This window comes from Panicum hallii, chromosome 4 (assembly GCF_002211085.1).
Source record: "Panicum hallii strain FIL2 chromosome 4, PHallii_v3.1, whole genome shotgun sequence".
NCBI classification, from domain to species: domain Eukaryota; kingdom Viridiplantae; phylum Streptophyta; class Magnoliopsida; order Poales; family Poaceae; genus Panicum; species Panicum hallii.
Window position 1 is genome coordinate 429,109 of NC_038045.1, and position 68,775 is coordinate 497,883.

General features: G+C 48.0%; 7 protein-coding genes and 1 pseudogene across 15 annotated transcripts in view; 4 read left to right on the forward strand and 4 right to left on the reverse strand.

Moving 5' to 3' along the window:
* LOC112889037 (glyceraldehyde-3-phosphate dehydrogenase-like) overlaps positions 1-2,046 on the reverse strand; it is a 21,667-nt gene extending 19,621 nt beyond the window's left edge. Inside the window, 1 exon segment of the mRNA XM_025955511.1 lies at positions 1,966-2,046. Within this exon segment, the coding sequence (XP_025811296.1) occupies positions 1,966-2,046 (81 nt within the window).
* Positions 2,047-7,461: 5,415 nt separating this feature from the next.
* On the reverse strand, positions 7,462-9,434 carry LOC112890880 (U-box domain-containing protein 15-like). The gene is made up of 3 exons (XM_025957751.1): positions 9,292-9,434; positions 8,775-9,200; positions 7,462-8,688 (listed from the first exon to the last, which is right to left on the reverse strand). The coding sequence occupies exons 1-3, from the start codon at positions 9,358-9,360 to the stop codon at positions 7,648-7,650; spliced, it is 1,536 nt and encodes a 511-aa protein (XP_025813536.1). The 5' UTR covers positions 9,361-9,434; the 3' UTR covers positions 7,462-7,647.
* A 2,668-nt stretch (positions 9,435-12,102) lies between these two features.
* On the forward strand, positions 12,103-15,845 carry LOC112889916 (cyclin-B2-2-like). 5 transcript variants are annotated; one of them, XM_025956720.1, is made up of 11 exons: positions 12,103-12,289; positions 12,971-13,147; positions 13,238-13,303; positions 13,395-13,440; positions 13,962-14,090; positions 14,189-14,326; positions 14,407-14,496; positions 14,601-14,822; positions 14,898-14,996; positions 15,110-15,288; positions 15,373-15,845. In XM_025956720.1, the coding sequence occupies exons 2-11, from the start codon at positions 12,984-12,986 to the stop codon at positions 15,515-15,517; spliced, it is 1,278 nt and encodes a 425-aa protein (XP_025812505.1). In that variant the 5' UTR covers positions 12,103-12,289; positions 12,971-12,983; the 3' UTR covers positions 15,518-15,845. The 5 variants fall into 5 exon arrangements, with proteins under 5 accessions (XP_025812505.1, XP_025812502.1, XP_025812503.1 ...); XM_025956717.1 differs by having other exon boundaries at positions 12,103-12,294; positions 14,601-14,996; XM_025956718.1 differs by having other exon boundaries at positions 12,103-12,294; positions 12,974-13,147; positions 14,601-14,996.
* Positions 15,846-19,148: 3,303 nt separating this feature from the next.
* On the forward strand, positions 19,149-22,925 carry LOC112889915 (protein LAZ1). Of its 3 annotated transcripts, none has more exons than XM_025956713.1 (9): positions 19,149-19,289; positions 19,513-19,842; positions 19,937-19,993; positions 20,131-20,239; positions 20,322-20,506; positions 20,597-20,685; positions 21,375-21,636; positions 21,833-22,084; positions 22,190-22,925. In XM_025956713.1, exons 2-9 carry the CDS (start codon positions 19,693-19,695, stop codon positions 22,523-22,525), a joined length of 1,440 nt encoding a protein of 479 aa, XP_025812498.1. In that variant the 5' UTR covers positions 19,149-19,289; positions 19,513-19,692; the 3' UTR covers positions 22,526-22,925. The 3 variants fall into 3 exon arrangements, with proteins under 3 accessions (XP_025812498.1, XP_025812500.1, XP_025812499.1); XM_025956715.1 differs by having other exon boundaries at positions 21,833-22,073; positions 22,190-22,326; XM_025956714.1 differs by lacking the exon at positions 19,149-19,289 and having other exon boundaries at positions 19,779-19,842; positions 19,937-19,998.
* An 866-nt stretch (positions 22,926-23,791) lies between these two features.
* LOC112889914 (1,4-alpha-glucan-branching enzyme, chloroplastic/amyloplastic) lies at positions 23,792-30,732 on the forward strand. 3 transcript variants are annotated; one of them, XM_025956711.1, is made up of 14 exons: positions 23,792-23,934; positions 24,017-24,085; positions 25,617-25,824; positions 25,937-26,006; positions 26,377-26,643; positions 26,741-27,647; positions 27,913-28,029; positions 28,128-28,190; positions 28,698-28,805; positions 29,325-29,426; positions 29,640-29,707; positions 29,805-29,886; positions 29,975-30,091; positions 30,191-30,732. In XM_025956711.1, exons 1-14 carry the CDS (start codon positions 23,836-23,838, stop codon positions 30,389-30,391), a joined length of 2,478 nt encoding a protein of 825 aa, XP_025812496.1. In that variant the 5' UTR covers positions 23,792-23,835; the 3' UTR covers positions 30,392-30,732. The 3 variants fall into 3 exon arrangements, with proteins under 3 accessions (XP_025812496.1, XP_025812495.1, XP_025812497.1); XM_025956710.1 differs by lacking the exons at positions 23,792-23,934; positions 24,017-24,085 and adding an exon at positions 24,401-24,658; XM_025956712.1 differs by lacking the exons at positions 23,792-23,934; positions 24,017-24,085 and adding an exon at positions 24,403-25,117.
* A 2,323-nt stretch (positions 30,733-33,055) lies between these two features.
* LOC112889418 (NAC domain-containing protein 22-like) lies at positions 33,056-34,573 on the forward strand. The gene is made up of 2 exons (XM_025956035.1): positions 33,056-33,671; positions 33,958-34,573. The coding sequence occupies exons 1-2, from the start codon at positions 33,165-33,167 to the stop codon at positions 34,390-34,392; spliced, it is 942 nt and encodes a 313-aa protein (XP_025811820.1). The 5' UTR covers positions 33,056-33,164; the 3' UTR covers positions 34,393-34,573.
* A 201-nt stretch (positions 34,574-34,774) lies between these two features.
* On the reverse strand, positions 34,775-55,306 carry LOC112889416 (annotated as a pseudogene).
* Positions 55,307-68,202: 12,896 nt separating this feature from the next.
* Positions 68,203-68,775, reverse strand: part of LOC112889038 — a 2,289-nt gene continuing 1,716 nt past the window's right edge. The window contains exon 1 of the mRNA XM_025955512.1: positions 68,203-68,775. This exon is cut by the window's right edge and continues 1,716 nt beyond it. Within this exon, the coding sequence (XP_025811297.1) occupies positions 68,358-68,775 (418 nt within the window). The 3' untranslated portion in view covers positions 68,203-68,357.

The window sequence follows — 68,775 nt, forward strand, 5'->3', positions numbered from 1 at the left end:
CCCAGATCCACCCAGCCACACCACCAAAGTATCAGACTGCAAGTTCGGACAGCTTGTTCGGACCTCCAGACCCCCAGGCGGGTCTTGTCTGAGGTGGGAAAAAATGCAAGCATGATCTGAGACGCGCCATCCAGTGGCACGTCTCCCATCCGCCTGATCTGAGACGCTCCATCCAATGGCGCGTCTCCCATCTTCATGATCTGAGACGCGCCTTCCAGAGGCGCATCTCCCATTTGTAAAGCGAGACGACGAGCGCCTGGCCGATGTCGAACTCGAGCCCGCATGATCTGAGACGTTCCATCCAATGGCGCGTCTCCCATCTGCACGATCTGAGACGCGCTTTCCGGTGGCGGGTCTCCCATTTGTCTCAGTAAAGTAAAGCGAGACGCGTCCTGGCTATTTATCGACAGAAAATTATAGTCACGAGATATACTGCTGAACGAGATGGCCACGACTGAAATCCCTCTCCCCAGCGTCCCGGAGACCGAGGACCTCGCCACCACCAAAATCCCCCTCCCCAGCGTGCCGGAGACCGCGGCGCTCGGCATCAACATTTTCGGCGCATCCTCCGAGACCGCCGCGCTCCCGGACTGCACCGCTTCGGAGACCACGGCGGTCGACACCGGCAGATCTGCGGTGCCTCCTCCAGCGGGCTTCTCCACCACCAGCCGCAGATCTGCGACACGGGGACCACAGCTCCCTTCACCACCAACATCCCCGGGCTTCTCCACCAGCAGCCGCAGATCTGCGACACGGGTACCCCCCATTGTTGCATGTATTTGTTGGAATCGTCACATTCTGCCTGAATCTGCATCAAACCCACGAAACCCACGGAGGAAGCTTTTCTTTCTTTGCTTTAGTGGTACTACTCTATCGATTTCTATTGTCTCACCAAACCCACGAAACACGAGCTGGTCCAGGATGAAATTTCCGAGCTGGTCGAAGCTGTTTAGCTGCTTCGGCGGCTGCGTCCCCTGCAGCGACTGTTCAACCAATGTCACCCTAAACTGTTGTAGCTCGGGGAACAACAACGCTTACAGGGGGCAGGACCATGATTCAGCTCGCGAAGCTGCTAGCGCTCATAAGCCAGCTCCAATGCCTGATTTAATATCTATGTAATAATTGATGTCGATGTAATAATAATTACTGGATTTAGCCTAGACATTGTAATGTATTGTGACATTATTCGTATTTGAGACAATGTAATGGAATGTTCGTTCGGTTTCAAGGGATTCCTTCCATGTACGTAATGTAATATGTAATTTGTATTGTACGCTACAGACGCGCCCCACCGCCCCCCCTCTTTTAGGGGCCCTGGATCAATACGAGACGCGCCTTGCTAAGGCGCGTCTCGCATTACTATGCGAGACGAGCCTTACTAAGGCTCGTCTCGCATTACTTTCAAGCCCACCAACGGCGCATTGAGGTGGGAATAAATGCGAGACGAGCCACGTTAAGGCGCATCTCAGATCTCAAAACGATCGGAGACGTGCCCTCCCACGGCCCGTCTCGCATTTGTCTCTTACCCTCCCCCACCCCACGCAGCGCCGCGCCCGCATTTTTAGCGCGACTCTCTTTCTGTAATCTGAGACGTGCCCTTAGAGGCTTGTCTCAGATTGCTTGCTCCTATTTGCTGTTTTGACGTAGTGAAATGAACGTTATTGCACACTCCATGCTAGATCACTTAACACAAAAGAAAGCAAAGCCCTGGTATTTAACATTGTGAATCCAGTTGAAGATTTGAATCCTAACTAATTGAACGCACAAAGACAGTAGAGACCGCATCAATTGACCAAACCAGCGTGAACATCTCTTGGCAGGGCGGAGGCAAACAAACCTATGGAAAATTTCTGAGCCGTGGAGCATGGCGCCCACCGAGCAGGTGGAAACGAACCCATGGAGGATGTCCTAGGTGCTGGAGAGGATGGCGCTATAGATGATGTGGAGGCTTGTGGCCAACTCGACCTTGCTCCATCTTGCAGAGGCCACCAGCGGCATTGCATACGCCCTCTCCTTCATGGGGCCGTCGGCTGCGTCCGCCGCCATCGCCGCGTATCGGCATCTCCTGTGCACTGGTGCGGGACTGCAGGTAGAGGAGCAGGTGGTGACGAGGCCACCGCAATGCGAGCGGCTTGTGGTTCAGGGGCGCGCGCGGAGCCCACACAGCGGCCACCAGCACCCAGACCACCATCGCCTCCGCCGCCGCCTGCGTGCCGTCGCCGTCGCCTCCATCTCCCCTCTCTTAGACATTCATGTGATTCTGAAAAAGTAACCTTACTGAGTAATTTTACATCTATCAGGTACCAGCAGCCATGTAAAGAAAGGAATGTCAAGCAATATTTAAGAATCAGCATGAAGTTCGAAAGAAAAAAAAGGAGGAGTTTAATAAGTTTGTAACAACATAAAATTGTCTCTAGAATTCAGAAAAAGTAACAGAAGCTTAACCCATATTCGGCGTAGCACTGAAAATACTAAAAAGATACCTGGAAACACATATCAATTTTTCTGAAGTCAAATGAATCCCTAGGAAACCCTCACCCTGATCCAATTGCTATGTTTGGACATGTATAATCTAAATCTATGTGAGCAGAGAAATATCAGAAATAATAGCCATACATCATCAATGGATCGATTCAATTGGAACATGGAAACGAATTACCTTTTCAATTATAGAAAGAAATCGACAAACTGTTTAACATCTGATCTTGATTTTGCTTGTCATGGTGATGCGGCCACACGGCATGGGAGAGAGACGTGCATGCCCGCAGGCTAGTCAGGTCGGAGACGCGAGGCGCAGGTGGAGGATGGGGAGCCCCTGGGATGGCCGCCCCCACACGGCGTAGGCGGAGGATGGGGAGCGGAGGTCGTCGTGTGGGATCTCAGCGAGGAAGGAAGGGGAGGCGCAAACGGATGCGGATGAGGAATTTAGATGCAAGTCTCACTTACAGAAATTTTGATGCAAGTCTTGCTGGCGTGAGATCGGACGGCTCAGCCGACGGCGCGCAGGCCACGGCGTCGACGTGCGTCGCCGGCGGCCGTGCCCGTGAGGGCGGTGGTGCCGGGAGCTGGCACCGTCGCGGCGAGGCAGTCGGCGCCACTGAGGGTGCCGGTGTGGTTGGGGAAGACTGCGGCGGCGCGGCGCACGGAGGACGGGCGCGGCGGCGGCAGGAAGGCCGCGGACGAGTCCGACGGCGAGGAAGGGGAGAAGATGATGCCGCCGCACGTGGTGGCGGCGCGGCGCAACGCGCGCTCATCGTCGGTGGTGGAGGGCGCCGGGCGGACGCTCAAGGGCCGGGGAAGACCGACGTAGCAGCGAATTTTTTTTCGCCATCTGAGTTTTTTTAGTTGTAGAGAAGAGAACCCGGTCGATCTTGTGCTGGTGTTGTCTCTGCTCTTATTAATAATCTAACTGGACTGGAGGCATCGACACGAGGCAGGAACGAAGCACGACCGGCGGCGATCCATGCATGGTCCGGCCGGCTGGGCACCATGCATACCCTCGTCATTGATTCAAAGGTTTTCCAACAAGCTACTGACTTGCTCAACCTCAAGTGCATGCGCGCTCATCATTTTCGTACTGCCTTGTCAAAATAATATATAGTGGCAAGAAGCCATCAGCAACCAACTAACGACCTATAAATGTTAGGGCGCCGTTGTACGTACGTGTGATATCATACCTTTTTATTGCCTGTACGTGGTCAGTCAAAGCAATGCACAGTGAAAACATACTCTCCTAGCAACTAAACATTATTATTACTGCTCCTTTCTCCTTCATTGTTTTATTCTTGATTAGCATTTGCAAATATAATTAAGCTCTGTATGAGCACGCTGCGTACGTGTGGAGTCCGGTCTGACATATGCCTTTGACCTGCTAGCTAGCTAGGCAGACAAAGCCGAGCTAAGGCTTTGGCTTCCATAGCATCACTACTAGGTGCTTTCGTCTGCTCATATTGGCTTTTAGCTTGGATCCTGGCTCTTTTCTTTTATTATTATTTCTCTCTCTTCTGACTTTTTTTGTTTCATTCGGCCGGGCCGGGGCAAGCTAGCTAGCTCCATCCGGGAGCAGCCCGTACGTTAATTAGAGGCCGGTGTGCAAGCAACAAGGGAATTGCAGGTTACCTACTACGTACACAAGCAACTAGCTAATCGATGCATGGCTTATCTTTGCATCCCATGCATTCGGTGGAAAAGAGAGGCTAGCTACCGTACATATATCCTTGCTTGTCAACTATCTAGATGCAGACAAAATTCAAGTGCGAGTTGTCATGGCAACTGTGAGAGCTCGCCCGCCCTCAAAGCAGTTGCAGAAACGTACGACGTCTCTAGTGAGGTGAGATCGATCGAGGAAGAGACAGAGCTAGAAAGAGAGAGTACCTCCAAAGGAGGAAGCTTGCCCACCGCTTGAGATTGGAGCTGAGAGAGGGGGGCGACCGAGCAGGCCACACTGATAGGATAGTGATAGATGAGAGCCTGCCTATATATAGCAGGCACTCCATCTTGCTCCTCAGTCCTCACACCGTACACCTTCCAGTACAAGTAGCCACTGCCTCTGTCTGATCTCTCCCTGTCATCGTTGCACGCGCAACGGCTGACACAGAGATCGAGCTACCGTACCTAATAGCACTACTATGAACGGAGCTCAGGTGTTCTTCTACGGCGTGGCCTACGGTAGTCCGTTCCTCTCCGGCGGCGTGGGCGGGGGCTCCGGCGCCGGCGCCGGCGGCAGCGGCGACGAGCCAAACCGCCCGCGGCGCCCCAAGTCGGCGCACGAGGCCGACGCCGTCCCGGCCGCCCTGCGCAAGAAGAGGCCGGCGCCCCGCAAGACGAAGGACCCTGCCGCCGGGGAGGGCCGTTACCCGTGCCCCGTCTGCCACCGCCTTTTCGACGCGGTGAAGGCCGTCCACGGCCACCAGCGCAGCCACCCGGAGCGCGACTGGCGCGGCATGGCGCCGCCGCGCCCGCCGCCCCCCGTGGCCGCGGACGGGAGGCAGTACCGCTACGCGTGCGACCGCTGCGGGGCCCCGTTCGAGACGCGCCAGGCGCTGGGCGGCCACCGCGCCAGCCACAGCGGCAAGATGGGCTGCTTCTGGCTGTCCAGGCAGCAGCAGCCCGCCGCCGCGGCGCCTGCAGCTGCGCCGCCGATGCCCGTGCTGCCCTTTGACCTCAACGAGCCGGCGGTGCCGGAGCAGGAGGACGAGGAGGAGTAGGAGGAGAGCCTAGCTAGGGCTCGATCGGTCGATCGGCGACGTTCTTGCGCCTTAATTAATCGTCGTTCTCTTCTTCTTCTTCTTTTTCGTGTTTCTCCATCGATCTTTGAATCGGATCGGACTTCAATTCCTAGCTAGCTAAATAGGCTTTGTTCATATGAGTACATGCATGTAATGTCGATCGATCGATTAACTAAAGAAGAAGGCAAGCCGCCGTTGTTAATGTTGGTATGGTGTTCGTTCTGAATTCCGATCGATATGCAGGTCAAGCTGGTGATCAAGGACTGACCTTATCTCATGTGCAGCTTTGAGCTCCTTCCACATCGATCGAACGTGATCTTGCAAAACAATCAGATTCCGGTTGTATGTGTCTCCATGAGCGAGCGATCTGCAGGCTAGCTTGTCTCTGCTAGCAGCTGCAAGAGAGATGTGTTCCTTTGTGAGGATCGGTGTGCATTTATGTCATGTTGCTACTCATGGATCGGCCAAATCTCCCAGTAATTATGTAGATCAAAGGGGATATCTGACTGATTTCCTAATTAAAGTATAGATGCAAAAATACAATTCAATCCTGCACAGAATTGAGATCCTACCCACTGTTTTCATAGACCGCGCGCGTTTCCCTGCAGGCAAGACAAGGCTGGTGGGAGTTACAGATGTTAGGGATAGACTCCCTGACGTTAGGATAGTTGTAACTTATGTGATGTCAAACTTTCTTTTTTGTTGCTTGCGGTCAGTCAAACAATTTATATTATATATTCTTTCCTCACTAGAGCTAATATATAAGAAATGATGTATAATACATAATGTGTGTGTAAATCAATGTTAACCCCTCGTCTTAATGAAAAACATACTCAGGCACGGTCGCGAAAAAATCAATGTTAACCCCTAACACTACTACTACTTGTGGATTTTTTTCTCCCCTTCAATTTTGCTATGGCTTCTTACCAAATATGAAATTCCTATATGCATCATGCTACACACAACGTACAGGTCTGACATACGCATTTGATCAACCTACTAGGTCATTGAAAGCTGGTGCCCAAAGGAAAAGCCACGAGCTAGACTTGGATTCCATCAGTGATGTGTTTTCGTCTGCTTGTATATAGATATACTGGTTTGTACTAGTTTGTTCATTTGTTTTATTATTTTCCCTCAGTTTGGAACCTAGCTTCATTTTCAGGCTAGTAATCAATTATTTGATTTGATGATTCACAATGCAAATCTGGTACGTCTTTTTCTTGCAAAAGATTTGATCCGATTCCATGAGTCGTCTGCGCTGCCACAGGAAATTCTTAATTTTGTTTTGCCAAACAGCAAATTCTTAATTTTGCTCAATATATATTTTACTTCTTTGTTGTTGGAATATTTGCTGTGCTATATCTAGCTCAAAGGGAAGAATCCAGCAGATCATGCATGTGCTTATTATCTGGTTATTTCGATATTTTTATTAGCCATGTGTTGAAAAGGAAATGTTAATTAAGCAACATTTGTCGTCTATACAAATACAATTCAATAATTTATTCAAATTAGCCAGAGCGGATATCCAAATATTCAAAGATCTTTCAATCTTTCGTCCAACCTGTGTCAGTTAAATCAAGATTTCAAAATCTGCAATAATTTACCCTTTTCTCAAGGGATGTGGAGATCGATTTCTCTGGGACGCATAGCCCAATTTGCATGTACGTGCGCAAACAGGCCGTTTGAGAAAACTTTGGGCCATGTTGGGCTTGAATAATAGGCCAGAGGGCTGGATTACCCATCTAAACAATGAGCAGAACAAAATAATGGACTCACGGAGAGAAGGGCCAGAGCCCTGACGCCGGGCGGCGGCGACGATGACGCTGCTGCTGGTCAGAGGCACGGAAGCGTTTGAACGGTGAGTCTTTGACTCCTTTCTGCTGCATGGTCCTCTGGGGACGGACCTGCCCCGCTGGCCGTTGTCAGGTTTAGTGGATCACTCAGAAACTGTTCATCTTTGTACATCCATCGATCTGGTTGAACTGAATCCTCAAAGCTCCCATGGACTCCAACTACTGTGATCTCCGGGCTTTTAAAGGAGAATGATTAGCTGCTACAGTTGGAACATCCATCCTGACGATGCCTGTCTATATATATACTTGATTAAAGCTTCTTATAGAGTTAGTACAACCAATATATTTTGTACCCTTCCTATCAATTAAAGCTTCTATATATTTACTATAGAATTAGGAGTTACAGCAAAATTTCACATACAAGAAATGAAGTGCATCATGTTTCTATCAGTTCTGTGGTGGATGAACTAACCTGTCTAGATTCAAAGTGACAGATCTTATCTGACAGATATCATTGTACCGATGCTCTTTTCTTTTGACATCCTTTTTTATGAGTAACTCAATTTACCTAATTTACACACATGTCTGTGCAGAACTCATCATAATGCTTCCTTTTCACTTACCCTTTATGAGCACTTGCATGAAAGCTGAATTAAAGAGTTTGCTTTCCTCTGCGCTCTACTCGTGCCTGTCTTTGCGATATCAGATAGATGCTCATGCAAACCGAATCCAAGTGCGTGCACCATAAGGGAGTTGTTATTCAGACCTAGCTCGAGTAGAACAGAAAGCGCACACTCCTTGTTCTTAGGAGTCCCTTCCTTTATGATCTGAACAAGTATCTCAACAAAAGATGTCGTCCCCACTTCATTACGACAATTAGGATGCGATGCCAGGAGGAGAAAAATGGATAGTGCTTCATCAACCATGTCGAGTTTCTTGTCGCCGAGTATTTTCAGCAAAGCAGGCACGATTCCTGCTTCCATAGCTCTGAATTTATTGGGATGGTTCAGTATCAGATTAAAGATTGCTGTAGCAGCATCTTTCTTGCCTCTTATTGTACCATCCCTTAATAGGCCTACTAAAGGAGCTATACCGCCCAAAATCCCTATAGCCGCCTTGTTCTCATCTATCATAGACAAACTGAACAAGGCTGCTGCTGAGTTCTCCTGACCTTCAACACTACCATTTTTAAGGACTTCAATTATCAAAGGTATTGCTCCTCCTTTAGCTATCAGAACTTTGTTGGTCTCATCGATTGACAAGTTCAACAATGCAGTCACAGTGTTCTCCTGGATCTTCTTATCGGGATATGACACCAAACTAATAATAGCTGGGAGCCCACCATTTTCAAGGATTAGTGCTCTATTCTCTGGGTTTTCTTTAGATAGTGTCCTAATCTTCTTGGCAGCCTTTCGCTGCACATCAAGATGAACCGACGACAGATCTTTCACCAGGGATGGAATGTCTTCCTTGCGCTCTTCTTGTTCAGATGCAGGCTCAGATTCCCCCATTTGAATCTCAAGTTTATTCTTTTCACACCACTGCAGAATCAAGTTTTTTAGCGCAAAGTTTGGTGCCAGTGACAGATGAGCTAATGGTTGCTGAGTCTTTGGGCAGGTCCGCTGGCCAGCATCTAACCACTTCTGGATACTTCTTCTCTCGTAAGTCTGCAAGTCAGTTGAAATATATGGACTATGAGACAATAAACTTGTTTTGCAATCAGAGAACATGAATGTCGCAGCGCAAAGCATACCCGCCCACTCGCGATGATGACAGGGTCAGTCATGATCTCCAGTGATATTGGACAAAGGAAATCATTTGGGATCATCAGAGATGGGCACTTCTCCAGATATTTTGGTATTGAAACGTCCCCGAGGATGTTCTTTTCGTCGATGCCTGCAATCTCCTTGAACTTGTGGAGGAGTTCTATTATGTGTTTGGTGCTCTCCTGTTGCTGTCCATTCCTCTCGTTAATGAGCTTTTTAATGGCCATCGTCTCTGCTCTCAAATCCGCCAGGCTTTGCAGCTCGAGTTTCTTGGCTAGCCTTTCCAATATAGCTCTATCTGCCTTTCCATCCTCCTTGTTCTGGATAATCATCATAAAATCCATGGAGAGCTCCATGTCCTGAGTATCTGATCTCTTCTTGCATCTCTTTAATTGTGCATTTATGAGTTCTATCTGAAATCACCAAAGCAATTCCAGCTTTTGCCAAAATATGATGGATCATTGCATGATTTTACCAAAATGTTGAAAATAAGCTTTTTGTCACCTGCTCCTTGACTTCATCAGAGATGCCGATCTCAGAGTAGGGCATCCCATCCAATGCATGGTTCATCATCTCGTACACGGCCTGAAACCGGGCGAGCACAGCCTCGCTCTCCAAAGCCTGAAATTTTGGGACAAGATCGTCTATCAAAAATCCAATCTTTTGATTAGCCAATGGTACAGGCACGGAGACCTAAAAACAAAGACGGTGATTTTTAGGAAGTGCGGACCTGAAATGAAATTTGAGCCAATAGGACCCAAGCAAACAAACAACTTAGGATTCAAAATCTAACCTTTTATATCCCTCTAAAAAAATTCCAGTCTTTTCAATGGGACATACTAAATAGGAACAATGAAATTGCAGCTATTCAGGCACCAAGAAGAATGGTACCAGGAAGATCTTGCTGCCGTCGTGGCAGCAGCGGAGGAGGCGGCGAGCGGCTTGGAATGCGCGACCGAGGAGGGCGAGGCGGCGGTAGGCGTCATCGGTGAGGGACGGCGAGGTCTCGCGGATCTCCTGGATGAGCGGGAGCACGAGCTGGAGCCAACGGAGGAGGCCGAAGCACTCCTTGCGCTGCGAGCGACGGAACTCCTGGAATGACCGCGCGGAGGCGACGGTGGTGAGGAGCTCCTCCACCAGGGCCTCGTCCGACAGCTGCCTCCCGGACGGCTCCGAGGGCTCCGGCTCCGCGTCGGTGCCGGCCGCCGGCCGCTGAAAGATGGACCATGGCAGCATTGGTTGGTCAATGCCCTCAGTCGTGCGCGCTGAATCCTCCGGGGAATGGCAGGTGAAGGGGAGGAGTTGGTGGAGCAGAGAGCAAGGAGGAGGAAGAAGGCTTTTCGCGGGCGGACCTGAATTCCAGGGGAGGGGCTGCCATTCCCAATCTGCCAAAAATAGCAGATGGGAGAAGCCAAAGAGATGGCAACCACGAATATATGCAGTGAGCACAACGAAAATTGTGCAAGCGATGGTGCTGAGGCATACAGTCCTTACTGGTTTTGGAGCAGCGGGGAAAGAAAAAACACGGCAACGTTGATCAAAGGTTATGTTAGGCTTTTCCTCCGGTTCAAAAATATATATGTGCTTTCAAGTCTGATTGGTTCGCTTCTAAAATGTTGGCATGCTAAAATATGGGCAAAGTCTATACATTTTGGCACTCGTTTGGTTAAAGGTCAAAAAAGCAGCTCACGTAAAGTGCTATTCGAAACTTGCTAAGATTTTAGTAAAAAATTTTGGTACACTATATTTTAGCATCCAACCAAGCGGATCCAAAACCCTGCAACTTTATTCGTGTACCTTTGCAAATTTGAATATACGTGCAAGGCAGTTGCAGCGCTAGCGAGGCAAGATGAGCATACAAAAATGAAACACATGACGGCTAGCTTCTTAATGCAACGAAACGATGACGGCAACGTACGCAACTACACATTGTCAGTGTCACGTACTGCGATACAGGCAAACACTTGCCTTATACCCTTTTCCCCCCAAATATTTGGTGTTTTAAGCGCAGAGATGATCATGTTTTGAACTAGAGATACAAACATATAAACAAGAGTATCGAACCGTTCCATCATCATCTAAACTTTTACGCAAACAAAGGCAAATCTACTTATGCACTGCCTCCATTTCAAAATGCAAAGCTTATTTTATTTTGAGAAAGTGAAGTTCGTATATTTTGGTTGACATTTTTCAAATTATACAAATAGACTTGTATCTCAAGACGCGTTCATATTATCTTTATTTTACAGCTAGTAAATGGTATATTTTGCGGAAAATTAATGATTGAAATCTAAATCTGAAGATCAAGTAAAAAGAATGTAACGCAATCTTGTAAAACAACTGAATCTGAAGAAATGCTTAGTTTTCATTGGCATGTACAATATTCATTAAATCATTGCCCAAAAAATAAAAACGATTTTCAAATTTTGAATTCCAAATATCCTAGTTCATCTGATTCACAGCAGCTAGGCTGTTCCTTCAGAGTCATATTTCTGGCCAAGAGGAAGATGCAACTAACGAGGAATTTGCTGTGTGCCCCTTGCACATCGCTGGATGTTGGTTTCCCATTCTCCTCTTGAGAGTAGTAAACAAAAAAAGAAACTCGTGATTGGGCAGAGCATAACGGTAGACATGGACTGGTAGTACTGCATGAAGCAAGCAAGGTACGGTACTAGTAGGATCGAGATGGAAACGGTTGGTGAGCATCATACTACCTTTTGTTTTTTTGATTCTAGTTTCTCACAAATATTGTAGCGTGGTACAACTAAAACGGAAGACCGCTCGTTTGTGTTTATTCCTCACCATTATCTCTCTTAACCAATTTAAGCATCGAATAACTCGGTAAATTAGCGCCAAGAGATATGACCGTTAACTCAAAACTAGAAATAAACATTACAACTTAGATGCCTCTTTCAAACATCACAATTGCAGTTACCTGAATAATGCGCATCTAATATCTTAATAGTTTTCCGAGCGTGCAAGATCGTCCAGTCGAACAAAGGCAGTGGTACTAAAACTACAGATTTCTCCAGAGCTGGCTGAACGTACTAGATGGATGGATACTTAAAGCTGACGCTTCATACTCATCTATCTCTAATCAGGTCTTAAAGTCCTTGCTGGCTCATCAAGACTTGCAAAGTGTCCTTATTTTGAAAGCGCAAGCACAGGCCGGGGTTGGATTGGGCTGGGTGGCCATAGCCGTTGAGGCCGCCCCACACCTCGGACGCCGTCCAGATCCCATCCGGTGGCGGAGATCGCACGACCGTTGCGTTTAAACGGGTCGGACAGCCCCTTCCCCTTTTGGGGTCGGCCACATCCTCCCCCTATTTTATCGCTCCCGAGTCCCGTCTCTCTCCTCCGCTCCTCCCCCCCTCCCCATCGCCAGCAGGCAGCAGCCACCACCACCACCCGGAGGGGCGAGAGGCGGCGAGGCCGTCAGGGGAGAGAGAGAGGTCCAGCTGGTCTTCTCGTCTCCCGTCCCGCAAGGCCGCAACAACGAGCGGTAAGGTCCGTGAGGCGGCTTCTCTTTCTCTTCCGGCCGGCCGGCCGTGGGAAAGATTGGTTCTTGGACGCATACGTTCTTCAACGGGGTTGGGATAGAGCTCGGCGCGAGGGTTCGAATCGTTTCTTAATCTTGTCTTGCGTTGGATTTGGGTTCCTGAGCTGCGTCCCCCCTTGGTTCTCCGGTTAAATGGAGTAATTCAGGGAGAAGATTAGCTGAAAGCGATTGCATCAGGACTCGTAGCTAGCATTCTTCTCAATCTGTGTTGCCTATTGGGAGCGGATCTACTCTCGATGGGTTCCTCGCCCCGGCGTTTCCCGTGGATCTTCTCCGCTCTTTGAATTCCATGAAAGAACGCCAAGAAATTGGCCTGCTGTTTTCGGAAAGCAAGCTCTTGCCCCGAATTTCTCAAAGTTCTTTCTTTGCTCTTTTTCTGAGCTGGGGTTGCTTGCTTCTCTCCAGCTACTAAACCATATCGGTAGCTTACCATCAGGATCTTTTTTTTTAACTCCGTGATGGTTTTAATATATTTCCTGACCTGGCTACCTGCCAAATTCGCGTCGTTGTTTCTGACGTACGATGGAGTGTGACGAGATATTCAAACCAAAAGGCCTCGCCTTTTGCAGATCCGTGTGGCTCTTCGATTCTGATGCACAATTCGGTTTGACTTTCTTGCTGCAGTAGTTCCCCGGCGATGGAGAATCTGAGATCTGAAAACTACCACCAAGGTGCTGCCATGGAGGGCGTCAAGTTCGCGCCAGAGATGGCCAACACCAACCGGAGGGCCCTGAGCGACATCAAGAACATCATTGGAGGCCCTCACCAGCACTTGGCTGTTAGTAAGAGGGGTCTCTCAGAGTAAGCCTCCGTGCTGTGCCCAAAATTTGACTCTTAACTTGCACGAACTGGATCTCTAACTGCTCTACTACATTCCTTTCCGTGCTTCAGGAAACCAGTTGCTGCTGTAAATGCCAAGGATCAAGCTGGTTTTGTTGGACACCGTCCGGTCACGAGGTTTGCGAGTTAACACCTCACTTCTACTACTTCCTATCCTGAATCGAATTACCATGGGAGGTTATTGAAGTACGTCTTGCTCTTTTGGCAGGAAATTTGCTGCAACACTGGCAAACCAACCTACAACTGCCCATCTGGTAATAATCATTAAAGTGATTGAAATTGTTGCCATTTTAATAGGATCTGCTCATGCACTGTGTATTTTTTGTAAACTTTCCCATAATGCAACTTGCAAAATTGATATTCGAATGTGATGCACTATCTTTTGCTGTCAGTTTCGTTGTTCTTGGATAGATATCACTGCTTATTATGGTCAATAGGGCATTTTTCAAACTTTTGATCAGTGTGAAAGGACATTCAGAATTTCAGATTTTGAATAGAATATCAAGTTTTGATATATTCAAATGTGATGCACTGTGTTTTATCTGTCAATTTGATAATTCTTTGACGTTGCTGCTTCTTGTGGTAAATTTAATATTCCATTGTGTTGCCCTATGAACTTTAAATTTCCACATTGGAGTCCCATAAATTAAATTCAGGTTTTACATATAGAATATCAAGATTTGAATCTTCTAAGCAAAATTCCCTCTTTTACATGCAACCTTGTAAGTGCAGGCCCCAATTGTTGTGCAGGCTTTGATATTTAATTGTTGTGCAGGCCCCAATTGGAAGTGAAAGGCAGAAACGAAACGCAGATACAGCATTTCACACATGTGCAGATATGGAAAGCACCAAGATGGCTGATGATGACATCCCCCAGCCTATGCTGTCTGAGATGAATGAAGCGGTAAATCGACCATCACATATTCCTAGCTCACTCTTTAGCCTTTTGTAAGCATAACAGATTGTCAATTTGGAAATTATCACTAACACAAGTCATTTCAGATGAGCTGCGAACTGAAAGAGATTGAGATGGAAGATATTGAGGAGGCAGCACCTGATATTGACAGTTGCGATGCAGGAAATTCCCTGGCTGTGGTTGAATATGTTGACGAAATTTACAGATTCTACAGAAGGACCGAGGTAGAATTCTGAACTGAAGTTATTTGCAATTACCCTGTTGTTACCTTGTGCGATCTCATTGCAACATTCTGCATACATAGGGCTCAAGTTGTGTCCCTACAAATTACATGTCAAGTCAAACTGATATAAATGAGAAGATGCGTGGCATACTAATTGACTGGCTAATAGAGGTGAGAATTTTAAGCAAACGTGCAAGCTTTCAGTTTAGTATTATTCATATGCTTTGTAAAACCTTAACATTTAATGCCTTTTGTTTTCTGTTCTTGATATGCAGGTACACTACAAATTGGAGCTGTTGGAAGAGACCCTTTTCCTCACTGTGAACATCATAGATAGATTTTTGGCACTTGAAAATGTGGTGCGGAAGAAGCTTCAGCTAGTTGGTGTAACTGCTATGTTGCTTGCGTGCAAGTATGAAGAGGTGAGCGTACCAGTGGTGGAAGATCTCATCTTAATCTGCGACCGTGCCTACACAAGGGCTGATATTCTTGAAATGGTAAAAATGCTCTATATCTTCATTTTCAGTGCAAAAGATAAAAAAATCAGAGAAATGACATTGACATTTCTGCAGGAGAGAAGGATAGTGAACACACTTAAGTTCAATATGTCGGTGCCGACTCCATACTGTTTCATGAGAAGGTTCCTAAAGGCAGCACAAGCAGAGAAGAAGGTAAAGATACTGGTACATACTTCTGTTTGTCGTAGATAGATCATGTAAGCTATATCTTTGCTGTATAAGTACATGCACCCTGACAAAAAAAATTATCATTTATTACTGGACAGCTCGAGCTCCTATCATTCTTCATGATCGAGCTTAGCCTTGTTGAGTACGAGATGCTCAAGTTCTGCCCATCGATGCTAGCAGCTTCTGCCATCTACACAGCTCAATGCACAATAAATGGGTTCAAATCCTGGAACAAATGCTGTGAGCTGCACACAAAATATTCAGAAGAACAACTAATGTAGTTATTACTTCTCTACTCTTTATATTCCAAAAGGCAGACCATTTCAGATATGCTTACAGTTACATGGTCCATTTTATGCAGGGATTGCTCTAGGATGATGGTTGAACTGCACCAAAGAGCAGGTCATGGAAAACTTACTGGGGTCCATAGAAAGTACAGCACATTTAGGTATGGCTGTGCTGCAAAATCAGAACCTGCCACATTCTTGCTGGATGCAAGAGCCTAATCTTAGAACTAATTGGCTGGTTATACACACTCTAACTACTTCATGGAGAGAGTGAGGAAGGGGTGTATATAGAGGCTGCTTCGACTAAATTACAGAGTGGGATCCACATAAATGCAACAACTGTTGCAGCAACAATTTGGTGGACTGGGTTGGTGTGTTGTGTTAGTTCAATATCTTAACATCGCTGAAAATTTGGTTTGCGCTGTTTATTTTTTTTCCAATTATATCCATTGGAATTCAATTCGTACAATTGTATCTTGGGTATTATTCTTTGTTCATGTGATACCTCTGCAATCTGAAAATAAACATTGATTGAATTTCCTGTTCAGCATGCCCCAGTGGTTACAAGTGGATCTGCTGAAATTGTTCTTTCTGCTGTAGCATCTCATCCTGCTGTTACGTGCTGTGCTTATTTTGATCTGCTGTAGCAAACATGCGCTTATCTTCAGAGCAAAAGTTCCATTTTCTTTACACTTGGCTCAGATTTGCAGCAAACGGTGTGGGCAGTGTTACAGATCTGTATAGCTGCATCTTTGCCAAAGTTTTTATATATCGACGTTCACTTGCAACACAGTTATCATCCTCCAGAAAGTTGATGCATGAAACATGTAGCTGATCTTTGATTTCGTAGCATGGTTTCAGCTATGCGCACAGTACCCTTGATGCACGATAGGATTGTTCTCTGTTTTGTCATTTCCCTGTTGGTCATGCTGCGCGCGCATCTTAAGTAATAAGCATGTTTCTCATTTCAGCTGGCATTATTTTAAGGTCAGAAAACTCTTGTCCTAGGCTCTTGCATTTTATAAGAATTTTGCTTCTGCTGGCATCTGCCATATTTTATCTCCACGTTGTGCTTTTTTTACTGTGTTTCTCTATTTGTAGTGGCATAGAGTCTAAAGTGAACTTGTAGCTAGCTCTGTCAAGGCAAACAAAATAATCTACTTACTACTATATGATTGCCTAATAAGATTTGAAGTAGCAAAATAAACCATGAGAAGAAAATGATTTAGACCTGTGGGCTCCTCCATTGCTTACAAATTGAAGGTTGACTTTCTGAGCTGTTCCAGCTGCAGTCTAAATCCTATTAGATCTTAGATCTGGTTATTACCAAGATGCTAGCAGTAGGTATTCATATATCTATTGGTTTTGGTTCCTACGATAAGCTGGCTAGGTTAGTTACCTACATTTTGTCACTAAAAAATGTTTACCAACATATTATCTGGGAGGAAAAAAATGATTTACAGCAGAGTGATTTATGCAGATCATAATGTGTTTAAGAAGTAATTTACTCATTTCTTATTGATTTTTGGTGACCTTAATTGGCACCTGTGTAGCAGCTTATTACTTTTAGCGGCCTATTAAAATTGTATGTAATTGGAAGTCAACCTAATAAGAACCCTAAGAGACTGGTTCATGATTGGGTTTCGGCAAATTGTGCGGTAGATTGACACAAACTAGTATGAGACTGATAATGAGGCCAACGTTCGTGCAGAAGCTGATGTGAGAGCATATCCAAGTGTCGTGAGCAGAATTTGGTTGATTAAATTTGCAGTGTGGTAGCATAGCAACCCCTTGAAAAGGAAGCAGTGGTAACATCTTTTCTTTCGAAGCAAAACAAGCCTAGGCCACGTTTAGATTGCAAATTTGTATAACATTTGGAACTTTTTGCTACTGTAGCGTTTTCGTTTGTATTTGATAAATTTTATCTAATCATGGTCTAACTAGGCTTAAAAGATTCGTCTCGTGACGTACAATTAAACTGTGCAATTAGTTATTTTTTTTACATACATTTACTGCTCCATGCATGTGTCCCAAAATTGATGTGATGGAGAGAGAGTGTAAAAATTATAACATTTGGAAGCGATCTAAACGGGCCCCTAGTTAACCTAATACAGAAGTTCTGAACATTCTGGGCCGAACTTGGGCAGTTGCAGATACTCAGAACTCTATCATTCAATCATTCATGAGATGACATGAGCTAACACTCTGTCAAGGGGACAAGGGGGCACAAAGTAATCCGATATGCGATTTGTCTGAGAAGATTTGAGCTCGCAAAATAATCATCGAGATATTCAAGATTTGACCTGGACTTGTGACGGTCTCCATTGCTTACAAGCTAAAGATTCGACCTGTGAGCTGTTCCAAGTGACAGGCACTCATTATCATTTTTTTTAAATTATCCATTTGCTGATAAATGACTTCTGTACTGTTCATGAAACTTCTAGTTGGAATAGGAACGCCCAAAATAGATAGATTTTTTTTTGGGTAGCTTCAGTATACAAAAGCCAAAAGCCCAAACTTTCCTCTGATTTGCAAATGGAGACACAGCCACACAGGAGCTGTGGAAGGGACAGACTCACAGAGAGGCTCTGCCATTCTTAAACCAAAAATGTGCGGCTCTAAGGAGTTCTACTGATGAAAGCAAGTAAAAATAAAAATTCTGGTTTAAATTCTCGTTAAAGATTCATTATGTCAAATCTCCTTTTTGAATTGGGGATTAGTAGGATACGGTCTGGAGTTGCCAGAGAATTAACAGAAAAGCAGCAGAATCAGAGAGCCCAGAGAACGCGAGAGACATGGCATGACAGACAGCGACTCCAAAACAAAAGCAGAAACGTTGGAAGCATGTGGTGTGGTGTGGTGTGGTGTGGGAGGAAGAAAGGATATCAAAAAAATCCACTCACCCTTTTCATGAATGCCGTCACAGATCGCCGTCCCTGTCTGTTCTCCCTAACAACTATGATTCCGCCACCTAATCTTCTGAAAATCAAACCTCAAGGCCCACTCCTCTCCCCATCCGGATTGAGTCGACTGGTAGGCAGGAAAATCTCATTTTTCTTATGCTCTAATTTGATTGAATGTTTGACTCTCTGATTGTGAATCTCATTTTTTTTATTGGAATTCGATTATGGATACTGTTCTGAACTGAACTTAATTATCTGTTTGAATTGAATTTGACCTATAAATAAATAGATTGTAACTATTTGAGCAATAAATAAATAATAAAAAATAGCCCTTGGGTGCGTTCTGGGACGGGATGGTCGCATTTAGAGATGGCAACCGGCACACGTCCGTTGGGTTCATGCCCCCGTTGGGTTATTACTTCCCTGTACCCGTACCCGTCAGGATAAAATACACCTGCTAAGAAACCCACACCCGCTGTCGGGTACAGATTATGTCCCAAACTCGTACCCGTACGGGTGGCGGGTACCCGTGGGCTGCCCGTGCCCGACAATCTGTCAAGTACTCAAGCATTCAGATGTATCAGTTAATAGACACATACATAAAATTGAGGTAATAATACATGATAAACATCAACCATAAGAGTGATAGAGTATTTTACAAATCATAACACCATTGATCACATCAGATATCACAAGTGATTAATATACAGTTACTGTCCACCATCCCTGGTATGGCACCACTAGTTCACTATATTAGATATCAAAGTTCCAAAATAAAGTTATTGGACCATAATAAAATGAGTATATGATCTGCATTCTTTATATTGTGTCGGGTTTAAAAAACCCATAGAATTTGCGGGTTCGGATGCTAGATCCCGTACCCGTGCCCGTGTACCCGCTGGGTACAAATTATCACCAAAAACCCGCCGGGTTTTGGGTATCGGGTACTCATTGCCATGTCTAGTCGCACTCGTGGTCTTCTTTCTCCGCTCCACGCCTTCTCTCTCTCGGCCTTTCTTTCCTAGCGGCGACGACAGGGCGAGCGGCGCCGCCCTTCCAGGTCTTCGCCGGCGACGAGCATCCTACAGGTATGCCCGGCCATTCCGTTCCTTTCCCTTCCTGCTGTGTAAAATCGAATCCCCCAAACGCTAATGTCTTTATGTTATTTATATTCGGATCTGACCATGTATTTACCTGCAAAGTTCGATTTTTTATTTTTTTTGGCAAAAATCATCGGTGTACACCCATGCCCTGTCCGCCCCTGCTTGCGGCTCCTGATCTTTAACTCCTCTCTTATTTATGCACTTGTAGGTAAAGACCACCGAGTATTAGGTGGAAGAAGAGAACTCTAGGCACTGGGGGAAGGACTCCAGTCTCAATTGGGGGTTGTGAATTATGATCCGCTATGAACCATACCCTGGAACAGATTTCGCTCCAAAGGGAGCATAATCCGAGGAGAACGGACAAGGGAGGCTGTGAGAAGAGAGGGCCATGGAGTTGGCCGAACAATCATTCTCTCTTCTCAGTAGCAATGCGCTGCCTCTCTGGGCTACAATCATCGCCGGCGTTTTTGTCATCATCTCGCTCTCACTGTCCATATACCTGCTGTTCAATCACCTGTCAGCCTACAAAAACCCAGAGGTTGTGAATTATTTGTCAATGTTTGAATTGTTGGAACTGTGTTTGACTTGGTCGTTTCTTTTCACTCGTTCACAACGTGCCTGTGTTCTTTCAGGAACAGAAGTTTCTTGTCGGCGTCATTCTCATGGTGCCCTGCTATGCAGTTGAGTCGGTAAGGTGCTATGTTGCTGCTTTGTCGTTGTCCAACAGATTAATACCTGCATTTACAGTCCAAGTATAGGATAACATCTAGTTATTCAAATTTTGTATTGTTATATACTTCTTAACAATTTATGACTATTTTTGCAGTACATATCATTGGTAAATCCATCAATAAGTGTTGATATTGAGATTCTTCGAGATGGCTATGAGGCATTTGCTATGTATTGCTTTGGGCGGTATCTAGTTGCTTGCTTAGGTACTCCTCTGTCAATTACTTTACATTCCGATGTTATCGTCCATACCTTGGCCTCACTATGAAGTATTACTTATTATGCTAGGTGGGGAAGATAGGACGATTGAATTTCTGAAGAAGGAGGGCGGTTCAGGTTCTGATGCACCACTTTTAGGCCAAGCATCTGAACAGCGATATGTGCACCATCCTTTTCCAATGAATTACATGCTGAAACCATGGCCTCTAGGCGAATGGTTCTACTTGGTCATCAAATTTGGGCTAGTTCAATACGTATGTGGCCTTTTATTTTCCACCCCTGTTGACTTTGCCGTGTCCGGTTATGAAAATTTGAACTAATCCATTTTCCATGACATGGAACAGATGATAATAAAATCAATATGTGCTATTCTTGCGGTAATTCTTGAATCCTTTGGGGTGTACTGTGAAGGAGAGTTTAAGTTGAACTGTGGGTAAGGGATGCTGGCTTCTTTCACTCATCGATCATACTGTGGACTTGTCTCATCTCACTACGTTGTTACTGTTCGATTATTGTTGTTAGTTTTTCAATTTTAAATGCCTTAATGCCGGTCTTTAAAAAAACCTTTTATGCTCATTTTCCTTTAAACGGTCAGCATGCATATGTGGATTATAATGTTATATCACTAAGTATATCATAGACTCAGGTGTCCTGCACCTCTAGTCCAGTTATGAATTGCAACTTGCATGTGCCATATATGCTAAATCATGTGCTTGATTTCACGTCCTATCACATTATTGCCTTGAATATCCTGATATCTGGTGTTACACGTCACGGTAGATGACTCTCATGGGCTGCGTACATGAATCTGATACCGCTGAATTTGTTTATAATTTTTGTTTGCATTTAATTTATGGTGGGCCTGACCCTCCTTGTCTACCCAGCCTTCTTTTGGGGATGCCCCATTCTGTATTGGAATGCATCTATACATAACTCAGGTTTATGTGTTAAATCACACATTTAGTGCAACTATAAGCTTTTTGCTGTTTCTTCCTTTTACCTCGCCTCATTATCTTTTGTTGGACATGTGTTTACATTGGTGAACTTTTTCGTGCGTTTGATGATGTACGAGTTAAACAAATAGTTTTCTTGCCATTACTGAACAATTTACTTGTCTACCAGGTACTCTTACACGGCTGTGGTTCTCAATTTCAGTCAGTCATGGGCCTTATACTGTCTTGTTCAATTTTATGCCGTGATAAAGGATGAGTTAGCCCATATAAAGCCTCTTGCAAAGTTTCTGACATTCAAGTCTATTGTGTTCTTAACATGGTGGCAAGGTATAGCAATTGCACTCCTCTTCAATTGGGGCTTGTTGAGAGGTCCTATCGCTCAAGAGTTGCAGTTCAAGTCAAGTATTCAAGACTTCATTATCTGCATAGAGGTGGTTAATTTCTATTTTACTTTTCTCGATACCTTCTGATGGTACTGAAGAATTCATTTATGTGTGATCATATGGGAACCTTTACTGTTGGTAGTTGGAAGAGGGCATGCTCTTTATCTCAATGTTTATGCATATTTGTGTTTTTAATATTCATTTTGAAGTAAACCCTAACAAAGTATTCTGTACTCTGATGCAGATGGGTGTTGCTTCTGTTGTCCACCTGTATGTCTTCCCTGCAAAGCCATACGAGCTAATGGATGATCGTTTCGTTGGAGATGTTTCAGTTCTTGGAGACTATGCCTCAGTTGATTGCCCTCTAGATCCAGACGAAGTCAAGGATAGTGAGCGGCCAACTAAGTTGAGGCTTCCCCAGCCAGATGATCGTGTGAGGTGTTCCACTGCCATAAAAGAAAGTGTCCGTGATGTTGTACTTGGAGGTGGTGAATATGTACGGAAAAAAATTGCTACTACCTTCATCAATTTACTTGAATTGTGTTTTCCCCTAAACCTATGCTAATTAAACTGAAATATCCTATTTGAATGAATCTCGCAGATTGTGAATGACTTGAAGTTCACTGTGAACCATGCTGTGGAACCAATCAATGAAAAGCTGCACATGATATCCCAGAACATCAAAAAGCACGAGAAGGGAAAGAAGAAAACAAATGATGACAGCTGTATCAATTCTCCCACAAAGTTGAACAGGGTAATCAGCGGGATTGATGATCCTCTCCTGAATGGGAGCCTGAGTGACAACAGTGGTCCAAAGAAAGCGCGAAGGCATCGCAGGAAATCAGGGTACATGAGTGCAGAGAGTGGCGGAGAGAGTAGTGATCATGGCTTAGGTGGGTATGAGATCCGAGGGCATAGATGGATTACTAGGGAGTGACAACTAAGAACAATCTGTGGAGATAAGTATGAATCTCTCACAAGAGTTGGCTTGTGGTGATAGGTGAAAACTGAGCCAAGTAAAGTTACATCAGACCTGTAGAGGGTCAGGGGTAAGATGAGATCTCTGCCATGATGTTGTAGTGCGGCTAATAGAGATGAGCAATCAGCCTGTTGATTCTTTGAGCTGACCATTTCAGCTGTTGAGGCCTTGATCATGTATTTAAGATACAGGCTTCCTTAGAGCAAGTGTTGGATAGAAGCAATGTGCCTGTTCTGAATAAACTTATGGAGCATAGCTAGTTCCCACGGCACCACTTGTAAAGCACAGGCTAGAAATAATTGCACAAAGAATAAATATGTCTCAAAGTTGAGGCTTGAGAAGATGCTCTGCCAGTCTATTTGTTTCATGCTTTGAGTATATTACCATTTCATTGCTGCCCATTCCAATAGTGTGTGCTTTTGAGGGCCAGGGCAGGCCGTGGTCATACTGTGCTCGTGTGACACAACCAGAAAAAAAACTGAAAACCTTTTCTTTCCTTTTGCAACAATGGATGGACATGGAAGTTCCTTCAGATGATGGGATTGCACGAGCAAGCACAGTATCATCTGATTTCCCACGTCCTCGTCCTCATCACTCGGGGAAAAAAGGCCTTAAAAGATGGCCATTTGGTTTGCAGTTATAAACTGAAGGAAAACCACTCAAAGAAGCAAGATGAAACACTGCAGTGCAAGAAAAACCACTGGCAACTTTGGTTGATTAACAACCACCACAGCTCGTCTGATGCAGATGAGTTTACATTTAGCTGTACGTTTTAAACACCGACCACTTTAATTTGTTAGAAAAGCTACAGAAAAAAGCTTCGAGTTGCAATAATGATCTAGCTGCGCAAGCCAACATCTTGCACCAAGTTAGAACGTAATTAATCTGTTTGTATTTTTGCTTAAGAACAAAAAAGAAAAGCCTCTTTTCACTCAGAAAAAGGAAACGGGGACCAGTGCAGGCCCAAAGGCCAGTTGCCCAAAGCTCCTCGGCTGCTCGTGTCCGCCCACGTGGCGCCAGCACGGGCCCACAGATCTGCCTCATGTCATGTGCCATGGCCTCCTCCTTGTCTGGCTCTGGCTGATTTTGCTGGCAGCCGCGGCAGATTGCGACGGAGAAGAAAGCCAAAAAAAAAAAAAATCACGCCTTCATTGTGGGGAAGAAGAGGTAGAAGGGGGGAAGATGCCAAGACAACTCCGGCGCCCGCTATAAAGCTCGAGGAACTCCCACTGCTGACAAGATGGGACTCACTCGCCACCGCCGCCACAATGCTGTGCATCACGTCGCCGTTTTCCTCTCTGGCTCCTCTCCAGCCGACGCGGCGCCCGCACGCGCTTTCTGATCGAGCGGCGCCGCCAGGGATTGCGGTGAGGTCCAGAGAATCTGGGGCTATTGGATTTACTGCTTTTTGTTTTTCTACTGACGACTCGTTCCTTGATGGTTTCGCAGGGTGGCGGCAATGTGCGTTTGAGTGTATTGTCTGTCCAGCGCGTAGCTCGCCGGCCGGTGCCGGCAAAGGTAAATCTTTTGCCTAGATTGGAATTTGTTATTGCGGAGGAAATGGAATTCGATAGTAATTGTAGAGAAAAACTCGATTTAAGCTAAGCTATATTTGGAATTGAGCTAAGTTTGGATCTAACCTGGAGCTCGCAGGCTCCAACCATTCGAGATTGAAGTATTCGATGAAGGTTGAATATTTCAGTTTTACGTAACATATACATGCATCTGCTAACTCTATTAATTAGATTTCCAACCACTAAAAGTTAAAAATAATATGACCGGAGGTTAAAGCCATGCACGAGCTCAAACAACATGGATAGCCCTCCTGCTCAGGGCCTCAGGTTAATTCATCTCCTCCCTCTGTTTCTTCTTAGGCATTCTTTGGGAATGCCTCGCGCCTGTCTGCTCTCGATGGGAATCGACATGCATGGCTCCTTCCGATTCGCCTGCGAGCGCGGAGCCAAAAATACCTGCAGCTCCCCCCCGATTCTCCACTCCAGCGCTCGCGTCGCCCCAATCTTGGTCGCCCGCACCGCCGTCTCCGCTACTCGCATCGCCCCTCTCCACGAGACCCCGCCGCCCCTCTCGAAGGTTTGCGCTGTCTTCTCCTCCGCCGCCTCCCTCTCTGCTCGCGCCGCCCCTCTCCGATGCCGGATTTCTAGAGGCCGCCATCACCCTTCTCTACCTTGGATGAGCGCTGTGCTGTCGAGCACGAGGCTGCGCCGGAGCTCTCCGCTCTTCTCCCTGGCCAACGGAGGTCGATTCGCACTGCCGGAGGTTGATTCCTCACGTCGGAGATCGATTCCCAGTGCTTGATGACGATTCGCGCCGCTAGAGTTTGATTCGCGATCGCCGGCAGCGTGCGCTGGAGGAGCGCCATCGTCGCCCAGACTTGGAGCCGGTTTGAAGCGCTGCCAAACGCACCTTTCCCTTCTCTCGGACTCTCTCCTCCCTTGCTCTTCCTTCCCTGGCGGCGACGACTGGGCGAGCGGCGGCGCCATTTGTCCTGTCTTCTCCCAGCCCTTTACCGGCGACGAGCGCATCCTCCAGGTATGCCCGCCCCTTCTCTTTCCTTGTGCTGTGCGAGACGGAGCACCCCAAACAAAACTATTTGTATTCGGATCTGAGTCCAGCCAGTTACAATATATTACCTACTAACTTCGATTTCGTTTGCAAGAATTATCGGGTGTACATGTGTACACCCATGTCCTATGCTGGGTCCGCCCCTGGTTTTGGACTGGGATGAGACTATACTACTTTGTTGCCAGTAATCATGGGTAGTGGATCTCAGGCATCAATTAATTTTCTTTAAATTTTTGTGGTTGTTCTGCTTCTGCCATTATAATCATATATTGTGTAGGAGTTAAAAAGATAGTGATATTCCCTCTTAATACAAAGATACGCAGCTCTCCTGCGCGTTCGAGGAAAAAAAGATAGTGATATACTCTTCTGTGGTTAATATAGCAGCCAATTATGACATTGTCATGTACTACTACTAGCTTCTATTTCTCCTGTCATTCTGCATCTAACTTTCATCGGTCATTGCAAGGCCAAGAGCAAATTCGCCACTGCCGCGACAGTGCAAGAAGATAAAACTATGGCAGCTTCCAAGGACGATGTCGACCATCTTCCCATATACAAGCTGGACCCCAAGTTGGAGAAATTCAAGGACCATTTCAGCTACCGGATGAAAAGATACCTGGACCAGAAGTGTGCCATTGAGAAAAATGAGGGGTGTCTTGAAGAATTTTCTAAAGGTTAGGCTCAGCTCGTGCATTCAGAACGCGCAGCGCAGTTATAGCATCTTTTCTGTGGTGTACAATACTAGATTGTTTGCATCGTCAATCTTCCTGGATTCTATATTTTCAGGCTATTTGAAGTTTGGGATCAATACAAACAAGGATGGAACTGTATATCGTGAATGGGCACCCGCTGCACAGTAAGTTCTAATGTTGTTGTGGAAAATGCTTGTTAACGCCTTTCTTTAATGTATGATATACTTACGGAGTATGATAGCGCCAGTTTTTATTTTTTTCAATTTGCTTTTGAAGAGATGCTGTCTTACAGCAATTAGACAACAAAACAGAATGCTATAACACAGGAGAGTAATCAAAGTTTGGGAATAGAAAACTCTATGGAAATTTTACTCTTGCGCAAGACTGTCATGTCTTGCTAAAAATATGTTTTCCCTTTTCTTGCTACTGCTGTGATACTCAATGCTTATTTTCTTCATATGGCAAAATGTAGTTTCCACTATTTTAATAGATCGATGCATTTGACTTGGAGATTTTTTTTACTTATGGATGTAGGGAGGCACAGCTTATTGGTGACTTCAATGACTGGAATGGTGCAAACCATCAGATGGAGAAGGATAAATTTGGTGTTTGGTCAATTAAAATTGACCATGTCAAAGGGAAACCTGCCATCCCTCACAATTCCAGGGTTAAATTTCGCTTTAGACATGGTGGGGTATGGGTTGATCGGATTCCTGCATGGATTCGTTATGCAACTGTTGATGCCTCTAAATTTGGAGCTCCCTATGATGGTGTTCATTGGGATCCTCCTGCTTCTGAAAGGTCTTTTCTACTGTTCCGAACCACATTGTAAACTTAAGCATTAATCTTAGCCCAACAATAAGAAAAAATTATGGAACCTTTTACCTCTTTTTCACAGGTACATGTTTAAGCACCCTCGGCCTTCAAAGCCTGATGCTCCACGTATCTATGAAGCCCATGTGGGGATGAGTGGTGAAAAGACAGCAGTAAGCACATATAGGGAATTTGCAGACAATGTGCTGCCACGCATACGAGCAAATAACTATAATACAGTTCAGTTGATGGCAGTTATGGAACATTCTTATTATGCTTCGTTTGGGTATCATGTGACAAATTTCTTTGCAGTTAGCAGCAGATCAGGCACACCAGAGGACCTTAAATATCTTGTTGATAAGGCACACAGTTTGGGATTACGAGTTCTGATGGATGTTGTCCATAGCCATGCAAGTAATAATGTCACAGATGGTTTAAATGGCTATGATGTTGGACAAAGTACCCAAGAGTCCTATTTTCATACGGGAGATAGGGGCTATCATAAACTTTGGGATAGCCGGCTGTTCAACTACGCTAACTGGGAGGTATTGAGGTTTCTTCTTTCCAACCTGAGATATTGGATGGATGAATTCATGTTTGATGGCTTCCGATTTGATGGAGTTACATCAATGCTGTATCATCACCATGGTATCAATGTGGGATTTACTGGAAATTACAAGGAGTATTTCAATTTGGACACAGATGTGGATGCAGTTGTTTACATGATGCTTGCAAACCATTTGATGCACAGCATCCTGCCAGAAGCAACTGTTGTTGCTGAAGATGTTTCAGGCATGCCAGTCCTTTGTCGGCCGGTTGATGAAGGTGGAGTTGGGTTTGACTATCGCCTGGCAATGGCTATCCCTGATAGATGGATTGACTACCTGAAGAACAAAGAAGACTCTGAGTGGTCGATGGGTGAAATAGCGCATACTTTGACTAACAGGAGATATACTGAAAAATGCATTGCATATGCTGAGAGCCATGATCAGGTACCATGCATTATATTATAAGGAAATATAGTTGGATGTAGTAAAATATTTTATTTCTTTGTGGGTTAGAGAACTGCACATGTGGGTGTTGACCTTTTCAATATTTTAATCAGAGTATAATATCATCAAATTTCCATCCTGATTGCTAGTAACTGCATTAATTATTCTTGAAAGTTTACCAGGCCCTCCTAAGCATGTCTAAGAATTTGCAGTCACATACGATATGTTTATCTTCTACTGAAATTAATTTCTTTCAAATTTTCAGTCTATCGTTGGCGACAAAACTATAGCATTTCTTCTGATGGACAAGGAAATGTACACTGGCATGTCAGACTTGCAGCCGGCTTCACCTACCATTGATCGTGGGATTGCACTCCAAAAGGTTCCATTTCTCCTCAAGTACTGGTTAAATTTGGCTTCATATGAGACGTGTTACATTCCCTCTTAATATATTTGCTTTTTGTGTTCTAAACACTCCAGATGATTCATTTCATCACAATGGCTCTTGGAGGTGATGGCTACTTGAATTTTATGGGGAATGAGGTAAAGCCTTGGTCTATTAAAAATGTTTCGCATCAATAGAAGCTTTCATGTACGTGTACCCTCTCTCTTTATTGATTTGAGATTTCATCATTAAGGGTCTTTTCTGTTTTCTCAATAACCCGACTTCCTGATTGCTATTTGAATGATTAATGTTGCCTATGCTTATTGTTGCACATTAAATGCGGGTCTATTTATTGCTGGTAATCCTCTTGTGGCTCGTCCACATATTTGTACAAAACACGGGATAAATTTGACCCTTCACTATTTGAAGAAAACTGCTTGAGTGTCCCTAGCATCTTTCAGAGGTGTTATCAAGTCTTTCATCCGCACCATCCTGGAATAAACAAACGAGTTTTTCATATGCTATCTATGCTTTTACATATGAGAATGTGATCTTCAGTGAAGTTGGTTGCACGAAATGGGCAGCTGCATTTCATTTCTTATGTCTCTCTTCTTATTCATAGTTGTAGTGGCATTGCGCTATAATTAATGTCAATTCTCTTGTAGTTTGGTCACCCAGAATGGATCGACTTTCCAAGAGAAGGGAACAACTGGAGCTATGATAAATGCAGACGTCAATGGAGCCTTGTGGACACTGATCACTTGCGATACAAGGTTATGTTTTTTAATACAACCCTTATAGTTTTTTTTATGGCACCACTTTTACCATTACCTTTTTCCTTTTATCATTGTCTCTAATACTAGCTAAATGTTGTGAGTTCCATACTGCTATTGCATTTTTACAGTGTGTTCGATTTCAACTATACTTTTCCACACCTTTTCAAGTTATCCTAGTAGAGCAAATTTCACCAAACCATTACTTGTTACTTAATAGACCGATCATATTTGGCCTGTGCGAACCTACTACCTTGTTGATGCTTATGTATTGGCACTGTTGAGTACATAATTTCTGTGGATTGATAGGTATGACATTTTTCTTAACTTTACTTTGCAGACGTAGGAACATGTTTCTCAATGATTGGTTGTTTTGTTGATAGAAATTATTTTTTAACAGCGTATGTTAAACTATACATCCAACGGAATGTCTATTCTGTCTGATTTCTATACAGTTCAAGTTTTGAATTTATCCTAGCTAACATACCGTTTTTTTTTCATTGATCTAATGCTGAACAGTACATGAATGTGTTTGATCAAGCAATGAATGCGCTCGATGAGGAATTTTCCTTCCTTTCATCACCAAAGCAGATTGTAAGCGACATGAATGAGGAGAAAAAGGTAAGGACTTGAGAAATACTTAGTATGAGAGTGTTGCACCATTTGTTTCTTTCTTAGGAAAAGAGTCTTAACCCTAGTTTGTGCTATATTTTACTAATCAAGGTGATGTGTAGTTTAGGAAAGCGCTATGTGAACCCTAGCTATTTGATATTTTGATTCAAATAGTTTGGATTGTTAAAAAATCCTTTGCAATTTATTTGTGCTTGCCTTCAGGTTATTGTATTCGAACGTGGAGATTTGGTTTTTGTTTTCAATTTTCATCCCAAGAAAACTTATGATGGGTAAGTGACACATTGCAAGCTTTGCCTTTTGAAATCCCCCTTTCTCCCTGTTGTCTAACATGCTTACTCTCGTCTCCACTTTGCAACTAATATGCAGGTACAAAGTTGGATGCGATTTGCCCGGGAAATACAGAGTAGCACTGGATTCTGATGCTTTTGTCTTTGGTGGACATGGAAGAGTAAGTAGTGTGATAGATGCTGTAATTGGTGCCATCAGAACTGTATCAGGCTGCTGTGTTTGCAAGATTAATCTATGTTGTGCCACAGGTTGGCCATGATGTTGATCACTTCACGTCGCCTGAAGGGGTACCAGGAGTGCCTGAAACAAACTTCAACAACCGCCCAAACTCATTCAAAGTCCTTTCTCCACCCCGCACTTGTGTGGTAATGTTCACTTATCAACTACTTCTCAACTGAACTGATGAACTAGAAGCTATCCGTCACAGTGCAATACCAGCACCTGACAAAACATTTTGCTACCAGGCTTACTACCGTGTGGATGAAGAGGCTGAGACAACTGGTGCTGGAAAGACTTCTCCAGAAATCATTGATGTCGATGCAACCCCCCTCAAAACACCTACAGCTACTACAGAAGCGTGTGAGGAAAGGGAATCGACAAAGGATGTTTCTGGCAAGAAGGGAAGGAAGTTAGGGCGTCAGTCATCCGATAAAAGTACCAAATGATGCCACGAGTCCATGATCAGGACAGGACTGGCTGCTGGCGCCCTTATAATAGTCCTGCTCTACTGGACTAGCTGCTGGTGCCCATGTAATTGTCCTGGTCTATAGCTCATAGCGAACTGGTGTCGTCACCAAGTACTGCGTGTATAGTTTGTCTAGAGAGTGAAAATAATAGGGGCAGAGATGGTGTGCCCATAGAGGGACCATGGTCTTCACCTGGCTAAATGTGTCCGGTATGTAAAGAAGTTCTGGTCCAGAATAAAAAACTTTGGTTTGTTGTACCTCGTACTGCCGGCCTTGATAAAGATGTTAATGCGCAGATATAGAAGCATGTATTGTTAGTCTACAGCACTGTCTAAAACAGAAAATGAAGCTAGGAAGCTTCTTCAGTCTTTGTTCCCTGTCTGGTTCACATTTGATTTCAATAGGTCGGGTCAGCTCCACTTAAGCATAGACGTCGCAAACACAGGCTTCTTTTCATGTCTCATAATATACATAATTTTTCTCTTTGCAGCAAAAAGATGGATTACCAACGACCTTTCTTCCAGGTCGTCCAACTCAAGATGATGCATCGTCGCCACCACTAGGGGAGAGCACTGAGGTGACTGACCCACCAGTTGAAGCTTCTTCTCAGCACAGGATAGAACAGAAGAAAGACTTGGACCGCTTCAAAGGAGCTGAGGATCCGATCTCCGCTACATGTCACTGGAGGAGTGCAATGCAACCATGGACTTGACTCTCCGGACAGCAGCAAAATCTATCGACCCGTAACAGCAACGACTTGCGCATCGAAGAACCGGTCCAATATAATTGACGTGGATGTGATGGATGGCTCCAATCCAGCCCCATTCCCAAGTCTTGCTCTCTTGATTTATATGGTACAGCTAGCTTAGCTGGCTCAATCTTCTGTCTCCAGTCTCCTAGCACCAGATAAGTCCACGTTTGTCACACTCGGAAACACTATCGTATAGATGCTGCTCTTTCTTCGCTCATGGTATGATTCCTTTTAAAGCACACCAAAAGGAAAGAAAGCATTACGTACATGACGGTCACTGCATCATGACCTACTGGTACTAAAGAAAGGGAGGAAAAAGAACTTGAGATGAATAAAGCAGATTTGTTCTCCCTGGGATGAAATTTGAAGTAATGTTCTGAATGCAAGTTCTGTCAAACACAAAACAGGTTGGTTCGTAGGAAGGCCCAAATTAAAGTGCAAAAGGTTGGTCTGGTGTTGACATGTATGCTATAGTCCAAGCAGATCCACAGCTGCATGCGAATGGTGAGGTGCCTGAAAAATGCAGCCACTTTAGCCAACCATTAGTCTTTTTGCGCAGCAGCCGCCGCCGAATTCTCTGCGATGATTTCTCCTTAGAAAGTAATTCCATCCATCGGTTTTTTCGTCAAAAAAGGAGAATCACTTCAAGACTTGGAACGATTCAACGCGGTTTTAGCTAGAGAGACAAAAGAGGGATTGGAGATATGTGAGGAGGCCACCTATCAGGAGGACCTCTGCTTGGGATTTCTCAGGAAAGTCATGGCCACGCACGACTAACAAACCTGTGCACGCAACGAATTCAACTGTCAAAACATCCATCTCGCAATCTTGTGGAAACCAATGGTGTCGGTTTGCTTGCATTCTCCCTGTTCATGAGGGCGTCCTGGACTTGAAAACCGTTTCATGGGGGTTTATCACTTCAACGCACGCTTTGTGGGGCATGGTCAAGAATGCATGGCTTGGTAATATACAGTAAGGCGGTCAGAGATATTCATTCTCCCCGCATCCTTGAGAAAGCTACGTCTGCCAAATCTCATCAAAATTAAGAACTCCTTGGATATATATATAGTTTTGTCGCTCCTAATTAATTAGCTAGCTGCACTGCAGACATGCACTCTGAATTTATATTAGTTATTAGTGTGCAGACGTCAATGGACCAAGTCGTCGTCTCGGACCACTTTAATTTGCAGGCTCGCAGCCACTCGCTTCTTCATCAGGATCATCTTTATCAAGCTCTTCAGTGTGTTTATCATCAACTTCTGAATCTATATGAGTAGTTAGCAGTGTTTAATCTTATCGGGGCACCGGGAATTAGTTAATGAGTTGTACTTAGTATTATATAATTTGTTTTTACAACGGTTGCTGATACATAAACTGTATGTGCTCACTAAATTTGACATTTTTCTAGTAACTAAGCTAATAAACTACTATGACAAGTAATCCTTAACACCTTACATCAGTGAATTTCGCCTCCATGAGTACAAAGAGATTATTGTCTTCCTTTCGCTGAAGAAATAATTAATATGCTCAGCATGCATCACCCAACTGGAGAAACTAAATAGTATGAGTAGTTGTACATACTAATATACTAGATTAAATTAATTTCCCAGATTATAATAATACTAGTAGATACATAGGCCAATTGTTAATAATTAACTCCCAAGCAAGCAAGTAAAGTAATGAGCACTAAGCAGCCAGCAATCGAGAATTCCGAGTCTTAATTTCCACACCCACATACCACCACCATTATATTAGGCTAGCTAGCCAGTAAAAGTCAGCTGTGACTCGATCGCTCTGGAGAAGACCCGGAAAGAGACCAGAGCGCATCACCCACACACTTTCCTCTCACTCTCTTATTTCGTTCTCTTCTCCCCCAGCACACCAGCAGCCGGCCGGCCTATATATGCAAAGGGAAACCACCTCTCTCACCTCGCATCATTCATCGATCAAGCAACAACAACTGCTCATTAATTAGCTAGCAACCATCATCGAGACAGAGAGATGGACGAGCGGCGCGGCGCATCGTCGGGCGGCGCGGCAGAGCTTGAGCTGCCGGGGTTCCGGTTCCACCCGACGGAGGAGGAGCTGCTGGAGTTCTACCTGAAGCAGGTGGCCCACGGGAAGAAGCTCAAGTTCGACATCATCCCCACGGTGCAGCTGTACCGGCACGACCCCTGGGAGCTGCCGGGCCTGACGCGCATCGGCGAGCGCGAGTGGTACTTCTTCGTGCCGCGCGACCGCAAGCAGGCCGCCGGCGGCGGGCGCCCCAGCCGCACGACGGAGCGCGGCTTCTGGAAGGCCACGGGGTCGGACCGCGCCGTGCGCTGCGCCGCCGACCCCAAGCGCCTCATCGGGCTCAAGAAGACGCTCGTCTACTACGAGGGGCGCGCGCCACGGGGCACCAAGACCGACTGGGTCATGAACGAGTACCGCCTCCCCGACGTCGCCGCCGACGCATCCTCATCCTCCTCCGCCGGCTCCGGCAACGTCGTCGTTAGCTCACCCAAGGTACTATACGCCGCCGGCCACATCACATTAATTATTACAGCATGCCACGACCACATTGACGACTTTGACTTGGCGAGTCGTCGTCTCTGCTAGGTTAGTTGCGTCGCGCGTGCTTTGAAAAGTAGCTAGCTAGCTAGGTACTGTCTGTCGTCGATCATATATACGTCAGGTCTAGCATGAAAGCAACGTTTTTTCCGATAATTCAGTCCAGAATTAAGCTACATATATGTAGTGCAGTATAGTCTTAATTAATTATTAACCAATTTTGTGCGTATATATCGATCAGGAGGACATTGTGCTGTGCAAGATCTACCGCAAGGCGGTGTCGCTCAAGGAGCTGGAGCAGCGGGTGGCCATGGAGGAGCTGGCGCGCGCCTCCTCCGCATGCACGCCGTCCGTCTCCCACAACGACACCGCCGACTCCATGTCGTCGTCGGACCATCACCAGCAGGGCGGCAGCGGCGGTGTACAGGGGGAGATCATGGTGATGGGCGTGGCCATCCCGCCGGCGAGCGTCTGCTGCATGAAGAAGGAGGTGATGGCCGAGTCGACGGCGGTGCTGAGGCCGGCGACGCTGAGCCTGCCGCAGCTGGACGTGGCGAAGCAGCCGCCGGCGGCGCAGCAGCAGCAGGAGTGGATGCAGGATCCATTCCTGACGCAGCTGCGGAGCCCCTGGATGGAGAGCTGGTCGCCATACTACGCCAGCGTCCTCAACTTCTAATAATCAACCCATCCATCGCTCCATCGATCATCACATACATATCTGCTAGCCATCATATTCTTAATTACAGAGAGAATTATGATCTACTAGTATATACATATATATATATATATGTAGGTTTACATACATACGCGTGTACGGAGTCGAGTTTATTAGATGGCTAGCTAGCGAGATTATATTATACTGCATGAGTATATATACTGCTAAAAGTACGCATGCAACAAATTAACCTACAGCTACGCGTACAGTAATATATGAGAGAGCAATCCAACGCCATCAATGTTTTTTTTCTAGAGTAAATTAAGCGCCACTTAATTAGTTGGTTTCTGGATGTACGTGGTGCCCGTCCGTCCACAAGAAGAACATCAAGCCACTGCAGCCGGAGCCACCTAGTGTTTGGAATTTCAGCCGAAAATCGCCAGTACAGTGATCATACTCGTATTATTGGTAATGTTTTATTTGGCCTGAATTCGTCTGGACCTTCGAATTTCAGTCAAAATTTAGCCAAGTGTTAGGTTAGTCGTAGTAGTAACAGTCAGAGCTGCTACGTTACTATATAGTAACGCATTGAGCTAGCTCTTGTCACCAAGCACGATGATGAACATACACACGCATGCGAGGATCTGGAAGGAGAGATCAGAGCACCAGGGAATGAACGAACAAGATCTGCGGCTCCTTTTATTCAAAACGGAAGGAAACATGCACATACAGGACTCGGCGGCCTCGATCGCTCGCCATCGTCAGCTCTCTGTCGCAAGACTTCTTGCCGTGCATCGATCTTATTATTGTGCCCATTTTATTTATCACTTAGGCATCAGCGTGGTAGAAGCTGATTTCGACTGATGATGATGTGCCGGAGCCAAAGCGCCTCTGACTGTAGCAGTCCAAGTTGTCGCCGTAGCTGATACCAAGCATGTCGCAGAAGTGCTTGTAGATGCCGATCCTGCTGTCGACGCGGTCGTCGGGGCCGCGGCCGCACTCGAGCCCGCCGTTGATGATGTTGGTGATGACGCCGTACCCCGGCAGCCGCCCCGCGGCCACATCGGCGGCGGAGGGTCTCCACTGGCCCGTCGTGGCTCGAGGGCTTGGGCGGCTGCGGCGTCATCCAGAACCAGATGGCCGTCTTGAAGGACGACACGACGGCGTCGCGGGCCACCAGGTCCGGGTCGCGGAGCAGGTCGACGGCGATGGCCTCCGCCACCCCGGCCTGCCCGCAGTTTTAGTTCCAGCTAGGATAGCTGCATGGGCCCGCGGCCGTAGTAGCGCTTGCCGGGGACGCGGGACGCAGGGCCACTGGGTGCTGGGCTGGCAGTAGTCGGACCACGCGTTCACCTCCTCCTTGAAGCAGTAGCCCCAGGCGTAGGGCCCGTCGTCTCGTGCGACGTCTGCGCCAGGAACGCCGCCACCTCGCGCTTCCGGATGTCGGCGTCGCCCGTGGTGCCGAAGCCCGGGAAGGCGCCGGCCGCGGTGACGAAGGCGTCGTACGTGTAGAAGCCCTTGGCCGGGCACACGGCATTGTTGCGATGCTTCAGCATCTGGTCGAACAGAGACTCGGAGATTATAGACGCGACGCCATCACCGCCGCCACCGCCTCCACCACAGCCGCTGCACTGGCTCTGGCAGCCGTCGCCGCAGTACGTAGTCGGGGGTGGAGCCGCACCAGCCCCATTTGCTGCAGCAGAGGCACAGCGACCCGCACTGCTCGGCGCGCGCGGACACGGCGAATGCCGCCATGGCCAGCATGGCCACTACTGCCAGTGCTCTCATCATATTCATAGCTAGCTAGCTAGTAACAAGAGTGCAGTGTGTGCCAGAAGCGAGGCAGAGCATGTCCTTATATTTTTTTAGATAATGGAAAATCTTATTGGCTACTAGAATGCATGAACAGAGAGTAGCTGGAGCAGGTCGGTCCTTTATTTTGCAATGAGCAACGAATGTGAGCACGTCTGCTACTTGTTGAATTAGGTATTATTATATATATTGTTGCAAGGGGAAGACTAAGATAAGGCTGAGGGGTAATAAGGAAGAAATGGAGCAGCCAAGTACACCTGCCATTTCTTGAGCAGTGTGGTCAGGGATGAACATGGGGATGAAGGTGCTTTTTGTCGAAGTTGATCCGGAGGCAGACAACGTGTTGTTCCATATTTATCTTTAAAAAGATGCATGAGAGAAATACATACAAATTAAATAGCGAAGCGAAGTTTGGTAATGCTTCATGTACAACTTCAAAAGTCAAGCCATTTGAAGCAACAGCATTTCATTCGAAAACCTGAAAAACAAAAACCAACAGAGATGGATCGGAGTTCTTCATCACCCTTCGAATAGCTAGCTCTTGCAACATCTCTTCCGGCTGCTGTGGACCAATTCTTGGTGTGGTAATATATATATATATATATATATATATATATATATATATATATATTACCATACATGAAGTACAGGGACATGCTCATTTTTATATATTAGTATTAATGTATAATCATGATATATTTAAAAAATAGAGATGCTTTTAAAATTTTTCGTACATATTCCTTTGAAGTATCTTAGAATTACTATATGAACATACTCAAAGTGATAATTGAGTATGTGGACATACGGATGGTGGTATACTGATGATGAGAGTAGCTACACGCGAGTGTAAAAAAACTCAATATATATATATATATATATATATATATATATATATTTTGTTACCCTCTATGTATTTTGTGTAGCCTGGAATGATTTTCCCAGTGATTGTTGTGCGCAGGCTTGTCCTCAGCTCAGGAAGGAGTAATCGAAATTCACAAGATGTGCAGGTTGTTGAGACTATGGTACCTGATTCGGAGCTGCTAGTGGTGGTGGGAATTGGAGCCGGCCTGGCCGTGGCCGCCATGATCTGATGGTACCCTCAGCAACTCTCAATCTACAGAGACCAATCTCCCGGTCGGTCGATGATGTCTGTTGACGTGCATGTTTTGGGGGAAGAACCGAGTGAGACTTTTTTTTTAGACTCTTTACCACCCCTATTTATTATATGGGCTTTTCGATCGCTTAATACAATGCTAGCTCCTCTTTATTCATGCATGGTGTATACTATGTAGACCATATCGGAGCTGACAAACATGACACAACAGCACGTAGCACCTCACCGCGCGACAGCAATAGCTGACGCGACGAGATGTTTAATTTTCAGAAGGGAAAAACACACGCACAAACTAATTAAGACAGACTCGATATGCATGGCCTCGCCATGAACTCTCGCATGGCTCAGGCCTTGCAGCTACATACAACAATGCCACACGCGTCGTCGTCGTCGTCTCACAGCTGCTAGCTGACGAGAGAAGTGACACAATGCATGCAAACCTTATTAACAAGAAACCTACGAACTACTGACATGAAGGTGAAGAAGCGAAGAACAACGCGTATAGTAGATCGAGAGGCGGCAGAAGCAGCAGCAGCAGCAGCAGCAGCAGCTTACTGCACTTCGTCTTAGGCATCAGCGTGATCCAAGGCCGCCACAGTAGCCGTTTCATCAGTGAATAATGCTGACGACGCTTTGTTGTTTTCCTGGTCGAAAGGGCCTCTGGTTGCGGCAGTCCAGGTTCTCGCCGTAGCTCATGCCAAGCTTGTTGCAGATGTGGGCGGCAAATATGAGGGCACTACATACTCTTGTAATCGTGAGACGACAAGGCGGCTGGCGTGGGCGGCGGCGAGGCTGCGGTGGTGCCCTGATGCCGCGGATGTCGGTGTAGCTGCTGTCTATGGGGAGGAGTATCCATAGTCATGCTCCGAGGATATAGGCACATCGCCGAACCTCGTTACAAAAATATCGTGCATCGGTGTCGTTCTCGTTTATTTTGTGTGATCTTGTGATTTTATTTTTTGTGTTCTTGGTTATCGCTTCCACGCTATTATTCTAATCTCCCTGATTCGATCATTATATTTCTACACGTGCGATACCACTTAAACACCTTTTTATAGTGTAGAGATTAACCATTTTTATATATTAACACTCAATGAAATGACAATATATTATCTGTGTTTAAACAATCGCGTCTAACAATATATATATAATTAAGCACCTTATTACAATGTAGATAGTGAGTGCAAATTAAAGTGGTGTGAATCACGCCTACGGCCGTACCAAGGGCAGCCGCTGCGTGCTGGGACCAGCAGACCAGGCCACCTTGTGGTCACCACCGCCGCAGCAAGCATGCAAATCACATGCCAGCAATAGCATGCATCCAATCCAACGTTGGGCGGCTTGTCCTGGCGCCTGCCCATCATCGTCCACATCAACCGGCACTACCAAAATTACCCCTACACAAACTTTAATTTACAAATTGAGGGCAAAACAACTAAAGCCCTAGCTCCTATCGCGGTCGCGGAGCCATAGTCCCCGCGGCGCCCGGTCCGCTACTGGTCGAAGCCCTCCCGACCCATCCCCGCCGCTCAAGGACCTTCGCCCTCTTCCTCCGCCACCTCGAGGTACGTTGTCCCTTCGCCCGTCGTGTATTCGTCCTGCCCTTCCGTAACAATCTCCCCCTCACCCGCGCCAATCTCGGATCCTCTCTCCCCACCCTTCCTTCTCTTTCACTACATAAACGGTTTTTAGGCGCGGTTAAAACTACATTTGTAGGAGCGGGTGCGGTACGTGCTCGTGCTTCTCGATACAAATGCTATTTGCAGAGGCGGAAGGCGCCCGCCCCTACAAATGCATTCCAGAGGCGGGTCACCCCTAACCCACCCCTATACCTGTAGATGCATTTTCAAGGGAGGGTGAGGAGGTGACCCGCCCTTAGAAACCGATTTAAAAAAAATAAAAAAAAGGCAAAATAAAAACAAAATACCAGCCGCAGCCACGCCGCCACCGTCGGCGCTGCCTGCGTGGAACCACCACGGGCCCTGCCTCCCTACGCCGGTGGGCCCCCGTGCATGCTCGGCCTCACCATGCCGCAGCGCGCTCGGAGGAGGCCGAGCTCGAGGGCTGCCCTTAGCTTGCATGGGAGGAAGATGCGGTGCGGAGCTCCGCAGACTGGGCGAGGGACGCACAGACGTACCACCCGGGGGCAGCCTTGCCGGCACCAGCTCCGTGCAAGCACGGGTACACGGCAGCCCGGGCATGGCGGCCGGAGGCCAACGTGTGCCCCGGCCCGCCCGCGCCCTCCGGGAACGAGAAGTACATGGACGCCAGGAAGTACATCTCGGCACCGGTGACCCGGTCGAGGCGGAGCGTGTAGTCGGCGCCGGTGTCGGTGTTTAACCGGCTGCCCACTGAGGGATATACCCAAGGTGGTAAGTTTTGGGTAAGGGGACGCCGAGATCAGGAACTCGAAGGTGCAAGGAACACAAATCTTTAGATAGGTTCGGGCCGCACGGAGCGTAACACCCTACGTCCTGTATGGTGGTTTGTATTCCCTTTGGTGTAGAATGACCTAATGATCTTCTGTTTTGAGGGGGGTCCCTGACCTCCCTTATATATCCGAGAGATCAGAGTTACAAAGATGCTAACCAACTCCCGTCGAGGGATCACACCAGAACACATCTCGAGTAGATCCTCTCCGTGTTGGTTAGCTCTATCTCCTATTTAAACGGGATAAACAAGAGATAAACAGAATAAATAAGAGATAAGATGGGCTTAATCTCTTAGGGCTTAATCTCTTAGACTACGTAACGTGCCCAGCCCGGTGGCCCCGGGTCTGACAAGCCCCCGAGCTCTTCGTAGCTGAGCACTGCAGGCTTATCGAGTACTTTCGAAGCAGTCTTCGACTTCTTCTGACGATCCGTCTTGAAGTCCTTCTTCGAGTACTTGTTTGGCTGCATCGAAGCTATGAGGTGCTCATGCCCCGAATTTCTGTTATGGCGTGCGATTTTGAAATCGCACTCCATATGGAGTAGCCCCCGAGCCTTAGATTGAATCGGAGAATCAGGCTGAGGGTCCCACTTGTCTGTAATCCTCTTTATCCTTCAAAGAAATTTGAAAAATAAGTAGTCGATGCCACGTACCCCGCAGCCCCCGAGCCTTGAATCCAAATCCACAAAATTTGGAGATAAGGATCCAATAACCGTGGCATGCAGGCTAAAAATGACAACGTGCCAAATTACCAAAACGATAGTACAGATGATGGGTATGAGATTGTTAATTTGAAAAAACGCTTTTTTCGGGCGAACAAATCCTGAAAAAATGATTAATCGAATATCCAATCCAAATAATCCATCAAACGACCCCTCAGATTCGGAATATTCTCGGAAGTGACTCTTGAACTTTAGAACAGTAACTTTTCCCCACCCCGCTGGTTATTTAACCCCGCGATAACTGTAGGAAAAAACCACGCTTTCAATCTGCATCCCATCAAGAGCCATCGAATTCCCCAATCCGAGCCAAGCACCGCCGCCTTCCCCCAAGAAAACCTCCCGCTCCGACCTCCCCACCCCTCTCCCCGCAGCCCCCGAGCATCTCGTGGCCAGCGCATCGGAGATGGCGTCCAAGAAGTCAGAGATCAAGGAAATGAAGAAGGATGCGGAGCCATCAACCGCGGAGTGGACACACAGTAAGTGCTCCCTCAACAATCTGAACAAACTAGTTTCCGAGGGGTTGCTTCAAGAGAAGAACCTTGTCAACTGGCGCCCCTCTTTCCGTGAACCTTTCCCCATGAAGAATGTCGACGAAATCGTCACATTCTACCATTTTGCCAAACGGGGATTGGCCCTCCCCACTTGTTCCTTCTTTCGTGGCCTTCTTTACTACTACGGGATTGAACTCCATCACCTCAACCCGAATTCCATTTGCCATATTTCCATTTTCATCCACTTCTGCGAAGCATTTCTTGGAATCAAACCCCACCGGGATCTGTTCCGCTTCCTCTTCCGCCTCAAACCCCAGCCTACCACAAAGAAACTTGCCGTGGTGGGGGGCGCCGGCATCCAACTGCGACAACAGGCCGGCGAAAAATACCTTTCATACAAATTCGCCTCAAATCTTCCTGGATGGAAAAACCTATGGTTTTACATCAAAAACCATGCTCCCCACCTGCCGACGAAGTCGAGCAGACCGCCAGTGGTGAGGGGGGAATGGAACCTTGAACCCTCCGGCATGGAGATGATACAGGTCAGAGAGCTGTTGGAGGCCATCGAGGCGCAGAAGAAGAAAGGTTTGACCGGCGCCTCCATCATGTTCTCATTTTACAAGCGCCGCGTCCAACCCATCCAACAGCGATGTTGCCTGGGCTTCGAGTACACCGGCCCCACTGACCCTTCTCGCATGTGCACAGAAGAGGTGCCAGACGAAATCGCGCTCCAGCGAGTTCAGCGGGTGCTGCTGGACGTGAACGCCGTGCCGTACGTGCCCACCTTGTTCTCCGCACGAAATCCGCCCAAGCCGGTAAGTATTCGACAACTTTCACTGAAGAAATCTGCTACTGTACCGGTACTTAACTGAAGAACTTTCTGCAGGGACACTCGGAGCTGTACTGCAGCTACCCGCCGCAGCCGGACCTCCCCCGGGCATATCACCTCCTCCCTTCTGCTGCCACGGCAGCCAAGAAGGCTCGCCTTGCTGTGGTTCAAAGCCGCAACGAGTCCGCCGAATGCGTGGACTCGCAGGCGGGGAAAGAAGCCGAACGAGGACCGCGCCCTGCTGCCGCCGTTGCCACCAAGACGGCTCGCCTTGCTGCGGTTCGAGGCAGCAGCGAGTCCACCGAATGCGTGGACTCGCAGGCGAGTGAAGGAACCGAAGGGGAGCCACGCCGGGACAACTCCTCCGACCAGAGTGTGGAGTTGGCCGGGGCTCTACCACCGGTGTCGAAGGGCCAGCGACAGATGCGCAAGCGCAAGGCCCAAGAAGTCGAGTCCTCCAGGTACTGAGTTGCTGTTTTGGCTAGTTGCAAGGTATCAATGATGCTGAATACTGATAGTATCCACTTGCAGTCTCCCTGCTCTGCCACCCGGGACGGAACCCGAAGGGGTGGAAATAGGCCCCTCCGCCGCCGCTGCAGTGACAATTGCCGTGGCGGGGACCCCCCCACCGGCCAACCAGGCCTCGCCGTCAGCAACGACTAGTCCTCGACGGGCCTGGCGGGTGAAGAAGGCCGCCAAAAAGAAGTCGACACTGTAAGTTTTCCTCCTGTCACTTGAAGATCTTGCTCTTGCCCACTTGGATAATAACGTCGTTGATGTCATCAGGGCGGCGAGCGCCGTACAACTGCAGCTGGAGCCAGGCACGGCTGCGGCGGCCCTGGAGCCATCAACCCGCGCGGATCCTTCCGGTGCGGAGCCTGCCTCAGCTGCTGCAGCCCCCGAGCCCTCGGCACCTGGGGGGCCAGTACCCATGGAGGTGGCCCCGGAAGCAGATGCGGCGTTCCCCGACTTGCCGCCCCCCGAGCCCCGACAGGAAGGAGCCGGACCCGGTGGCGAAGAACAAGTCGTGGCCCCTGGTGCTGCTCCTACCGATGGCACAGGTACGCGCTTACCTGCCCGTGACTGGTTGCCGAGGTCTAGGCACAATGTGTTGACTACATTGTATGCTTGCAGGTGTCCAGCCGCCGCCGTCCGGGGATACCGCCGGGCCCTCGGGGACTCCCCGTGAAGTGCTGAGGGCCGGGCCGGGGCACCGGAACGTCATCACCACCGACCTGATGGACGACCTCTTGCTGTCGGCCGAAAATCTGAAGACCTTCAAGAGCACCTTCAAGGAATTATACGACTTCTCCATGGTAGTGCTCGGGTAATGTTCCAGATGTGTACATTGGTGAGTTGTTTGTGACTCAATTTCCGCCTTTTGCGCAGCATGTAATCACCAAATCCCAGAAGAAGTCGGAGAAACTCCGCGCGATCGTGAGTGACGCGCGAGAGTTAGCTGCCCTGGACAAGCGCATCTCTGAGGAAATCACCAAGAACTGTTATCTGCAGCGAGAGCTGGATATGCTGAAGCAAGAGAGAACTCGAGAGACCCGGCTGCTCAAGAATGATCTGAAGAACCTCGAAGAGGCCAACTCCGAGCTCCAACAACAGCTCAAGGAGCAACAAGCAGAGTACCAGGAGCAGCTCAAGGCAGAGAAGAAGGCGCACCAAGGTAGGCCATCGCTTCCCTCGAGTACTTTTCCTCAGTAACTCCCCTTAGATGCTGAAGTGCCTTTACCACAGAGCTTAGAAAAATAACAAAACACAAAGAGAAGCTGCTTACTGACGTGAAGAATATGCTGTATCGTCGTACAGATGATGTCGAACGGCTGCAGAAGGTGATTAGCGACACTGAACGTCAGTTCGTCGACTGCCTTCAGCAAGTCAAAGCGCTGGGCGAGAAGGACGAGCAGCTGCGCAAGGAGCTGGAAGACCTCCGGGGGGCCGCCCAGGAGCTGGTGGACATGGTGGATCCGCCAGAAGAAGGCGAAGCAGGCCCGCGGCCCCTGCTGGAGCGACTCCGCGAAGCCCCGAAGAAAATGCTCAAATTCATATCCGAAGCTCCAGTTGCGTGCGTGAGTAATTCCCTTGCCTATGTAAAATCCTTTGTGCCGAACACGCAGCTGAGCATCTTTGCACAAGGGATGGCGGCGGACTGCACAGACGAGCGGTTTGAGGAGTACCTGCGAGAGGCCCAACCTGTAGCCGAGCAAATTGTACATAGTGTACTACAGGATTAGGGTGTATGAAACAATTAATCATTCTCTTATGTAAATGCTTCACTCGACATCTCTACTTGTTTGTGTGTCTTAGCTGAATTGGGATCCAGGCTTACGAGACTCAAGTAGTAGACACTGCCCTGGGTGCAACGACTCGAAGGGCAGCTAGTACTCGTCTAACAGAAAAGCCACAACTCGATCGAGCGGGTCTAGACTTGTTAGGAAAGAATGCGAGCATCGTCGCGGGGTTGCCGTGCATAGGGCAAAAAAGGGACTACCCCGAGTACGGCGACTCGGAGTGTAGTCGAAGAGCGCTCCTTCTGTGAGCGTGCTCCGTAAGCTAGGTAAGACCCGGACGGACGGATCAAGCTTGCAAGGAGCAGGTGCGGGCAGCACCGCGAGCGTGCCATTCTTTTTGGCAAAAACAAGACTGTTCTGAGTGCAGCCACTCAGGATGTAGTCGAGGTAGCTCTTTATGCGAGCCTTTCCAACGTACTAGTTGTAAGCGAGTCGAACGGATCGACTGTGTTGGAAAAAATGCGACTGCTGTCGCGTGCGACCATCGAAGGTCGCGGCAGAACTCGATATGCCGAGGAGTTAGCCGGAGCCGAGGGCTCCGTCAGAAACGGAAGTCGACGGGAGATGACCGTGGCCGTAGCCCCCGCGTCATGCACGGCAAGAAGTCGATTTATATATATGTGTTTGTACGTGACCCTGGCCATCGTGTAAGTAAGAAGGCATGTACAAACCAAATCGTGTGGCTCATAGCCTCCACATTGACACGGGGAGAAAAGATCTGCTGAGCCCCCGGGGATTTAGCGATCACCGGTCCTCGACTTAAGGGAAGAACTTGTGCAGGTTCTGAACGTTCCAGGAGTTCGGGACCTCGCGACCCTCGGAGAATTGTAGTCGATAAGATCCTGGCCTTGTGACTTGCTTGACGATGAACGGGCCCTTCCACCTTGAATTAAGCTTGTGTAGGCCAGACTCGTCCTGAATACGACGCAAGACCAAATCACCGACGCTGAATGACCGCTCCCTGACGTTGCGATCATGGTATCGCCGGATCCCCTGTAGGTACCGGGCTGACTGAACAAGGGCGGTACAGCGAGCCTCTTCCACAGAATCAAGCTCTAACTGCCGCGCCTCGTCTGCCTCGCCTTCATTGTAAATTTCGACCCTTGGAGACTTCCACATGATATCGGCTGGTAGGATAGCTTCGGATCCATACAAGGAAAAAAGGTGTTTGTCCTGTGGCTTTGGACGGCTGAGTCCGAAGCCCCCAGACGACATGTGGCAGCTCATGCACCCATTTGCCTCCCTTCTTGCTGTTTTCATAATAAAGTCTCTTCTTGAGGCCGTCGATGATCAAGCCGTTCGCCCTTTCGACTTGTCCGTTAGCCCTGGGGTGTGCAACCGAGACGTATTTAACTTCAATGCAAGCATTCTCGCAGAACTCCCAGAACTGGTTCGCCGTGAAGTTGGACCCCAAGTCCGTGATGATGGAGTTGGGGAAGCCGAAGCGATGCATAATATCTGAGATGAAGTCGACGACCCGATCTGGCGTGAGCTTGGCTATCGGCTTGTACTCGATCCACTTAGTAAACTTGTTGATAGCCACCAGAACATGGGTAAAACCGCCTGGTGCTGTCGTGAAGGACCCGATCATGTCAAGGCTCCAACAGGCAAAAGGCCAGGATGGCGGTATGGTGATGAGGCTGTGAGCTGGGACATGTGTCTGTTTGGTGAAGAATTGACAATTTTGGCACCTGCGCACGAGATCCTCCGCGTCGATCACTGCGGTGGGCCACCAGAAACCGGCTCTGTACGCTTTTCCCACAGTGTTCTTGAAGCCGCATGGTTGCCGCAGACGCCATCGTGGATCTCCCACAGTATGTCGTAGCCATCTTCTTTTGTGACGCACTTCATGAGAACCCCTGACCGAGCGCCTCGCCGATCAGGACGAAACCCTTGCTTCTTCGCAAGATGCGAGCTGCTTCGGTGCTCCTGGCGTCGATTCCTGCTGGTAATCGCTGACCTCGAATGAAGTTGATAAAAGCCCCTCACCAGTCTTCCTCCAGCACCATAACCTCTCGATCGGGTTGTTGGGGACCCGCGTCGATGGCTACCTGCGGAGAAGACTTGATGGATGGCTGTTTGAGCTCCTGGACGAAGACTCCCGGCGGGACCTGGGCATGCGTGGACCCCAGTTTGGACAGGGTATCCGCGCCAACGTTGTGCTCCCGCAATACGTGATGAACCTCTAGGCCGGAGAATTTGCTTTTCAACTTGCGCACCTCCTGCACATAAGCATCCATTGTCTCCTTGTTGCAGTCCCATTCCTTGTTGATCTGCTGAACAACGAGGAGAGAGTCGCCATATACAAGTAGTCGCTTGATCCCTAGTGATATCGCCAAACGAAGCCCGTGAAGCAAAGCTTCATACTCGGCTTCGTTGTTGGATACCGCCCACAGAATCTGAAGGCCATATTTCAACTGCTCACCCCATGGAGAAATAAGCAGAACCCCAGCACCACCGCCGTCGAGCTTGAGGGACCCATCAAAATACATGGACCAGTGCTCTGGCTTGTCCACTGGAGTTGGGACTTGATTCTTCCTCCATTCAGCCATGAAGTCGACTAGAGCCTGTGACTTGATTGCAGTGCGTGGCTTGAAGTCTATTGACAAAGCCCCCAGTTCCACTGCCCACTTTGATATGCGCCCCGTGGCATCTTGATTATGAAGAATATCCGCCAGCGGGAAGTCCGTGATCACAGTGATCTTGTACTCGTCGAAGTAATGGCGCAGCTTTCTTGATGTGATTAAGATTGCATACAAAAGTTTTTGAACAGCAGGATACCGTACCTTGGATTCGGAGAGGACCTCGCTGACGAAGTAGACAGGCCTCTGCACTCCAAACGCATGGCCGTCTTCGCCTCGCTCGACTACAATAGCACTGCTGACAACATGAGTTGTTGCCGCGATGTAAAGTAGTAGATCCTCCCCTGGCAACGGTGCTGTGAGGATTGGAGGTGACTGCAGATGGTGTTTCAGATCCTGCAAGGCCCGCTCAGCCTCCTCCGTCCATTGGAACTTATCCTGGCGTTTCAGGAGCTTGAAAAAGGGTAGTCCTCTCTCCCCGAGCCGGGAGATGAACCTGTTCAGAGCCGCCATACAACCTGTTAACTTTTGCACATCCTTGATTGTGGTCGGAGCCTCCATATCAGTGATGGCCGTGATCTTCACAGGGTTGGCTTCAATGCCCTGATTGCTGACAATGAACCCGAGCAATTTTCCTGAAGGTACTCCAAAGACGCACTTGGTGGGATTGAGTTTCCAACGAAATCTGCGCAGACTGCTGAATGTTTCCTCCAAATCTGCAATCAAGTTATCGAAATCCCTGGTCTTGATTACCACGTCATCCACATAGGCTTCAACATTCCGGTGCAGCTGATCCGCGAAACACATCTGGATCGCACGCTGATACGTTGCTCCTGCATTCTTCAACCCGAAGGATATTGTTTTGTAGGCATAAGTCCCGTACGGGGTGATGAATGCAGTCTTGATTTGGTCCTCCTCCTTGAGTGCAATCTGATGATACCCTGAGTAACAATCAAGAAAACAAAGAAGGACACAACCAGCCGTCGAATCGACGACTTGGTCAATGCGCGGCAGCCCAAAATGATCTTTTGGGCAATACTTGTTGAGATCGGTGTAGTCGACACACATTCTCCATTCATTGTTCTTTTTCTTTACAAGGACGGGATTCGCTACCCACTCTGGATGGATTACTTCCTTAATAAATCCAGCCGCGAGAAGTTTAGCGATCTCCCGTTTAATGGCCTCACGCTTGTCGTGGGCAAACCTCCGCAAGCGTTGCTTCTTAGGCGTAGCCTTCGGGTGTACATTCAAAACATGCTCGATCAACTCCCTGGGCACCCCTGGCATATCCGCTGGTTTCCATGCGAATATGTGTCGGTTAGCCCGAAGAAAGCTGATGAGCGCGAGTTCCTATTTGTCACCCAAGCTCGCACCGATGACGGCGGTCTTGGATGAATCTCCCTCCTGGAGGTGGATCGTCTTGAGGGCCACATCATCAGTCGACTGGATGCTCGACTTGTTGGCCTTCTTGGAAGGAATCTCCAGCCCGGTCTGGGAGAGCTGCTGCGCGGCCGCGAGTACTTCTCCCGAAGCATCTGGCACGCGAGTAGTCGAAGCGTACTGGATCGCCTCCTGATTACAGTCGTACGACTTCTTCAAGTCGCCGCGGAGGGTGAGCACTCCACCGAGTCCTGGCATCTTAAGAAGCAGGTAGACATAATGCGGCACTGCCATGAACTTGGCAAGTGCCGGACGACCCAGTATTGCATGATAAGAAGAATCAAAAGTAGCCACTTCGAACTTGATGAATTCAGTACGATAATTCTCCCGTGTGCTGAAGGTGACTGGGAGGACCACCGTACCAAGCGGGTGCGCCGCATTACCTGGGGCGATACCGTAGAAGGGGGACATACTGGGAACCAGCATATCCTTGAAATCCAGGCCCATCTTCTTCAAAGTACTGACGAAGATGAGATTGAGCCCGCTCCCGCCATCGATCAGGACCTTGGTAAGCTTGACCTCCACCACCACAGGATCCAGAACCAAGGGAAACTTTCCGGGCTCGGAAAAGCTCGTCCACTGGTCATCACGAGAGAACAAGATGGGGACCTCCGACCAACGGAGTGGTCGTGGTACCGCCGGCTCGACGGACAAAATCTCTCGGAGGAGCAGCTTCTGATCCCGCCTGGAACAGAAATCCTCGTCCCCCCCGAAGATGACGTTGACCACCTTGGACGCATCCTGAAATTTCGAGTTGCGCCCGTGATCCTCCTGATCATCATCCTCGGGTTCTTTGTCAGCAGGCTTCTTGTTCTTCTTGCCGCCACCAGAGTTGCTGAACGTCCTCCGAAGGTGGTAGCAGTCGATGGCGGCATGGTTGGCGCCCGGGTGGCACGGGCACTTCTTCTGCAGGAGCTTCTCGAACTCCTCCTGAGTTGTCGACTTCTTGCCCCGCGAAGGACGATCGATAGCCGCGATGACATCATCTGGCTTTCGTTTCCGGGGTGGCCCCGAAAAGTCCCGCTGGCCTTTGTCGCTACGGTTGTCGCTTGGGCGCTGCAGATTGCTATCTTGACGCCGCGGGAACCGCTCCCGCATTTTCTCCTCCTGCTCGGACCAATCGTGCATCATATCACGAAGACCCGCAATAGTTTTCGGCCTGTTCCGCCCGAATTCCCTGTATATGCCCGGGTCGGTGATGCCGTTGTAGAAGCAGTCGATGATGTCCTCCTCCGATATGTTCACGATGGTGGTGCGGACGTCGAAGAAGCGATGCGTGTAGGACCACAGAAGCTCGTTACGTTCTTGCTTGCACTGGGCAAGATCGTGTCGAGTACCTACACGGGTAATCGCTCCCTGGAAATTGTCGATGAAGACCTTCTTAAGTCGTTCCTAGGAGTCGATGGAGTTGCTGCCGAGACTCTCCAGCCAAGTGAGCGGTGCAGGGTCCAAAGCCATCGGGGAGTAGACGACTTTGGTGATATTCGAGCCCCCCACGACCTCAACGGCCGTGGAGTAGCAGCGGAGCCACTGCTGGGGAGCCTGCTTGCCGTCGTACTTGGTGATGCCGATCGGTTTGAAGCCCTCTGGGTACTTGTAGCTGCTGAAACGAGCAGAGAAAGCAGGAAATCGATCGCTACAGTCAGTACCTTCAGCTTCGACTTCGTCGCGGGTCTTGCGCCTAGAGGAGATCATGGTGCGCGCATCGCGACCTTCGTTGGTGTGCTGGCGCAGATCCTCCGGAGGAGGTCATCGACTGGCCTGTCGCAGATGACCCCCTTGCGGTGGCTGTTGCCTCCCGCCAGGGGCCTAGCTCCCACGAGCATTGTCGTTGCTGATCTGGTGTTGAGGACAACCACCAGCCGTTCGACTGCGAGCCTGGCTTCGACTCTCGTCCACGCGCTCTTCCCGGATGAGGGACGCCAGATTATGTTGATCCAGCTGGATCCAAGCCCTCTGCGCGTAGAGGAGTGCTTGACGTACCTCCGGGTCATGGCTGCGCTCGAGGATGGCCGTGACCCTGGCGATGTTGGCCACCGGAGTCCGGAAACCTCGCTCGCTTGCGGCAGCAAACTCAGGGTCGAGCTCGCGATGCATAGATCGCCTTCGCTTATTGGCTATCCTCCGCCGGATTGCGCGGGCCCTGTTCCTGGCCCTCCGCGCCTCACGATCAGCATCGTTCTCGTTACCGGCATTGGCCGTGATCTCATCTTCAGAGATCGCTTCAAAGTTGCCGATGGGAAAGTCCCCACCGTCCTCGCCTTCTTTGGCCATTAGCACCTGGCGGGAGGAGAGCTCATGAGAACTCTCGTCGACTAGCTCTGTCGACCCCTCCGCCGCGGTGGCCAATGGCCTGCCTTCTTGGAAAGGCAATGGCTCGAGGTGAGCCACAAGCCGACTCTCCGCCTCGAGTAGATTGGAAAGCATCATGCCCCTCCAATGCACAATGTGCCCCTCCGGCGAGGAGGTGATCACCAAATCGCCGGGACCAGAACAACCCGGAGCCCCCCGACACGCGGTGGCTTCAGGATTTCCATCCCGGAGCAGCAGGTCCAGATCCTTCTTTAACATGGAGAGGGATCCAGATGCGTCGGCCTCCTGAAGATCAGTGGCCGGTTCGCACAAGCCGGGTTGAGTCCGACCATGCGAATCCCTAGATTGGAACAAGTCCAAACCAGGGGAAGTTGTCGCGACACCAGAAGAAGTCGAGCTTGGAACAGATTCCATCTCGATCTGTGCCGCGGAAGCGTGGAACGGCAAGTTGTCGAGCTCGTCGACGAACTTGTCGAGGTCGCTGCGAGGATCCACAGCGACGGTTTTCGGCGTCATGTCGACGAGGAATCGCCGAAAGTTGCCCGCACCATCTGCGATGCAAACCCGCGAGCCAAAAACAAACGTCGTACCCTGAGAGGGAGCTGACCTGATGAAACTGAAAGATGCCATCGAGCTCGCCGGAGGATCTTTGACGCGCACCCCTACCTGGCGCGCCAGCTGTCGGTGTTTAACCGGCTGCCCACCGAGGGATATACCCAAGGTGGTAAGTTTTGGGTGAGGGGACGCCGAGATCAGGAACTCGAAGGTTCAAGGAACACAAATCTTTAGACAGGTTTGGGCCGCACGGAGCGTAACACCCTACGTCCTGTATGGTGGTTTGTATTCCCTTTGGTGTAGAATGACCTAATGATCTTCTGTTTTGAGGGGGGTCCCTGACCTCCCTTATATATCCGAGAGATCAGAGTTACAAAGATGCTAACCAACTCCCGTCGAGGGATCACACCAGAACACATCTCGAGTAGATCCTCTCCGTGTTGGTTAGCTCTATCTCCTATTTAAACGGGATAAACAAGAGATAAACAGAATGAATAAGAGATAAGATGGGCTTAATCTCTTAGACTACGTAACGTGCCCAGCCCGGTGGCCCTGGGTCTGACAGCCGGCGCTGCGGAACTCCTGCCCAAAGATGTCGTATGCCCACACGCCGCCCCGCTCGATGCGGTCCTGCAGGCGTGCCTGGAGCTCAGCCTCCCCACTTGCCGCGGCGCTTGGCGGCGCAGCGCATCTGCTGGATTCGGTGCTCCCGCAGGGCCTCAGGGCCAGTTTGGTAGAGCTCCAACTGATCCTGATTCTCTGTGGGAGCTGATTCTCTAGGAGAAGTGATTCTATGGCTGAAGGTGATTCTCTTTGATTCTCTAGCATAAACTCTTAAAATTAGGATGGAGAATCGCTTCACAGAATCAGAAGAAGCTACTTTTTTCAGCTCCCAGCCTCTTAGCTCATTTTAGAAAATCGCTCCACAGAATTAGTAGAGAATCACTTCTCTCTGAAAAATTGTTTGGCAGAGCTCTTACTAGATTCAACACAGAATCAGCTTTGGGAGCTCTGCCAAACTGACCCTCAGTGTCATTCGGGTCAAGACGGTCGAGCGCTGTGATCTCCTCATCAACCTTGTCCTCCACGGCCTTCACGGCCGACTGCACATGGTTCTTCAGGATCTACAACCACCCAGCCCAGTTGCCGCCGCGTCAAGAGAAAGCGAGCAGAGAGCGAAAAGGAGGGTGAGTTGAGGAGGAGCTGATGCAGGGTTACCTGGCTGATGACTTTGTCCATGGCAGCGCTGTAGGAGGGAGGGGCGCCGACGGCTGGCCGAGATCGGACTGGGGAGCGAACGCCAGAGAGTGAGTGCGGGGAGAGAGAGGGATGGAGGTGGCTGTTGGGACTTGCTAACATAGGATTAGGAGAGTGAGTGCGGGGAGAGAGAGATGGATGGTTGTTGGGACTTGCGAGCTATATGATAAGGAGGAGAGAGGTGGGTGCGCTATGGAACCCACGTGAATAGCGCCTTTTCCAGAGAAATTTTTGGAGGCGTTGCGTTCAAAATTTATAGGGGTAGGTAATGGCATCACCCGCTCTTAGAAATAGTATTTGTAGGGACGGGTGATGCCATCACCCGCTTCAAAAAATATGCATTACCTGTCCCTGAAAATACTTTATCAGAGACGGATCAGCTGCTAAAGTAGCCCCGCTCACTTTGCATGAGCGGATTACCTTTTGACCCGTCGATGTTTCTAGAAATCATCTTTTTACAGAGTCTACGCCCCTCGCCTCTCTTTTGCCGACGCCATCTCCATCTGCCTGCCTGCACAGCCACACCTTCCACCCACAACAACGCACCTCAACTGCGGTGGTGATGTCGGTGGCCTCGCCGTCTTACTCCGACACACCCTCGCTGCGGCAGCAATTGACACTGGTTGCGTTCCCCCACCGGCGGCAACGGCCGGTGGGCAGGTTTGTCCTTGATTAGCTCAGGATCAGGGACCTTGCAAAGCTTTTTGAAGTGGTGTGCACCTTCTGAAACTCGGACTCGAACTTTGGCAGCAAGATGTTAGTAGTATTTCCCGATCAAGCAAAGAGGTGTAGAATTGAGCAAGCATGGAAGCACCGGTGCCCAAGATGCCTGTAGATTGCTCTCCATGTAGCCCTCGACTTTGCCAAATAGCTAGCGCTGCCAGCCTGCCACATGCACGTACTACTTGGCCGGAGAGGCCGGAGAGGAGAGTACCAAGTGTTGGACTGGAGCCTAGCTCTTCTATATGTAGTTGCTTGGAGCTGTTGAGAGCAAGAATAAGAACCAGCTGAGGCCTTTCATGCGGAAATGATCCTGACACTTTGACGAGCTTTTCTTCGTTCTACACAATACGTCATCTCCGTGATCATGGTGTCCAAATGTGGTTGGTCTCTAATCCAAGCTAGCCGCTCGAGATACAATGCAATCGGAGACACTGATTAGTAATTATTATATATCAAACAGGAAAGTTGATATGGCCCATGACTGACAAACTTTTCCCGGACCAGGAGTTAACGTGCTTCATCCGCCTCTTCTCCGAAGAATTCCCCTGCTCGGTTTCTTCCCGAGAAATGGATCCACCCCATATATGTCCAATGCAATGCAAGTGCAAGGCCGCTAACTTCTATAGAGACAGAGGAGAAGCGAGAGGCGCTAGCTAGATGTGCAGGTCGTTGAGACTAGCGCTGGATATCGAACGGGCTCGGCTCGGCAACTCTTCGGTCGATGATGTCCGGTGACTTGCATGTTTTTAGGGGAAGAACTGGAGAGTTTTTTTTTTAAATTTTGAGGGGTGGGGGAAGAACTGAGTGCGGATGTCCCGAGTTGGGTTGGGCTTGAGAAAAGCTCATGGGCCTTTTCGTAGCTATAGGCGTAATAGGGTTCGGCTGATAAATAAGCCTCAGATGGGCTTTTCGGTTAATACAGTGCTAGCTCCTCTTTAGTCATGCATGGTGATAGGCTGACAAACGTAACATGACACAATCAACTAGTGCCTCACCGCGCAACAGCAATAATAGCTGCTGACGCGACGAGCGAGGCGTTTAATTTTCACAAGGGAAACACGCACGCACAAACTGATTAAGACACAGACTCACTCGGTGGCCTCGCCATGAACTCTACTCTCGCATGGCTCAGGCCTTATTGCAACTACAATACTACACGCGTCGTCGTCGTCGTCTCACAGCTGCTAGCTAGCTGAGACGTGAGTGACACAATGCATACAACCTTATTAACAAGTCTACGAATTACAGACATGCAGGTGAAGAACGCGTATAGTAGATCGGGAGCCAGCAGCAGCAGCAGCTTACTGCACTTCGTCTTAGGCATCAGCGTGATCCAAGGCCGCATCAGTAGATGTGAATGCTGACGACGCTTTGTTGTCTTGGTCGAAGGGCCTCTGGTTGCGGCAGTCCAGGTTCTCGCCGTAGCTCATGCCAAGCTTGTCGCAGAAGTGCTTGTAGAAGCCCACCGCGTTGTCGTCAAGGTAGTGGCTGCTGCCGGGGCCGCACTGGTTGCCGTTGATGATGTTGGTGGTGACGCCGTACCCCGGCAGGGGCCCCGCGGCCACGTCGGCGGCGGAGGGCCTCCACTGGCCCGTCATCACGTCGTGGCACGACGGCTTGGGGGACTGCGGCGTCATCCAGAACCAGATGGCCGTCTCGAAGGAGATGAGGGTGTCGTTGGCCACCAGCTCCGGGTGGTTCAGCAGGTCCAAGCCCCCCATGTCCTCCCCGGCCTGGCCGTAGTTGTAGTTCCAGGTGAGCTGCATGGGACCCCGGCCGTAGTACTGCTTGCCGGCTGCGCAGGGCCACCGGTTGCTGGGCTTGCAGTAGTCGTCGCCGGTGCGCAAATACTCCGCCAGCTCCTTGAAGCAGTAGCCCCAGGCGTAGGGGCCGCCGTGCGTGTGCGCGCCCCCGCCCGTGGTCAGGTGCGACGTCTGCGCGCCAGGAACGCCACGAGCTCGCGCTTCCGGGTCTCGGCATCGCCGGTGGTGCCGAAGCCGGGGAAGGCGTTGGCGGCGGCGATGAAGGCGTCGTACGTGTAGAAGCCCCGGGCAGGGCACGGAGACGGAGTGGTGTCGAGGTTCGGCAGCAGGTCCTCGAACTCGGAGCGTGTGATTATGGAGGCGACGTCGCAGCCGTGGCACTGGCTCTGGCAGCCCTCGCCGCAGTATTCGGCGGTGGAGCCGCAGTAGCCCCATTGGCTGCAGCAGAGGCATTTGGGGCACAGCTTGCCGCCGGCCTTGGACCCGCACTGCAGCTGGGCTTGCGCGGTGGTCGACATGGCCATGGCCACCGCCAAGAGCACTAGTGCCGCCGCCGTCGTCGTCAGTACTGCTGCTCCTCTCATCATGGCTAGCTGCAGGGAGATGATGAATTGAAGCTTCAATTTGATTGCTGTATTCTTGGTAGCTAGCTAGCCGTGTTTGTGTTGTGTGCTAGAAGCGGAGGGAGAGCATGTCCTTATATAGCCAGCTAGCTAGCCAGGACATTTGCACTGGTTTTGAGGCTAACTTGTCATCATCAGCTAGCTAACAATTAATATAATTATCGATCAGCTCCGTTCGATCCAGTGGTCTCGTGGATCACGTGCTTGTTCATCGTATCATCAGGCTAGCAGCTAGCTATATGCACGTGTGTGTGTGTGTGTGTGTGTGTGTATATATATATATATATATATGTATATGTGTGTGTGTGTGTGTGTCTCCAAAAACTCATAAACGTTTTTGTAAATCGTGAGCACGGGCAATTAATGTGCGAATATGAACTTTATCTTTAACAGTGATTTTATTGTGTAGATTATTTCAACAATATGTTGTCTTTAACTTTTTCTCGCTCCGGATACACCCTGTGTCACCCTCCGCCCTAGTGAAAGCATAGTAGCCAAGCAACAAGATTTGAACCTTGCAGGGTGCTTGATTCAGAGGCTGCCTCGAAGGCCACCCAGGTTCTCCTCTTATCCCTAGTTCCATCAATATTATATTCCTACGTACACTACCACCTACTCCCTCTACCCTAAAATAATTGAAATGTAAGGTATTTTGATTTGTTCTAAATTAAAGTAATCTAAGTTTGATTAAATTTATAGAGAATAATATTAACATCTAAAACATCAACTAAGCAAATTATAAAGATATATTTCATATTATTATCATTATTATTATTATTATTATTATTATTTAATATTTAAATTATTATTATTTCTTCTATAAATTTATTAGTGAAATTTAGAACATTTTGACTAAGAACAAGCTAAAATATCTTATATTTCAGGATGGAAGGAGTAAAGCACCAGTTTATAATGTAGAGATTAACTTTTTAATATATTTTATACTTAATAAAATAATAATGTTATCTTCTAGCTAATTATTTATAACTAAGCACCTTACGATCGACGTGCTACGTGCAAAGTGGTGTGAATCACGCGCGCCTACCGTACCGCGCAGCTAGCTAGCTAGCTAGCACCGCATGCCAAATGAAAGATGCCTGCACCGTACAGTACCAAAGGCATGCAGCCGCTAGCTGCTGGGCCCAGCCGCGCGGGCATGCATATCACATGGCAATAGCGCACATCTATCCACGTGCATGCATCCAAATCCACGTCGTTGTCGTCGATCGGGCTCCATGCATCGGTTTGCTTGTCCTGGCGCCCGCGCGCCCATCATCGTCCACATCAACGTACCCGGACCAACAAAATTACCCCTATACAAACTTTAATGTGCAACAAATAAAATTTACAAGTGGTGGTTAAGACCACCAAGGACATACGCTGTGCTTGTCGATCTAAAAGAAAAGACCATGCCATTCAAAAGAAAAATAGAAGAAAAGACCACGAAGGATGCATGGGGGATTTTCGGCAGCCTATATATTTACAAGTTGTTTCTTTTAATTTATGCTCATTGTACTATCCAATTAATTAAGTAAATAATAAAGCAACAATTAAGGCAGTGCTCTCATGCATTGTCGTTATGGCAAATAATAATAAAGCAACAGTTAAGGTAGCTATTAGAGGTAGTAATAAGTAGCTCGATCAATCAGTGCGCGCGTTCACCAGAGAACGGGGGCTCGTAGCCCAGTGGTGAGCGCTGTGGTTGTCCGCGAGTTGGATGCTCGGCATCGATACCTGGCTGTCTCACCGGGGCTTTGTCTGCTGCGCTTCCCTGCTCATTCATCGAGACCGAAAGGACACGAACGTCACGAGAAGTCGAGAAGCGTACGACGCATGCATGCACCCCATCCATCCACGTCAGCCTACATATATATATATATATATATATATATATATTTCTTAAATTGTTTCCGTGCTACTATTGCATTGTTTGGGTGAGAAAGAGCGTTTGGTTCTTGCGTGTAAATTTAAATTGTTTGCACAATACATTTTACTGTTCGGACAGTACATTCAATTATTTGGATAGTGCATATATTTGTTGTTCCTATTGCACACATTTCAATTTTTCTCATATTATACTTAATTATGGTAAATTTAATTGTTGATAAAATTTCCTATTTGACATTGGTAAAATTGAGAATTACTTATTTGATACTGAAAAATTTTAACTTTTCTATTTAACATTGAGTTGAACTTTCATTCCCTGCCTAACCCTTCCGTTCATTCCGTCATTTAACTCACATGAACAGTAACATATGGACTCTCCTCTCTCTCTTTTCTAGGCTAAAATGACTATCAATCACCTCCAAAATTTATAAAATTTTTTATAGGGATATAATAAATGGAGACGAATCCATTTTGAGTAAAAACAAATATGTTCGTTAACATATTAAAATTAAAATTCACCAAAATTAGGCTAACATTTGAAGCTTATCTAAATTTTTAGGGCACAGTATTACTTTCCAAAAACATATAATATTCCTACAATGGGATGAAAGAATTTATAAAATTACTTTACATTATAAATTACAAAGAAATTTTGAAGTTCTTTAAGAAAAACAAATTCTAAAGTTGTTTTAAAAAAAATAAATATTGCAATAACTTCATTATTCTCTAATTAACTTTTGAGTTAATATAATTTTATAAAGTTTTCATGCCATGGTAAGATTATTAGGTATATTTTCATCATTTTTAGAAAGTAATATTGTGCCCGAAAATTTTAGATAAGCTTCAAAAGTAGCCTATTTTGGTAAATTTTAATTTTGAAATTTTAAATGCTACATATATATTTTTATTCCAAATGGATTTATTAGCTCCATTAATTATATCCCTACAAAAAGTTTCATGAATTGTGGAGGTTATCTGATTGTCGTTTTAGCCTAGAAAAGAGAGGGAAGAGTTCACATATTACGGTTCGTGTGAGTTAACTAACGGAATGGACGGAGCTCAAATAGAGAACAAAAGTTCAACTTAGTGTCAAATAGGAAAGCTGAAAAAATAATTCTCAATTTTACCAGTGTCAAATAGAAAATTTTCTCTATATTGTTCGACAGTACGCTTTGATTGCTCAAACAACTTGACCATATCATCGGAGCTGACAAACATGACACAACTGTAGCGCCTCACCGCGCAACAGCAATAGCTGACCCGACGAGACGTGACACAATGCATGCAACCTGCTTATTAACAAGAGTCTATAAATTACAGACATGCAGGTGAAGAAGCGAACGAAGAGCGCTTATAAAAGATCGACAGGCGGATCCTTGGGTACCACAACGAAGCTACCCGTGAGGAAAAAGAAGTCTGATTCCTACTAGAATTCCACTGTAATCCTATTAGGACTCGTACCTTGTAATCCTACTAGGACTCCTACCTAGTAATCCTACTAGGAACCCCGTTCCCTAGGATATATAAAGGAGGGCAGGGTACCTAGATAGGCAGAGAACTAACATAGAGCAGCCAACAGGCAACTCAACACCCAAGCGCAGGGCGCAATATACAACACCTCAAAACAGGATGTAGGGTATTACGCTACTCTAGCGGCCCGAACCTGTCTAAATTTATGTCTTGTGTTCTTGGGTTCACCTTCAAGTTCCGGATCCGGCGATCCCTCACCAAATAATCACCTACCTTAGGGTATCCCTAGGTAGGCTGACGGTGAAAACACCGACAGCGGCGGCGGCGGCAGCAGCAGCTTACTGGACTTCGTCTTAGGCATCAGCGAATGCTGACGCTTTGTTGTCTTGGTCGAAGGGCCTCTGGTTGCGGCAGTCCAGGTTCTCGCCGTAGCTCATGCCAAGCTTGTCGCAGAAGTGCTTGTAGAAGCCCACCGCGTTGTCGTCAAGGTAGTGGCTGCTGCCGGGGCCGCACTGGTTGCCGTTGATGATGTTGGTGGTGACGCCGTACCCCGGCAGGCGCCCCGCGGCCACGTCGGCGGCGGAGGGCCTCCAATGGCCCGTCATCACGTCGTGGCACGACGGCTTGGGGGACTGCGGCGTCATCCAGAACCAGATGGCCGTCTCGAAGGAGATGAGGGTGTCGTTGGCCACCAGCTCCGGGTGGTTCAGCAGGTCCAGGCGGCCGCCGCCGCTGCCGCCGATGCCCTCCCCGGCCCGGCCGTAGTTGTCGTTCCAGGTGAGCTGGATGGGGCCCCGGCCGTAGTACCTTGTCGGCGGCGCAGGGCCACCGGTTGCTGGGCTGGCAGTAGTCGCCGCGCTGATCCAGCTGCTCCTTGTAGCAGTAGCCCCAGGCGTAGGGGCCACCGGGCGAGGACGTGCCCCCGCCCGTGGTCAGGTGCAACGTCTGCGCCAGGAACGCCACGAGCTCGCGCTTCCGGGTCTCCGCGTCGCCGGTGGTGCCGAAGTCGGGGAAGGCGCCGGCGGCGGCGATGAAGGCGTCGTACGTGTAGAAGCCCGCGTCGCGCGGCGGCTCAGGACAAGTTCCTAGCTCAGCCACGTTCAGCTTATTCAACGGAAAGGGAAAACAGAATTACAAGAAGATAACGTTCTAGCTACTGAAATACATCAACAATCTCCCCTTATTTCAGCTGCTTGAACGATGGTAGCTTGAGCACTCCAATCCTTCCTCGAAGATCCTGGAAACCACCCTTGCAAGCGGCTTCGTCAGTATATCTGCAAGTTGATCACCGGTGCCCACGTACTCCAGTTCGATCTCTCCACGATCAACACACTCTCTAATGAAATGATATTTTGTTTTGATGTGCTTGCTCCTCCCATGGAGCACTGGATTCTTGCTTAGTGCTATGGCAGACATGTTGTCCAGCAGAATTCTTGGAGCACCTACAGTTACTCCCATTGCTTCTTCTAGTAGCCGAGCAAGCCAAACAGCTTGGCATGCTGCAACTGTCCCTGCAACATATTCAGCTTCACATGAAGATAAAGCCACCACATGTTGTTTCTGCGAGCTCCAAGTTGCTGGACTGCTCCCCAAGAAAAACACTGCCCCTGAAGTGCTTTTACAATCATCAATATCCCCAGCCATATCACTATCTCTGTACCCAAGTATCTTCATACTTCCACACTTTCCTCTAGGATACAGCAGACCAAAATCAGTTGTCCCAGCAACATACCTTAACACCCTCTTCACTGCACTCAAGTGATCTTGCTTAGGTGATTTCATGAACCGGCCTAAATAGTTCACACTGAAAGTGAGTTCAGGTCTTGTGTGCAATAAGTATCTCAAACTTCCTATTAAGCTTCTGTACTCAGTGGGATCAACTGATGGTGATTCACTGTTCTTGGACAGCTTCAGCTTTGCTTCCATTGGAGTAGCACAGGGATTATAGTTACTTAACCCTACCTTCTCAAGCAATTTTACTGCATAATTGCTCTGACTTAATACAATACCCTGCTCTTTCTGCCTTACTTCAATTCCCAGATAGTAGGACAGTGCACCTAGGTCACTCATTCTGAAATTCCTCTTCATTTCTTCCTTGAATTTGCTTACTTCTGAACTTGACTCCCCTGTAATGATCAAATCATCAACATATACCCCCACAATTAATCTGCTGTAATTTTTCACTCTGAAGTACAATCCATATTCAGTTTTGCATTTGCTGAACCCAAGTTTGTGCAACACATTGTCAAGTTTCAGATTCCAGGCTCTTGGGGCCTGTCTTAAGCCATATAATGCCTTATGCAGTTTCAAGACCTTGTCTTCCCCTCCTTTACTGACAAAACCCGGTGGCTGTGAGATATAAACCTCCTCTTCCAAATCCCCATTCAGAAAGGCTGATTTCACGTCCATGTGACGAACTTCCCAATTATAATGTGCTGCAAGAATTAACAACACTCTCACTGATTCCATCCTGGCCACTGGAGCAAATACATCTTCAAAGTCCACACCCTGTTTTTGTACATATCCTTTGGCCACTAACCGAGCTTTGTGCTTAACAACTTCTCTATTCTCATCATGTTTTAACTTGAACACCTATTTCAAGCCAATTGGTCGATGACCTTTGGGAAGTTTCACCAGAGACCATGTTCTATTCTCTCTGATTGAAGCCAATTCCTCTAACATAGCTGCACGCCATTCTTTACTATGTAGAGCTTCTTCCACTGTTGCTGGCTCATTCTCAATTGCAGTTAACAGTTCCTCTACAAACACCCTCTCTGCTAGATCTGGTGGTGATGATGGTCCAAGAATATCCTCCATATTTCTGAACCTCAATGGTGCATCTTCAGCATCAGCATCTAGATCAACACTTCCTTCTGGTGTTTCTGAACTTGGAACTGCTTCTCTTCTAGACCCATCTCCTACTGACAATTGATCTCCCCCAGCAGCAACATATTCCATGTGAAAAGGTTCCCCTTCACCTATGTCTTCAGCAGACCAGTTCCATGCTCTATCCTCTTCAAAGATAGCATCACGTGACACATGGACACGCTTAGTTTCTAGGTTGTAGAACCTCCATGCTTTGGAGCCTGGTTCATACCCAATAAACACCATGGGAGTGCTTCGATCTTCCAATTTGCTGAGCCTTTTGTTCCCTTGCTTGACATGAGCCACACAACCAAAGGTTCTAAGGAAACTGACAGAGGGTTTTACACCATACCAGGCCTCATAAGGTGTGCTCCCCTCCACGCTTCTTGTCGGTGATCTGTTCAAAATGAACACTGCAGTTGCCACAGCTTCTCCCCACAGCCACCCAGGAACTGACATGGCTTTGAGCATACTTCTTGACATACCCATCACTGATTGATTCCTCCTCTCGACCACCCCATTCTGCTCTGGGGTGTAGGGAGCGGTGAGATGCCATTGCACACCTTGCTTGATGCAGTGCTCGACGAAATCATGTCCCGTGAACTCCCCTCCACGGTCCGTGCGAAGCGTGTCCAACCGTGCACCGGCTTCAGCTTCGGCCCTTGCTTGGAACGTGACAAAGACCTTCAGTGCTTCATCCTTGGTTTCAAGCAGCATGATCCACATATGACGACTCAGATCATCAACTAAGAGAAAGAAATACTTCTTGCCTGTTGGTGTCGACGGTGTCACCGGCCCACATAGGTCCCATGCACCAACTCTAGCTTGCTTGTAGCCCTGTACTTCGCCTCACCTGGGAACGCCAGGCGACGCTGCTTCCCTGCCAAGCAGCTGTCGCAGTACTGCTCAACATGGTCGACCCGAGGCAAACCCTTCACCATCTCGTGTTCAGCTAGACGACTGAGGCCCCGGAAGTTTAAATGTCCATACCTTGCATGCCAAAGCCACGCCGGACTTGTTCCCTGAGCTGCTAAGCACACCGGCCGCTCGACGTTCAAATGAAGAACGTAGAGCCGATTCATTGCCCTTGGGATCTTGGCCACCAAACTTCCTGCCTGGTCCCATATCTTGAGATTGCCGTCGTGAAGAAGGATTTTATGTCCATCTTCCTCCAGTTGCCCGAGACTTACTATATTTGCAGTGAGGCGCGGAATATAGTAAACCCCGGTTAGCGCCCTGTGACCACCAGACCTGCACTTGAGCAAAATTGAACCGCGACCTTCTATGTTGGCCATGGAACCATCCCCAAACTTCACTGTGCCGTGCACCGTGTTGTCGACTTCAGAGAACACTGACTGCAGCCCCCGTCATGTGGTTGGTTGCACCTGAATCCAGGATCCACCGAGCATCATCACCTTGTTCTTTCTCTCCCAACTGAACGAACAGCCTCGGTTCATTCAGGTGTGTCACCGCCGGTGCACCCCCTTGGCACGCCGACGTCGTGAGCGGTGCGTCAACAGTGGCACTTGCCACCAACAAGGTGAACTCTTCATCCTCCTCCTCTGCCTGGGCTGCATGGGCCTGCTCGTCACGCTTCCTCTTCTTGCATTCACGTGCCCAGTGCCCGATCCCGCCACAGTAACGGCACTCGTCCCGTGCGACGTCGCCGCTGTTGCCACCACATCCGGCATTTCCCGCGCCACGACCACCAGCAGCCATGTTGCCACGACCACCGTTTTCGTTGCCGCCACGTCCTCCTGAACCTGAGCCATGACCTTTTCCTCGGCCCCGGCCCCGCTTGCGTCCTCCAGACGACGATTCCCTCAGCTTGTCCGAACCACCGTTCCCGGACACCTTGAGACGAGAAGAGATGCGAGCAATGAGCTCGTCCTCCGTCTGGTTCAGGCTCGCCATGGTGCTAGAGCTTGACTTGTTGAAGCGTTCCTCCGTCGCCTTGAGTCATCCGATCAACTCATCCACCGTCACCTCACTCAGATCGAGTAAGGTTTCGATCGACGACGCAATTTGCTCGAACTTCGGCGGCAGTGCTTGAAGAAACCTCCTCACCATCTCCTCCTCGGTGTACTCTTCTCCGAGGATGGCGAGTTTGTTCGTGATCCGGCTTAGACGTGAGCCGAAATCATCGACCGTCTCGCCGTCCTTGAACTTGAGGGCATCAAACTCTCTCTTCAAGGTACTTGCCTTGGCCTTGCGCACGCAATCAACTCCGACATTCCTCACCCGGAGCATGTCCCATGCGCTCTTTGCCGTTGCCTTCGACGCCACGGTCCCCATTAGCTCCGCCGACACGGCCTTGGAGATCACCTCCAACACCATCCTGTCTTCCGTGAAGTCGTCCGTGCCGTCGCTCACCGCGGTCCACAAGCCCCTTGCCTGCAACATCACGCGCATGAGGGCAGCCCAATCGGAGTAGTTCGTCTTGGTCAGTACCGGGAAGTTCCCGGTTGCCGGTGCGACGCGCTCGACGATGCGCTCGATGACGACTTCCTAGCGCCGTCCGTTTCGGCCGCGGCGTCCGCCCCACCGTGGCGGAGAACGCCCGCGCCTGATCACCAGGCAACGCGAACGGCCTGCAGGTGGAACACTCGCCATCACTTGCTTCTGTCACCGGCGTTGCTCAACCTCGTTCTGATACCAATTGATGGATCGAAACACGAGCGGTGCCAATGATCAGAACGCACACGAACACACAGAGATGGACGCACACGAAGAACACGTAGAGATTTTGGTTGGGAGGTACTGGCGTGCCTCCTCTTTTTTTTGTTTTTCGTTTATAGATGGAAGAGCAACTGAAAATACCCGGCTGCCCGCCCTTCTCGCACATGATGCCATGCACCACGCATCACGCGCACATCGTGGACGAGGTGAACGAACCGGGCGCCGACGTTACATGCACGCGCGCCATGCAGTGCGCCCGCGTCGCGCGGCGGCTCAGGATAAGTTCCTAGCTCAGCCACGTTCAGCTTATTCAACGGAAAGGGAAAACAGAATTACAAGAAGATAACGTTCTAGCTACTGAAATACATCAACAGAAAAGAGAGACGAAACGTGGTTCAGACAAAAACTTGCAGCAGAGGCAACGATAATTTAGCATAACTGATCGACCAGACCACACCACCATCGCTGGTTGTCAATTTGAGCACTAAGGCCGGCCCGGCCCCTTCCTTGTCAATCATTCACTGAAGAAATGGATCGGATGCTCCATTTAAGGGGACAATCTGCACCTGTGGACCTGGTTTCGTGAAAAATGTGATTTTTATGTCGTGATTCCGCCATTCTGGAAATTTGAGCGGGATGATGTCAAACTGCTGAATGCTTCAATTATTAGGCTAATTTGTCTCTTCCGTTCAAGCATGAGCATCCCCAAAGTAATCTCTTGCATCCTCTCCATTAGCTTGTGGATTACTGAATGTACATCACGTTTGTGCCCCCATTCCTGCGCATTAGCCAGCGATGACCCCTGGAGCATGTTGTATGTCTCGCCATCAGTGGCATCCTCCTGGTCTCCGATACTCTCCGCCCACCAGGTGTATGATAGAATGTTGTCTGAATAATATATAGCAGAGCTACAGAAATCGATCTGGGTGAGATTCTGCAACTGTTCTTCCAACCTCTTGTGCTTTAGTAGATGTGTGCATGCAGGGGTTGTCCGATTGCATACCCCCTGACTCCGATTATTTGCATGTCTTGGTAAAGTATTTACAGATAGCACCCTGGTCCTAATCGGCTCTGCCTCCTGCCCGCCGGAATCGCGAGGCCCCCGTCGTCTCCCTCTTCGGATCCGGCATGCCTTGCTCTAGTTCGTACCGACGGCGGCGCCCCGGTTGGCCGGCGCTGGAAGACTCCTCCGTGGCCTCCGCTTCCCGAGCGGTTGGTTTACCTGCGCCTCCTCATGCATCTTGCCGCCAGTCCAGCAGAGAGTCGTCAGAGGACTCCGCGAGCACGCACGTCCAGCGCGGCGGGTGATGCTTGCGAAGAGCGTGATCGCAGCGCTGCGACTTATTCTACCGTCTTTCGTTACTTCAGTTCTAGCTCGTTTCATCAGGTCGGAGGAGGCAGCGAACAGGGACATGTCCAAGAGGATCATGTGGACTTTGTCTCCGTCCGACAGCACTTCATCTTCCTTGTCAACAGTTCTAGATTACGCGCCATATTTTTGTAACAACTAAAGTAGGCAAGCATGGAACAGTCGGGATCATCGCCGCATCGGATGCAGGAAGCATGGGCGTGCCGGACGCGCTGCACACCATCGCCGGTTGCCAGATGGGCTGCTTTGCAGCGCAATGAGAAAGTCCAGTCCCTCCAACACATAGTGTAAGACCTCTTTCTTCCCGCCGCGACTAGGCTGCTGCCACCCACGGACGCTGCGTTGGCGATGCTTATGAGAAAAGCCCGGTGCTGAATGCGCATGATGATCTTCTTGCCACACGCCACTGTCATCGGTTACCACTTATCTGAAGTTCCGTGTTAGACTAGTTTCCGGTGCCTCACATTCCTGTACAAGGACACTATGTCTCTTTTCTTTATCCATATGATGAGACCTTATTACTCTCATCCAGTGCTCCCAAACATGCCCTTACTTATGTCACATCATGGTGTCATTACCCCATCCATTTGCTTATATATGCACCGAATTATAAATAAAGGTAAAAAATAATCTGCTTGTATGTCTTCTATGTGTTGCATTGGTATCTGATGATGAAAACCTATTGTTTGCTTTGAGTCTTGTGCTTCAGTTTTGGGTCAAGCTGTTATATATAGCGAATGGTTATGTATTGGTCCTTCTTAAGCATATAAGTTGTTCCAGCTAATATAGCTTCGTCGAGTAAAATGAACCACCGGTTCTTAAAGTTGACTTATAGTATCATCTAGATCTCCAAACTTCCAAAATGCATATTTTTATCTTCAAACTTGCTAATCGTATCATGTGGAGTTCAAATCACCATTTTTAAGTTATAAAGCAGAAGTGTTTCCGGTGATGTGGAGCTTACATTTGGGTCTAAATTTTATTTTCGAATTTTTATGCTCAACTCTTAATTTTCTAAATTTTCTCCGAACTTTTGTTTCAAAACTTTACATCCGATTTTTTCCCCAATATTTCCTCCAAAATTTATCCATTTATTGTTTTCTAATTTTTTTGTTTACAATTTTTTTATGAGTTTCATTTTCGTACAATTTTTTTCAAATCTTTTGTATTTGAACTACAAGTAAATTTATTATGAATTTTTTGCGTGCATATATTTTGTATATAATTTTGTTTTTGATAAAATTATATAACTTTTAGTTTATCTTAAACATCTGTAATTTGAATCTCACATGATACGATTAGCAAGTTTAAGAATTTAAATGTGCATTTTGAAAGTTTGAGGACCAGTCAAGTCTGAGGACCGATAGTGTATTTTACTCTAGCTTTGTGGGTACCAATACAATAAGTCACATAAGCAAGAACATATTATGTGGTATTTTAATCTTGCTAGATGGTAGCACAACTGAAACAATTGTACCTTTTCCAGCAAAATATGGTTGACATAACTGAGACATCTCTGCATATTCTTTCGATCTGGCTGTGTGCATGAGCACATCAACCTTTTGCCTACAATATTGAATCCAGCAACACCTCACTCAGCTCCCAACTAAGAGTAGTGCAACAAATGCCGAGACCGTTGCCGTAGGCTATTCCCTGACGTCTTCCATTCATATGGAACAGAGTAACTAAGAAGATATGCATATGTAGTGTTCTTTTCCCATAGTAGTTCCTAGTACGCCTTACTTGTGTCTCTTTTATCTGGCAAGCGGCAATTTGGATGATTTGTGTTGTATTGCTCTAGGTACGATGGTGATGACAAACTCTCTTATCTTAAGGGTAGGAAAGCTTACGCTTTTCTCTTATGGGAATGAAGGCAAGATAAATTCAAGTATAAGCAAGGTCGAAGCTCTTCTGAGTGAGAAATAGGTAGCAGGTAGGAAGCCTAGGAGTTTATTTTGTTGTATATAGTGCAGGTCATAGAAATAGAGAAGAATTATCATTCTGATCGAAGACCCTACTTTTCATTTTCTTTGCACGATGTTGTGCCTGTGTACCGGTTATAGGTGTTCTACTTCTAGGGACAAGTATATATTCGATCTTAGAACACCATGTTTCATTGCTCAAGTGATGGCAGTGTGTGGTTGGTATTCTTCTTAATACAGTGATACAATGATACATAGTCCTCTTGCACGGTCGTTCCCTAGGAAAAATGTATTTGCCGCATCCAATGGAACATGCCCATCCAGTTTGAAATGCTTCTGGTAGCAACCACCATGAATGAATGTGTACTCATTGTGACCATAATCAATGGGTAGCTGTCTAAAATAAAGTTTCCACTGGGTATCAGGCCTCCCCAAAAAAAGATAGTTTATATATTTTTATCTTTTTAAGAACATAGTACCTTTTGTGACCAGTTACACGACTCCAGCAGACTAGTACTAGGTAATTAAGCGTTATGGTACCATTGACCTAAAAAGATATGTAAAAATTGTTGACGATATATAGTGAAAGCTGCAGATTAGCTAGCGGCGTGGGCAGCTGGTGGCTAGGATTTCAGTGCAATAATTGATAAGGTTATTAGGCCAGTCATAGGAGTTTTATGAAATCGTGATTTTATTGACCTCTGGTATGATACCATGGAAGCATGATACATAGATAGATACGGATAATCACGTGATACTAACATTAAACAGCAAGCAAGAAACACAAACAGGCAAACGAGGCAGTCGGTTTTTGTGAGTCAATCGACCAGGGAAGCCAGGTCATCGGTCGACGTTCTCGGCATCTCTTGCCGCGGTCGCCGTGCTCCTCCATATATCGTCCTGGGCGTCAGGCTCCGGCATCTGAAGCTTGTCCGCCAATGTCTTGGCCCCCTTGAGTGAGAGGAAGAGCCAGACGAAGGAGAGGAACTCGCCGCCCTCGCCCAGGCTCTTGGCGTGCAGGTACCCCCTGCACATGCTGGCGGAGTAGCAGAGCATGCCCAGCCACGCGCGGTACATGAGCTCCCAGCGCGTCTCCTCCGGCCACACCTCCATCAGCTCGTCGGAGAGCTTGCAAGCATCGTGGATGAGAGGATACTTGTGCTGCTCCGACTCGCCGGCCTTCTGGATGGCCTCCAGCAGGGCCGTGTCGTCGAGGTCCGGGCGGAGGAGGATGGACTCGAGGTCTTCCAAAGCTTCC

Coding starts and splice junctions, on each gene's coding strand:
- LOC112890880 (XM_025957751.1), bottom strand. CDS start 9,360: ATGATGAACCATGCATTGGATGGGATGCCCTACTCTGAGATCGGCATC. Junction 9,201..9,291: donor CTGATGAAGTCAAGGAGCAG/GTGACAAAAAGC, acceptor TGGTGATTTCAG/ATAGAACTCATAAATGCACA. Junction 8,689..8,774: donor TCATCATCGCGAGTGGGCGG/GTATGCTTTGCG, acceptor ACTGACTTGCAG/ACTTACGAGAGAAGAAGTAT.
- LOC112889916 (XM_025956717.1), top strand. CDS start 12,984: ATGGAGAATCTGAGATCTGAAAACTACCACCAAGGTGCTGCCATGGAG. Junction 14,497..14,600: donor TAATTGACTGGCTAATAGAG/GTGAGAATTTTA, acceptor CTTGATATGCAG/GTACACTACAAATTGGAGCT. Junction 15,289..15,372: donor TATTCAGAAGAACAACTAAT/GTAGTTATTACT, acceptor CATTTTATGCAG/GGATTGCTCTAGGATGATGG.
- LOC112889915 (XM_025956713.1), top strand. CDS start 19,693: ATGGAGTTGGCCGAACAATCATTCTCTCTTCTCAGTAGCAATGCGCTG. Junction 20,240..20,321: donor GTATCTAGTTGCTTGCTTAG/GTACTCCTCTGT, acceptor TTATTATGCTAG/GTGGGGAAGATAGGACGATT. Junction 20,507..20,596: donor AATTTGGGCTAGTTCAATAC/GTATGTGGCCTT, acceptor GACATGGAACAG/ATGATAATAAAATCAATATG.
- LOC112889914 (XM_025956710.1), top strand. CDS start 24,455: ATGCCTCGCGCCTGTCTGCTCTCGATGGGAATCGACATGCATGGCTCC. Junction 27,648..27,912: donor ATGCTGAGAGCCATGATCAG/GTACCATGCATT, acceptor TCAAATTTTCAG/TCTATCGTTGGCGACAAAAC. Junction 29,708..29,804: donor CCCAAGAAAACTTATGATGG/GTAAGTGACACA, acceptor ACTAATATGCAG/GTACAAAGTTGGATGCGATT.
- LOC112889418 (XM_025956035.1), top strand. CDS start 33,165: ATGGACGAGCGGCGCGGCGCATCGTCGGGCGGCGCGGCAGAGCTTGAG. Junction 33,672..33,957: donor TCGTCGTTAGCTCACCCAAG/GTACTATACGCC, acceptor TATATCGATCAG/GAGGACATTGTGCTGTGCAA.